Here is a 72089-nt window from a genome sequence, read left to right as displayed (position 1 = left end):
GGAAATATAAATACTGGTTGAATTCTTGATGATCTTTTATTTTGGTGTAATTATAATACTATGCCTGTGTTTTAAGATTTGAAAAATTTGTAAGATGAAGAAGGACACAATGACTTATATTGACTTCAAAATAATTGGGGGCATGGGGGTCACTTGTGGTGGGAATTGTGTGGAGCCAGGCTGCAAAGAGTGGCTATGAGCTGATGATTATGGTAGCTGGATATGGATATACAGAGATCAAGTTTATCCACACTCTAATTTTGAGAGAGGATTTTATTATTTTTCATAATAAAATATTAACAAATCAAAAGTTTTTTCTATAATGAGTAACATTTGATGGCAAGAGGTGTTTAGTTAAACATGGTGAAATGCACACAAACTTTTATCTCTACTCTTTCCAAAATCTCATTTAAATGATAGTAATGAATTAAAAAATATATATTATCTGAAAGTGACAGAAGAACAAGATGGGATATAAGGTGTATCAACAATAATATAGTTAATAGATAACCATAGGAAGAGTGGAAAGAAACTGGCAGAAATAGAAGATTAAGTTCGTAGAGAGGAGGTTATGCCACACATGCACTTCAAAAGGACTAAGGTAAGAGTGAGGAATGGAATTGAAAACAGGATGATTTTATTTTTTATTTAAAAAAAAATTTTTTTTAACGTTTATTTATTTTTGAGACAGAGAGAGACAGAGCATGAACGGGGGAGGGTCAGAGAGAGGGAGACACAGAATCTGAAGCAGGCTCCAGGCTCTGAGCTGTCAGCACAGAGCCTGACGCGGGGCTCGAACTCACAGACCACGAGATCATGACCCAAGCTGAAGTCAGCCGCTTAACCGACTGAGCCACCCAGGCGCCCCAAAACAGGATGATTTTATAGGGAACAGCTATATGATTCCTTCTCCTATCCTTTCCTTTCCTCCTATTCCTTCTCCTATTCTTGCAGAAGATAGCTTCCTTTCTAGAAAAATTCTCCCAGCAAGATTCTGGACTCAGAGATATCAGACAGAAATGAAAGATGGACAGTGTTGAAAACAAAGGAATTGAGGGAAGATGAGGCTCCCCAGCTCTCTTTCCCCACTTGGTTCATAGAATCCTAGTAAGTAGGTTTACTCTGTACCACCAGATGGCCACCATGGACCTCTCCCAACCAGACCAGTGTGACAAGGAATGCCTGTGGAGAAATGCTGGTCCCCACAAGGACAAGGATAGCTGAGATGCTGAACCAGAGCTCAGATGACCTCAGAATGCCAGATGGGAAGACAACTTGGCACATTTTATCATCCACTCCCTCTCTGGAGAGACTATTGAGGGAAATCTCTCCCTGGAATGTGATCTGGGATTGGAATTTATCTCTGAGCTATAAACTCCCGGAATCTCAGGCAGGCAGCCTCCTTCAGGCCTTCTTCTCCAAGCAAGAGATGGGGCTAATATCTCTCCTGGTTCAAGACCGATTACTTCTTTTTCTTCTGTGTTATTTGCAGGCCCTCCACACTGATATATGCATCTGAGGCTGAGGTACTGGTAGTCATCCATCTGGGAAGTAGGGAAAGGGATGTGTTGGGGCCCAGGTTACTCACCCTGGTGGTTTTCTGGGCTGCTCCACTGGTCCACATCCCACAAGAGCCCAGGATGTCTTTGTGGCAGAGGGATTGGGTTTTATCCCACTGCACAGGGATACCTTGGCAGCAGTACCTATCTCCAGGGAAGGCTAGGCTGGGGCCACAGAGGAGTCAGTCTATTCAGGTCTCTGTGGAATGGAAAAGTTGGAGCTAGCTTCAGGATCAGGGGAAACTTTTGGAGGAACAAAACAATAATGGGGCAAGGGAGACAGAATCATGGATTCTACAATATCTCACCAAATTTAAATGGTCCTATTCAGAGACTATCAGCTTCAATAGCCCATCTGTATTTGAGATCCTTCCAAGACAATATTCCTAAAGACTCCTCTTGGCCAAGCCCCAGGATTAGTTCTGCAGAAGCTCTTAGTCTTTGCAGAGGGTAGAGATATGGAGCCTAAAGGTGGTGGCCTAACCCAGCCTGAGGGAGTCAGAAGAGGCTTCCTAGAGGAGATTGAGAGGGAGTGAACTTCTGGGAGGCCCACAGACTCTGCTCCAAACTCTCGGCACTCATCCTGGGACAGACACCAGTACTCTGGGCTTGCATCTCCAGCCTGTAGCTGGCACAGATTCCCACACTCAGCCTGGGTCTGACCTGCTGAATCAAACATTTCAAAAAGGAGGAAACTTGGACAGTGGAAAGAACATGAACTATGGAGCCAGGCAGACCTGAGTGCAAATTCTTGCTCTATTTTCCTCACCACATACAAGCTCCATCTCCATTCTTTCTTACTTCCTGGAGAGTTCCTCCACCAGATTGCCTTCTTTCCTTCCTAAATCAGTTTGCCCTGAGGTCATTCACCTGGAGCTTCTTTCTAGCGACACACTGACTTTTCTTCTCTTCGATTTTGGCTGCACTCTCCCAGCTGAACTGGGCCCAGCCTGTATACCTTTCTCCCCCCTGAGGTGATATATAAACTTTGGGAAAAATCACACACCTTTGAAATCTTATGTCAAAACAAATTGGTGCCCTTTAACCTGAGCTGAGACTTCTACATCACTCCATAATTCCTTTCAGTTTTTAAATTGTCACCATTCCAGTTTTTTTTTTGCTCAGTTTTTTTTTTAAATATGAAATTTATTGTCAAATTGGATTCCATACAACACCCAGTGCTCATCCCAACAGGTACCCTCAATACCCATCTCCCATCCCCCACCAAACCTCAGTTTGTTCTCAGTTTTTAAGAGTCTTTTATGTTTTGGCTTCCTCCCTCTATAACCTTTTTTTTTTCTTCCCCTCCCCCATGGTCTTCTGTGAAGTTTCTCAGGATCCACATAAGAGTGAAACCATATGGTATCTGTCTTTCTCTGTATGGCTTATTTCACTTAGCATAACACTCTCCAGTTCCACCCACATTGCTACCAAAAGCCATATTTCATTCTTTCTCATTGCCAAGTAGTATTCCATTGTGTATATAAACCACAATTTCTTTATTCATTCATCAGTTGATGGACAGTTAGGTTCTTTCCATAATTTGACTATTGTTGAAAGTGCTGCTATAAGCATTGGGGTACAAGTGCCCCTATGCATCAGCACTCCTGTATCCGTTGGGTAAATTCCTAGCAGTGCTACTGCTGGGTCATAGGGTAGATCTATTTTTAATTTTTTGAGGAACCTCCACACTGTTTTCCAGAGCAGCTGCACCAGTTTGCATTCCCACCAACAGTGCAAGAGGGTTCCCGTTTCTCCACATCCTCGCCAACATCTATAGTCTCCTGATTTGTTCATTTTAGCCACTCTGACCGGTGTGAGGTGGTATCTGAGTGTGGTTTTGATTTTATTTCCCTGATGAGGAGCAACATTGAGTGTCTTTTCATGTGCCTGTTGGCCATCCAGATGTCTTCTTCAGAGAAGTGTCTATTCATGTTTTCAGCCCATTTCTTCACTGGATTATTTGTTTTTCGGGTGTGGAGATTGGTGAGCTCTTTATAGATTTTGGACACTACGCCTTTGTCCAATATGTCATTTGCAAATATCTTTTCCCATTCCGTTGGTTGCCTTTTAGTTTTGTTGATTGTTTCCTTTGCAGTGCATAAGCTTTTTATCTTGATGAGGTCCCAGTAGTTCATTTTTGCTTTTAATTCCCTTGCCTTTGGGGATGTGTCAAGTAAGAAATTGCTACAGCTGAGGTCAGAGAGGTTTTTCCTGCTTTCTCCTTTAGGGTTTTGATGGTTTCCTGTCTCACATTCAAGTACTTTATCCATTTTGAATTTGTTTTTGTGAATGGTGTGAGAAAGTGGTCTAGTTTTATTCTTCTGCATGTTGCTGTCCAGTTCTCCCAGCACCATTTGTGAGAGAGACTGTCTTTTTTCCATTGGATATTCTTTCCTGCTTTGTCAAAGATTAGTTGGCCATACTTTTGTGTGTCTAATTCTGGGGTTTCTATTCTATTCCATTGGTCTATGTGTCTGTTTTTGTGCCAATACCATGCTGTCTTGATGATGACAGCTTTGTAGTAGAGGCTAAAGTCTGGGATTGTGATGCCTCCTGCTTTGGTCTTCTTCTTCAAAATTACTTTGGCTATTTGGGGTCTTTTGTGGTTCCATACAAATTTTAGGATTATTTGTTCTAGCTTCGAGAAGAATGCTGATGCAATTTTGATTGGGATTGTATTGAATGCATAGATAGCTTTGGGTAGTATTGACATTTTGACAATATTCATTCTTCCAGCCCATGAGCACGGAATGTTTTTCCATTTCTTTATATCTTCTTCAGTTTCCTTCATAAGCTTTCTATAGTTTTCAGCATACAGATCTTTTACATCTTTGGTTAGATTTATTCCTAGGTATTTTATGCTTCTTGGTGCAGTTGTGAATGGGATCAGTTTCTTTATTTGTCTTTCTGTTGCTTCATTATTAGTGTATAAGAATGCAACTGGTTTCTGTACATTGATTTTGTCTCCTGCAACTTTGCTGAATTCATGTATCAGTTCTAGCAGACTTTTGGTGGAGTCTATCGGATTTTCCATGTATAATATCATTTCATCTGCAAAAAGTGAAAGCTTGACTTCATCTTTGCCAATTTTAATGCCTTTGATTTCCTTTTGTTGTCTGATTGCTGATGCTAGCACTTCCAACACTGTGTTAAACAACAGTGGTGAGAGTGGATATCTCTGTAGTGTTCCTCATCTTAGGGGGAAAGCTCTCAGTTTTTCCCCATTGAGGATGATATTAGCTCTGGGCTTTTCATAAGTGGCTTTTATGGTGTTTAAGTATATTCCTTCTATCCCGACTTTCTTGAGGGTTTTTATTAAGAAGGAATGCTGAATTTTGTCAAATGCTTTTTCTACATTGATTGACAGGATCATATGTTATTTTCTTTTCTTTTATTAATGTGATGTATCACATTGATTGATTTGCAAATGTTGAACCACCCCTGCATCCCAGGAATGAATCCCACTTGATCATGGTGAATAATTCTTTTTATATGCTGTTGAATTCGATTTGCTAGTATCTTATTGAGAATTTTTGCATCCATATTCATCAGGGATATTGGCCTGTAGTTCTCTTTTTTTACTGGGTCTCTGTCTGGTTTAGGAACCAAAGTCATGCTGGCTTCATAGAATGATTCTGGAAGTTTTCCTTCCCTTTCTATTTTTTGGAACAGTTTGATAAGGATAGGTATCATCTCTGCTTTAAATGTCTGGTAGAATTCCCCAGGGAAGCCATCTGGTCCTGGACTCTTATTTGTTGGGAGATTTTTGATAACCGATTCAATTTCTTTGCTGGTTATGGGTCTGTTCAAGTTTTCTATATCTTCCTGTTTGCGTTTTGGAGGTGTGTGGGTGCTTAGGAATTTGTCCATTTCTTCCAGGTTGTCCAATTTGTTGGCATATACTTTTCATAGTATTCCCTAATAATTGCTTGTATTTCTGAGGGATTGGTTGTAATCATTCCATTTTCATTCATGATTTTCTCTATTTGGGTCATCTACCTTTTATTTTTGAGGAGCTTGGCTAGAAGTTTATCAATTTTGTTTATTTTTTCAAAAAACCAAGTCTTGGTTTCGTTGATCTGCTCTACAGTTTTTTTTAAGATTCTCTATTATTTATTTATGCTCTGATCTTTATTATTTCTCTTCTTCTGCTGGGTTTGGGGTGTCTTTGCTATTCTGCTTCTATTCCCTTTAGGTGTGCTGTTAGATTTTGTATTTGGGATTTTTCTTGTTTCTTGAGATAGGCCTGGATTGCAATGTGTTTTCCTCTCAGGACTGCCTTCACTGCATCCCAAAGCGTTTGGATTGTTGTATTTTCATTTTCATTTGCTTCCATATATTTTTTAACTTCTTCTCTAATTGCCTGGTTGACCCATTCATTCTTTAGTAGGGTGTCCTTTACCTCCATGCTTTTGGAGGTTTTCCAGACTTTTTCCTCTGGTTCATTTCAATTTTCATAGCATTGTGGTCTGAAAATGTGCATGGTATGATCTCAATTCTTCTATACTTATGAAAGGCTGTTTTGTGACCCAGTATGTGATCTATCTTGGAGAATGTTCTGTGTGTACTGGAGAAGAAAGTATATTCTGTTGCTTTGGGATGCAGAGTTCTAAATATATGTGTCAATTCCATCTGATCCAATGTATCATTCAGGGCCCTTGTTTCTTTATTGATCCTGTGTCTAGATGATCTATCCATTGTTGTAAGGGTGGTATTAAAGTCCCCTGCAATTACCACATTCTTATCAATAAGATTGCTTATGTTTGTGATTAATTGTTTTATATATTTGGGGGCTTCCATATTCGGTGCATAGACATTTATAATTGTTAGCTCTTCCTGATGGATAGACCCTGTAATTATTATATAATTCCCTTCTTCATCTCTTGTTACAGCCTTTAATTTAAAGTGTAGTTTGTCTGATATAAGTATGGCTACTCCAGCTTTCTTTGGACTTCCAGTAGCATAATAGGTAGTTCTCCATCCCCTCACTTTCAATCTGAAGGTGTCCTCGGGTCTAAAATGAGTCTCCTGTAGATAACAAATAGATGGGTCTTGTTTTTTTTATCCATTCTGATACCCTATGTCTTTTGGTTGGAGCATTTAGTCCATTTACATTCAGTGTTATTATAGAAAGATATGGGTTTAGAGTCATTGTGATGTCTGTAGGTTTCATGCTTGTAGTGATGTCTCTGGTACTTTGTGGTCCTTCAACATTTCATTCACAGAATTGCCCTTAGGATCTCTTTTAGGGCTGGTTTAGTGGTGATGAATTCCTTCAGTTTTTGTTTGTCTGGGAACACCTTTATCTCTCCTTCTATTCTGAATGACAGACTTGCTGGATAACGGATTCTCGACTGTGTATTTTTTCTGTTTATCACATTGAAGATTTCATGCCATTCCTTTCTTGCCTGCCAAGTTTCAGTAGAGAGATCTGTCTCTAGTCTTATCAGTCTCCCTTTATATGTTAGAGTGTGTTTATCCCTAGCTGCTTTCAGAATTTTCTCTTTATCCTTGTATTTTGCCAGTTTCACTATGATATGTCATGCAGGAGATCGATTCAAGTTACATCTAAAGGGAGTTCTCTCTGCCTCTTGGATTTCAATGTCTTTTTCCTTCCCCAGATCAGGGAAGTTCTCAGCTATGATTTGTTGAAGTACACCTTCAGCCCCTTTCTCTCTCTCTTTCTCCTCTGGAATCCCTATTATACGGATATTGTTGTGTGTCATTGCGTCACTTAGTTCTCTAATTTTCCTCTCATACTCCTGGATTTTTTAATTTCTCCTTTTGTCAGCTTCATCTTTTTCCATAATTTTATCTTCTAATTCACCTATTCTCTCCTCTGCCTCTTCAATCCAAGCTGTGGTTGCCTCTATTTTATTTTGCACCTCATTTATAGCATTTTTTAGCTCCTCCTGTTTCTTAGTCCCTTGATCTCTGTAGCAATAGATACTCTGCTGTCCTCTATACTTTTTTCAAGCCCAGCGATTAATTTCATGACTATTACTTTAAATTCATGTTCTGTTATATTGCTTAAATCGTTTTTGATCAATTCGTTAGCTGTTGCTACTTCCTGGAGTTTCTTTTGAGGAGAATTCTTCCGTTTCGTCATTTTGGATAGTCCCTGGAGTTGCGCGGAACTGCAGGGCTCTTCCTCTGTGCTGTCTGGAGTAACTTGTGTTGGTGGGCGGGTCCACAGTCAGACCTGATGTCTGCTCCCAGCCCACTGCTGGGGCCACAGTCAGACTGGTATGTACCTTATCTTCCCCTCTCCCAGGGGCAGGACTCACTGTGGAATGGTGTGGCCCCTGTCTGGGCTACTTGCACACTGCCAGGCTTGTGGTGCTGCTTTGATGGGATCTGGTGTATAAGCTGGGGTGGATCTACAAGGTGCACAGGGGCGGGAGGGGTAGGCTTAGCTCGCTTTGCTGTGAGTAGTCCCCCGCGGGAGGGGCCCTGCAGCACCAGGAGGGAGAGGCAGACCTGTCAGAGGAATGGATCCACAGAAGCACAGCGTTGGGTGTTTGTGCGGTGTAAGCAAGTTCGGTGACGAGAGTTGATTCCCTTTGGGATTTCAGCTGGGGAATGGGAGAGGGAGATGGTTCTGGCCAGCACCTTTTGTCCCCCTTTTGTGCTGAGCTCTGTCTTCCGGGGCTCAACACCTCTCTCTCTCGGTGTCCTCTTGCTTTCCTGCTCTCTGAGCAGAGGTGTTGACTCTTAACACTCCAGATGTTAAGTCCTGCCGGGTGTCAGAACTCACGGAGTCCAGCCCCTCTGCTTTTGGAAGCCAGACTCGGGGGTTCTGCCTTGCTGGGCAGGCCGCCCCTCCACTGCCCCGGCTCCCTCCCACTAGTTTGTGTAGCGTGCACCGCCTCTCCGCCCTTCCTACCCTCTTCTGTGGGCCTCTTGTCTACGCTTGGCCGGAGAGCCTGTTCCGCTAGTCTTCTGGCGGTTTTCTGGGTTATTTAGGCGGATGTGGGTGGAATCTAAGTGATCAGCAGGACGAGGTGAGCCCAGTGTCCTCCTACCCATCATCTTCCTCCCATCCCCATCACCATTCCAGTTTTATTGCTAAGCAAAATAAGTTGAAGAAAGACAAACATATATATGATTTCACTCATATGTGGAATTTAAGAAACAAAACAGACGGACATGGGGAAGGGAAGGCAAAATCAAGTAAAAACAGAGAGGAAAGCACACCATAAGAGACTCTTTTAAAAATTTTTTAAAAATGTTTTTAATTTATTTTTGAAGGAGAGAGAGAGACAGAGAATGAGTTGGGGAGGAACAGAGAGAGAGGGAGACACAGAATTTGAAGCAGGCTCCAGGCTTTGTTCTGTCAGCCCAGAGCCTTATGTGGGACTCAAACTCACGAACTGTGAGATCATGACCTGAGCCGAAGTCAGATGCTCAACTGAGTGAGCCACCCAGGCACCCCTTTTTAAAAAAAAATTTTTTTAATGTTTTTAAATTTATTTTTGAAGGAGAGAGAGCACACCATAAGAGACTCTTAAATACAGAGGAGAAACTGAGGATTGCTGGAGGGAAGTGGGGTGGGGGGATGGACTAAATGGGTGATGGGTATTAAGGAGGGTTCTTGTTGGGCTGAGCACTGGGTGTTATATGTAAGTGACAAATCACTGGGTTCTACTCCTGAAGTCAATATGTCACTTTTGTTAAGTAACTTGAATCTAATTTAATAAATATTAAAAAATTATATGGGGGAAGAAATGAAAAAAAAAATAGTCACCATTCTTCTCAAGCTCTTCACCCAGACTGCCATCTCTGCTGCTGGCAGCTAATTTGACATTGCTCCTTTCACACAGGAAATGGAGACTCTCAGGTGTGCCTTCTCTAAGGTTCTTGCCCAACCCATCTGCTCTCTTACCCACTTCCACTCCAACATCCACATCATGCCAGGGAGACCATTAATGGCACTTAGTGCTTCATGTCAGCCCCCTCTCCACCCTCTAACCACTTCCTTGTTGGCTGCCCATCACTTATGGAAAAAAAGTCTCAATGGCATAGCATGGAACCCAAGATTCTTTAAGATGTTTTTCATTATTTATTTAGTTTTTTTTTAAAGTTTTTATTTGAATTCCAGTTAACATAGTGTCGTATTAGTTTCAGGTGTACAATATAGTGATTCAACTATTCATACATTACCCTGTGCTCATCATGACAAGTGCTCTCTTTAATCCCCATCACTTATTTAACCCATTCCCTCACCCACTGTTGCCTCTGGTAACCATCAGTTTGTTCTCTATAGCTAAGAGTCTGTTTCTTGATTTGTCCCTCCCTCCCTCTCTCTCTTTTTGTGCCTTGCTTGTATGTTTTACTTATAAAAAGCAAATATAAAATTCCACACATGAGTGAAATTGTATGGTATTTATCTTTCTCTGACTTACTTTTCTTAGCATTATACTCTCTAGTTCCTTCTTTGTTGTTGCAAACAGCAAGATTTCATTCTTTTTATAGCTGAGTAATATTCCAATATGTATATATATATATATATACACACACACACACACACACACACATACACACACACACACACACACACACATATATATATACATACATATATATATATATATATATACATACATATATATATATATATATGTATGTATGTATCTCACATCTTTATCCCCTCATCAATCAGTGAACAGTTGGCCTGCTTCCATATCTTGGCTATTGTAAATAATGCTGCTATAAATAAGGGTGCATGTATCCCTTTGAATTAGTGTTTTATATTCTTTGGGTAAATACCCAGTAATATGACTTCTGGATCATAGGGTAGTTCTATTTTTAACTTTTTGAAGAATCTCCATACTGTTTTCCATACTGGCTGCACCAGTTTGCATTCCCACCAACAGTGCAAGAGGGTTCTTTCTCTACACATCCTTGCCAAAACTTGTTGTTTCTTGTGTTGTTGATTTTAGCCATTATGACAGGTGTGAGGTAATATCTCATTATAGTTTTGATTTGTATTTCCCTGATGATAAGTGATGATAAACATTTTTTCATGTGTCTGTTGGAGAAATGTCTTCTTTGTAGAAATGTCTATTTATATTTTCTGTCCATTTTTTTAATTGTTTTTTTTTTCGAGTATTGAGATTTATAAATTCTTTATATATTTTGGATACTAGCCCTTTATCTGATATGTCATTTGCAAATATCTTCTCCCATTCCGTAGGCTGCCTTTTAGTTTTGTTGATTGTTTCCTTTGCTGTGCAGAAGTTTTTATTTTGATGAAGTCCCAAGAGTTTATTTTTGCTTTGTTTCCCTTGCCTCAGGAGACATATCTGGATAAAATTACTATGGCGGATGTCAGAGAAATTACTGCCTATGCTCTCGTCTAAGATTTTTATGGCTTCAGGTCTCACATTTAGGTCTTTAATCCATTTTTAACTTATTTTTGTGTATAGTATAAGAAAGTGGTCCAGTTTCATTCTCTTGCATGTAGCTTACCAGTTTTCCCAACACTATTTGTTGAAGACTGTCTATTCCCATTGGATACCCTTTCCTGCTTTCTCAAAGATTAATTGGCTAGGGGCGCCTGGGTGGCTCAGTCTGTTGAGCGGCCGACTTCGGTTCAGGTCATGATCTCACGGTCCGTGAGTTCGAGCCCCGCGTCGGGCTCTGGGCTGATGGCTCAGAGCCTGGAGCCTGCTTCCGATTCTGTGTCTCCCTCTCTCTCTGACCCTCCCCCTTTCATGCTCTGTCTCTCTCTGTCTCAAAAATAAATAAATGTTTTAAAAAAAATTAAAAAAAAAAGATTAATTGGCTATATAGTTGTGGGTTCTGGGTTTCTATTCTATTCCATTGATCTGTGTGTCTATTTTTGTGCCAGTACCATACTGCTTTGATTACTAGAGCTTTGTAATATAACTTGAAGCCTGGAATTGTGATGCCTCTAGCTTTTCTTTTCTTTTTTAAGATTACCTTGGCTATTCAGGGTCTTCTGTGGTTGCATACAAATTTCAGAATTGTCCTATATCTGTGAAAAATGCTATTGGTATTTTGATAGGGATTTCATTAAGTGTGTAGATTGCTTTGGGCAGTATAGACATTAAAAAAAATTTTTAATGTTTATTTTTGAGAGAGAGAGAGAGAGAGTATGTGTGAGCAGGGGAGGGGTAGAGAGAGAGGGAGACAGAATCCAAAGCAGGCTCCAGGCTCCAAGCTGTCAGCATGATGTAGGACTCAAATCCATGCATGGTGAGATCATGACCTGAGCTGAAGTTTGATGCTTAACTGACTGAGCCATCCAGGTGCCCTGGGAAATATAGACATTTTAACAATATTTGTTCTTCTAATCCATGAGCATGGGATGTCTTTCCATTTCTTTGTGTCATCTTCAGTTTCTTTGGTGAATGTTTTATAGTTTTCAGAGTGTAGATCTTTCACCCTTTAGTTAGGTTTATTCCTAGGTATCTCATTATTTTGGGTATAATTATAAATGGGATTCTTTTTTTAAAATATCTCTTTCTGCCACTTCATTATTGGTGTATAGAAATGCAACATATTTCTGTGATTGATTTTGTATTTTGCAACCTTACCCAATTCGTTTTTCAGTTCTTGCAGTTTTCTTTTTGGTGGACTCTTTCAGGTGTTCTGTATAGAGTATCATCTCTTGTAGAACTACTTGTAGTGTCATCTACAAGTAGTGAACATTTTACTTCTTTATTGATTTGTATGCCTTTTATTTCTTTTTGCTTTCTGATTGCTGTGGCTAGGACTTCTAGTACTATGTTTAATAGATTGGACATTCTTGCCTTGTTCCCAACAGGGGAAAAGTTCTCAGTTTTTCCCTATTGAGGATGATGTTAGCTGTGGGATTTTCATGTATGACCTTTATTATGTGGGCTCATGTCCTCTCTAAGCCTACTTTGTTGAGGATTTTTATCATGAATGGATATTGCACTTTGTCAGGTGCTTCCTCCGTATCTGTTGAAATGATCGTATGGTTCTTATCCTTTCTCTTATTGATATGGTGTATCACATTGATTTGTGAATATTGAACCACTCTTGCAACACAGGAATAAATACCACTTGATCATGGTGAATGATGTTTTAAATGTATTGTTGAACTAGGTTTGCCCAGTATTTAAATTTTTTTTTAATGTTTATTTATTTTTGAGAGAAAGAGAGAGCACGAGTTGGGGAGAAACAGAGAGGGAGAGGGAGACAGAATCTGAAGCAGGCTTCAGGCTCTGAACTGTCAGCACAGAGCCCAACGTGGGGGTCGAACGCATTCACTGCGAGATCATGACCTGAACCAAAGTCAGACGCTTAACCGACTGAGCCATGTAAGCGCCTCAGTTTGCCAGTATTTTGTTGAAGATTTTTGCATCTATGTTCATCAGAGATGTTGGCCTGTCGTTCTCTTTTTCAGTGGAGTCTTTGGTATCAGAGTAATGCTGGCCTCATAGATTAAATTTGGAAGTGTTCCTTCTTCTATTTTTTGGAAAATTTTGAGAAGAATAAGCATTAACTCTTTACGTGTTTGGTAGAATTCACCTGTGAAGTCATCTGGTCCTGGACTTTTGTTTGTTGGGAGGTTTTTGATTACTGATTCAAGTTTTTTACTGGTTATTGGTCTGTTCTGATTTTCTGTTTCTTCCTGTTTCCATTTGTTCATTGTTTTTCTAGGTTGTGCAATTTGTTGACATACAGTTTTTCATAATATTCTCATAATTGTTTGTATTTCTGTGATGTTGGTTGTTATTTCTCCTCTCTCCCTTGTGATTTTATTTATTTTAGTCTTTTCTCTTTTTTTCTTGATAAATTTGGCCAGAGGTTTATCAAATCTATTGATTTTTTTTTTCAAAGAACCAGCTTCTGGTTTCATTGATCTGTTCTATTTTTTTTTTTTTTTAGTTTGTATATCATTTATTTTCGCTTTACCCTTATTATTTTCTTACTTCTGCTGGGTTTAGGTTTTGTTTTTATTTTTCTAGCTCCTTTAGGTGTAAGGTTAGGTTGTTTATTTGCAATTTTTTTGCTTCTTGAAGTAGACCTATATTGCTATAAACTTCTGTCTTAGAACCACTTTTGCTACATCCGAAAGGTTTTGGACCATCATGTTTTCATTTTCACTTCTTTCCATGTACTTTTGAACTTTTTTATTTCCTGGTTGACCCATTCATTGTTTAGTAGCATGTTATTTAACCTGTATATATTTGTGCTCTTTCCAGAATTTTTCTTGTGGTTGACTTCTAGTTTCATAGTACTGTGGTCAAAAAATATGCATGGTATGACTTTGATCTTAAATTTATTGAGGCTTGTTTTTTGGGCTAATATGTGATCTCTTCTTGGGAATGTTCTATGTTCACTTAAAAAAATGTGTACTCTTCTGTTTTAGGATGGAGTGTTCTGAATATATATGTTTCATCCATCTGTTCCTGTGTGTCACTTAAAGCCATTTTTTCCTTGTTGATGTTCTGTTTACATGATCTGTCCATTGATGTTTGGGGTATTAAAGTCCCCTACTATTACTGTAATATTATCAATTAGTTACTTTGTTTTTTGTTATTAACTGGTTTATGTATTTGAGTGTTCCCATTCTGGGTGCATAAATATTTATAATTGTTCTATCTTCTTGTAGGATTGTCCCTTTATTATCATATAGCATCATCCTTTGTCTCTTATAGTCTTTGTTTTAAAGTCCATTTTGTCCAATATAAGTATTGCTACTCTGTTTTTCTTTGTCATCCATTTGAATGAAAGATATTTCTTCATCCCCTCACTGTCAATCTGGACATGTCTTTAGGTCTAAAATGAGTCTCTTATAGGCAGCATATAGATGGGTCTTGTTTTTTTAATCCATTCTGTCACCCTATGTCTTTTTATTAGAGCATTTAGTCCATTTATATTCAAAGTAATTATTGATATATATGTATTTATTGTCATTTTATTAGTTGTTTTATGGTTGTTTCTGAAGATCTTCTCTGATCCTTGTCTTTCTCTCTTTCATGGTTTGCTGATTTTCTTTACTGATATATTCTTTCACTTTCTTTATTCTTTCTCTTTATTCTTTGCGTATTTATTAGTGGTTTTTGATTTGTGATTACCATTAGGTTTGTATATAATGTCTTCTGCATATAGAGTTTATGTTAAGTTAATGGTCATTTAAGTTTGAACTCACTCTTTTTTTTCTGGAAAAGGATATTTTTAAATTCATATAACTGCAGATAGGGAAATCAGATTAGAGAGGAGGGTCCAGACTGGGACAAATAATGACTACTCTCCCCCGCCGCCCCAGCAGAACAGGGGAGGAGGTGTCCCCTATACCTCAACAGTCAATACAGGCCCCCTATCACTCTTCTGCAGCATCCTAGGGGCAGGGTGCCACCCTCCCTGGGCCTGGAGTGGTTGGTGACACAGTCTGCTTTGCCCCAGGCCCCTTCTCTTAAGAGCATCTTGGAGAAGAGGAATGTGGGCAGAATGGGAGAAGGCAATGACGAGGAACATTTGATGCTGGTCATAGCAACAATGACTGACATCCAAAAATGGAAACATTGAACAAAAACAGTGCAACATTCCAAAGGTAGTTTGTGAACAGAGGAAAAATGGAAGCAAAACCATCAGGGGTAGGGAGGAGAAGAAGGTGGGGTGGGCAAGGCTAGTTCTTTGTTTTTAGTGTTCCATGTGAGGAAATAGGAAACTGAGGCCTGGGGTGGAAACAGATGGGTTTGAACAGTGGCTTAACCCCACTGTAGGTGGCTGCCACAAGGAACATGGGTCTCCTGGACTTCACCTGGAGAAAGGATGACTGCATTTCATCACTGCAGTAGATTTCAGGGTGGGAGTGAGGTGCACTGGATCCCATTTAGAGAGGGTAAAGGGCTCAATCCCTTCCTGCCTTTTCTTCCTGTGCCCCAAAGGGGGCTGTCCAACCTAGAGGAAGGACTAGGGAAGGTGGGGAGAAAAGTGGATGTGAGCTGCACCTCATGAAGTAAAGGCTGGTTGGGGACATCTTGGCACTGAGCACCCCTCTACATTGTCCATACCAGCTTCTGCCAGTGCTATGGAGTGGCGCATATTACAATGAGATGGGGCTGGGCCCCTTTTAAGGCCAGGGGAGCTGTCCCAGGCTCCTTAGTGGGAAGCTAGAGGGAAGAATGGGGAAGCAGAAGGGACCCCCCCCAGCCAAGAGCCCAGTCAGCAATGTCTGCATCACTGAGCATGGGGACACAGCAGAGGCAGGGTGAGGCAAGGTGCAAGGTCAGCTTCGTCTGGCAGGGCAAATGTGTGCATGGGTGAGAGGGGTTGCTAGAAACCGAGACCAAAAGAAACGGCTCCTCACTCAGCTCTGGGGCTCTGCAGCAGCTAATGTGCTGTGTAGTATGGTGGTGAGAACACAGGTGGATGGCAGTGATGGGTAGGTTTGGGAGAGGGGTGGGGGCAATGGAAGTGGAGTGGAGCTGTCCAGTCCCAGAAGGAAACTGCTTCTTGGTGATGGAGCAGGTGGTATGGTGTAGTTACTGCTTTTTCTATGAGGACTCCCAGGAAATGCCCTCTTCTGCCACCTTCTCCAGTTTCTTTGGCTCTGCCCCTTGATTTCCTCCTGGGAGTTGTAGTTTTCTGCATCTTGACAGCACCCTTGTTGTTTTTCCCCTTTGGTTGGCCCTGAGGTTGCTTAGGTGCTGACACCTCACTGGGTTCCTTCTGACTAGCTACCAGCACCGACCCAGGACTCATTGGAGGCTACTTGCCCAGTCTGCCCCACCCCTGCTTCTCAGTACCATTCTTATCCTGCTTGAAGGCCAAGGGCTGGCTGGACTTTGAGTTCAACTCCTTCATCTTCCCTTCTCTCCAGAACAGGTAAGGGAGCAGTGGCTGGGATGCATGAGCTTCACTGCCAGCCTATGTACATTCTCCAGACTGCTAGGAGTGATGGTGCTGGGCACTGAGGAACTGGCCTGGCTCACTGCGGCTGCCACCAGTAGCAAATGCAGATGCCTTCTGGGGGCTGTGCCAGCACCAGATACAGCTCAGGCTTGGAGTCCCAATTGGAGGCAGTTAGAACCCATTCTTTACTCCTCTCCTCCCCATGTTTTAGGTATATGTTGTCATATTTTATATCCTTTTATTTTGTGAGTTCTTTGACTGATTTTTTTAATAGGTCTCTTCTTTCCTCCCCAAAAGTGGTCTTTTTAATGGTCTCTCCTTTCCACTCAAAGAGTCCCCTTTAATATTTCTTGCAGTGCTGGTTTAGTACTAGGTCACAAACTCCTTTAGTTTTTGTTCATCTGGGAAACTCTTTATCTCTCTATTATGAATGATAGCTTTGCTGGATAGAGTATTCTTGGCTGCAGATTTTTCCTATTCAGCACTTAGAATATATCATTCAACTCTATTCTGGTTTGCCAAATTTCTGCTGAAAAATCCCCTGCTAGCTTTATGGGTTTTCGCTTGTAAGCTACTGTTTTCTTTTGTCTTACTGCTTTTAAGATTTTTCTGTATCACTATATTTTGCCAGTTTAATTAAAATATGTCTTGGTGTGGATCTGCTTTTGTTGATTTTGATGGGAGCTCACTGGCCTCTGGGATCTGGGTATCTATTTCCTTCCCCAGGTTAGGGAAATTTTCAGCTAATAAATTTTCTCCCCCCCCCCCCACCCTTTCTCTCTCTTCTTCTAGGACTCCTATAATTCGAATGTTATTATATTTGATGGAGTAACTGAGTTCCCTAAGTCTGTTCTCATTTTGCATAATTATTTTTCCTCTATTTTGTTCATCTTGATTACTTTCCATTACTCTGTCTTCTTGGTCACTAATTCATTCCTATGCTTCTTCCATCTTGCTGTTCATTCCATCAAGCATGTTTCTGATCTGGTTTATTGCGTCCTTTATCTCTGCTATTTCTTATCTCTGTGTTAATGGTCTCACTCATGTCTTCTACTCTTTTCTCAAGTCCAGTGAGTATTCTTAAGATCAGCACTTTAAATTCTCTGTGAGGCATGTTATCTATTCCACTTAGAACTCTGGCTGAGGACTTATCCTGTTCTTTCATCTGGGATAAAATTTAAAATTTTCTGTCTTCTCATTTTGTGTAAGTCTCTGTACCTGTTTCTCTGTGTTAGGAAAGTCAGCTATGTACTTTTTTCTTGAGTGTAATGGTCTTATGAAGAAGAGGTCCTGTAGTGCCTTACAGTATAGTGTCCCTGATTCCCTAGAGTCTGGCACTTCTGGAGTGTGCTCTCTTGTCTGGCTGCTTTATCCTTTAGGCCAGTCATCTGCAGAGGCTCTCTTTGCCTATTGTGGGCAGTATTTGGGCCCTGGCCTAAATGTGGTGCATTAACTAGGTGTGTTCTTATCTGTTTCTGAAATGAGGCCTGTTGCCACTGCCACAGGAACCAAGGCTCTGCAAAACTCCCTTGTTGGGAGACATGGTGTGAGCAGAGGCTTGTGCAGGACTTCTGGGGGAGGTAGTCCACCATGCTGAGACTGAGGCTAGTGTAATTGGGAGGGGTGTTTCTGCTGGAGTGGTGGGGCTGGGTGTAAGAAAGTTAGGTAGCAAGTGGCCCTGTGCTTATGCTGAAGGGAGGGGAGGGAAATGGCACTGGCTAGTTCCTTTGTTCTTGGAGGAGTCTACCTGGGATTGCTGTCTCTCTGGGAAGTGCTCCAAGATGAGCAAATAACCTCCCCACTGTGTGCCCCAGGTACTCTTCATATCTCTGTTTCCATGCTGTATGTCTGCAAGATGTTTGCCTGCCTCCTCTCCAAGAGCAGCCCCAATGCCCTCCAAGCTCTCCCCGAGCCAAACATAGTGACCTTTAAAACTCCAGGCTTTAAGCCCCACTGGTTGCAGGAATTCATAAAATTTGTTGCCTCTTGCTTTCCAAGCCAATTGCTATGGGGATTTATTTTCCCTGTGCATTCCCCTCAGTGCTAGTCTGTCTCTGTGACTGCAGCTCCATTCCTGCCGCAATGGCCACAATCTATTTCTCTCCCAAACCATGCTCTGTACTTCCTACCTTTCTTCAGTGTCGCCTCTTCTACACCTTTAGTTGTAGAGTTTGTTCTGCCAATCTTCAGGTTGATTTCTGTGGTATTTAGGATAATTTGTTAGTTATCTAGTTGTGTTCATGGGAAGAGGTATGTCTAGGGTCCTCCTACTCTGCCACCATATTCCAAACTTACTGACTCCTTAAGATTTTTTTTAAAGCTTTTTATTTTGAGATGTTTGTAGATGCACAAGCAGTATTAAGATTTAATATAGAGATTTCATGTACTCTTCAACCATTTCCTCAAATGGTAATATCTGGCAAAATAATAGTACAGTATCAAAATAAAAATATCAGCATTGCTACAGTGAAGATACAGAACACTTCCAGAGACACAAGGATCCCTCATGTTGTCCTTTTAGAGCCCCATCCACTTTTCTTCCTCCCATCTCCTTTTTAATCACTGGAAATTACTAATGTGTTCTTTATCTCCATAATTTTGTGAATTCAAGAATATTATATAATTGAAATCATACAGTATGTAATCTTTTGGGATTTTTTTTCCCCACTGCATCATTCTCTGGAGATTTATCCAGATAATTTAATGCATTAAGAGTTCATTCCTTTTAAATGCTGAATAGTATTACAGAGCAGGGCTGTACCACAGTTTGTTTAATCATTCTATTGAAGAACATCTGTGTTTCCAGTTTTTGGCCATTATGAATAAAGTTGCTATAAACATTTATATGCAAGCTTTTGGTGAACATAACTCTTCATTTCTCTGGGATAAATGCCCAGGAATACAAATGTTCAGGCATATGTTACTTGCATGTTTAGTATTTTTAGAGATTGCCCAATTGTTTTCCAGAGTGGCTGGCTATACCCTTTTACATTTCAACCAGCAATCCAGTTTTCCCACATCCTTGCCAGTATTTGATATTTTCACCTCTTTTTAAAGAAACTAGCCATTCTGCTAGATATATAGTGATATTCACTGGGTTTTAATATTTATTTTCTACTGGCAAATAACTGAGCTTTTCATGTGTTTTTTTTGCATCTGGTTCTTTTTCCATGAAATGTCTTTTCATGTCTTTTGCTTATTTCTACTTAGATTTTTTTTTCTAGTTAAATTTTCAGAGTTCTTTATATATTCTAGATTCTAGGGCTTTGTTAGATATATCACTTGCAAATATATTCTCTCACTCTGGAGGTTTTTTTTTTCATGCTCTTAACTGAGTCCTTGACACAGAAGCAGTTTTTAATTTTAATGAATCCTAATTTATCAATTTTTCCTTTAAGGACTCATGTTTTTGGTGACAAGACTAAGAACACTTTGCCCTAAATCCTGAAGATTTACTCCTAAGTTTTTCTAAAAGTTTTAGATTTATGCTTACATTATTATTATTATTATTATTATTATTATTATTATTTTACATTTAAGTCAGTGGTCATTTTTGAGTTAAAGTATGTATTGAGGTACAATTAACAAATAAAATTATAATATATTTAAATAAATTAAAATAAATAAATTTATAAATATATTTGTATTTATATGATGATTTGGTATCTGTATACACTGTGAAAGGATTCCCACCACTGAATTAATCAACACATCTGTTATCTTACATGTTTTCTTTTCTTTCTTTCTTTCTTTCTTTCTTTCTTACTTTTTTCTTTCTTTAGTTCTTTCTTCTTGCTGAGAACATTTAAGTTCTACTCTCTTGGCAAATTTTAATTATCCAATATAGTATTACCAACTTTAGTCACCATGTTATACTTAGATCCTCAAAATTTATTCTTGTAACTGAAAATTTATACTCTTTTACCAACTTTCTCTATTTCCCCATCCACAGCCTCTGGCAATAACCATTCTACTCTCTATGAGTTTGACTTTTTTTTCTTCATTACACATATAAGTGATATAAGTGGTACTATACAGTATTTGTCTTTGCCTGGCATGTTTTGTGTAGCATAATGCCTTTAATTTCCTCCATCTTGTTGCAAATGGCAAGATTTCCTTCTTTTTTAAGGCTGAATAATGTTCCATACCTTTTCTTGTTTCCATATCTTGGCTATAGTGAATAATACTGCAATGAATATGAGAGCTCACATATGTTCTTGAGATAATTATTTCATTTCCTTTGCATGTATATCCAGACAGACATGGGATTGCTGCATCACATATGGTAGTTCTATTTTTGTAATGCCCCAAATTTTGAATCCGAGAGACCACCAAGGAGCCAATACCGATGCAAACGCACGAGAGTTTATTTGCAAGCTCGAGCTTGGGCCCGAGTATACCTGACACAGCGGAGCAGGGACTTGGACCCCTAGGTTAAGAGGCGTAGCAGTTTCATGGGGGCCAGTGGCCAATGAGATTATAACACACACAGAAAGTTGCATAGTCACATCAGTCCACACGCAGGTGGCCAATCAAATTACAATTTACCCTATAGTAACTGTTTGAACTAGCCCATCACTCTGGTCAGAATTGGCGCGCAAGTTTGGCGGGCAGAAGGCGGGGTTTAAGTATTGGCGTGCAGGTTTGGTGGGCAAAAGCCAGGGTTTACATTCTTTGGCAGTTAGGGGTTCCGCATTCCTATATGAGCCGGTTTCCAGTAAGGGTGTGCTCAGCAGCTTGACTAGAGTGGGGGAGTGTCTTAAGCAATAAGTAGGTCATGTGGGGGTTATACATGAGATGGTGGGTGTAGCACAAAATGGAGTTAGTCTTGCTCTGCTTGTCCAGGGGTAGGGGATTTTTGTTAACTTCCTTGGGTCCCACATTTTTAATTTATTGAGTAACCTCCATGCTGTTTTTCATAGTGACTGTACCAATTTACATTCCCACCAAAAATGCACAAGTTTTACTTTTTCTCCACATTCTTGTCAACACTTGTTATCTCTTGTCTTTGGATAATATATGACAACCCCTATAATGTCCACTATTTTTTTTTGTTTTTGTTTTTGTTTTTGTATTCCTTTCATCTTTTATAGGTCCTGGAACATTGTAACTGATTCTTGAATGCTTAACATTGAATAATATTAAAAAATGGACTTTAGGCATGAATTTTGGCATGGCCTGGGAGAACTGGTGATGATAATCATTGGAAAGAATCTTAGATATGTGATGCTGCTAATCTCTGGTCATAAATATGGATTGAGAGTAAATCTTTTCTTCTAATAAAAGAAAAGTTTGGGGAAATCTCTGTCCCCAGAAACAAATTTATGTTCAATCATCATTTCTTGTCAATCTAGTTTGGAGCAAATGATTTGCTGCTCAGAGATGGGGACTAAATGAAATTACTGGGGGATGGAAACTATCCTACTTACCAGACAACCTCAGACTCTGACTCTCAAGGGCAATTGGCTACCTAAACAAGTGCCCTCCACTGACCAGGCCAACATAAACATGACTGGGAACAGGGCAGTGTTTTTTTGATCCTTGGTCCCTGGAGACCCCTTTTCACTGGGAAAGATACTCTCATTTCAGTGAGCACTTGCCTGAAACCCAGAGGCCTCTCACGGCAGGGGCTGCCTACGATCACCTCTCTAAGTTGACTCAGCTCTGCAAGCACCCAGAGGGCCTCCTCCTGGAAGCCCTTCCAGATCAATGGGAACCAGAAGTCAAACACTCTCCCAGGACTGTGGCCCATGTGAACAAGGAATAAGCAATGGCCATAACTATCCCTTTAGTTTGCCACATTCTAGAATGCAATCACATTTTCCTGGGACAGCTTTGAACAATATGACCTTCTGTTGGTTTTCTTCCTTTTGTACATAAAATTAGTCATATCAATCCTATTTGAATCCCAGTTGAATCTTACTTCTCCCTTCTACCACACTTAGTCCTGGTGAGAGAGAGAGAGAGAGAGAGAGAGAGAGAGAGAGAGAGAAGCACATTTCTTAAACTCCAAGCTTCCAGGCTAATGTAGCTAGATGACTGTTTACAAAAAATCTGTGGCTTGCTTGCCACAGACAGAAACCACATTTCTATCCCTTCAATATCCCTGTGAGTCAGGGATTATCACCCACTGCCCTCTCCATGGTAATGATAATAATGAGTATTTATTGAGTTCAAACTATGTACTAAATACTGTGCTAAGCATTATATGTGGATTATTGCACATAATTCTCACTAAAACCCTGAGGGGTAGATAGTGTTATTATCCCTAAGAACAGATGAGGCAAACAAGGCTCACAGAGGGTGAATTGACTTGATGAGCCACAAAACTGTTTGGTCTTTCTATTGGATTGAGCTTCCTTTTAGGGAACTTGTGAATATTTTCTAGGGTGGATCCCTGCCATTGAGATTTGAAACTGGGTTTCAAAACCCAGTTTTGAGTTTTGAAAGAGTCTTAATTGGTAGAGTTAGGGGTTGGTGATAGAATTGATAAATACTACCTTTGGGCAAATAGCAGGTGTGGCCTCAGGGAAGGGGCTTGGCTGTTTTATGTGAATCAGAAGGCAGTTTCCAGGAGTCCCTGCAGGGTTTTAGTTTTATAGGCCCTTTGGAATTGTTTAAGACTTCTCAATGTTCAGAGCACATTATGTTTAGAATGGGATGGGATTCAGAGATTATCTAATTTAATCACCTTGTTTTATAGAGTTAATTCAGAGAGATTATGTGAATTAGACAAGGTCACTCACCTAGAGGCAGAATAGGAACTATACCTCCGAGCTCATAAATCCCATCCTAGAGCTCTTTCCTTCCCTTAATACAAGAGATTAAATATCATCCTTATTGGTTACTTTTATAAAAGGGTATTTTCTTTAACCCCATATATCCAAAATACAATCATTTCAACATGTTCTTGATAAAAAATTGATAATGCTAATGAAAAATTTGCCTTTTTTCTTTGGTGACCATTTATTGTGGTGAAAGAAACATAACACAAAATGTACCACTTTAGCAGTTTTTTAAGTGTGCAATTTAGTGGCATTAAATTAGTTGCACATTGTTGTGCAACTATCACCACTATCTATTTCTAGAACTTTCTCATCAGTACAAACTGAAACTCTGTTCTCATTAAATAACACCTCATCATCCATTCCCCCAGCCCCTGGTAACCTCTATTCTACTTTCTGTGTCTATAAATTTGTCTATTCTACATATTCATGTAAGTGGAATCAAACAGTATTTGTCCTCTTGAGTGTAGCTTGTTTTACTTAGCATAATGCTCTCAGGGTTTATCTATATTGTCATATGTATCTAAATTTTATTCCTTTTTATGGCTGAATAATATTCTATTGTATGTATATACCACCTTTTGTTTATTCATCTGTTAATGAACACTTAGGTTGTTTCCACATTTTTGGCTACTGTGAATATAGTGTTGCTATGAATATAGGCAAACAAGTCTCTGGACTACTTTTGTTTATTTTTTATTTATTTAAACAATTCTTTTAACATTTATTTATTTTGAGAGAGAGAGAGCAAGCGTGAGTGGGGGAGGGGCAGAGAGAGAGAGAGAGAGACAGAGAGAGAGAGAGAGAGGGAGACAGAGACAGAGACAGAGAATATGAAGCAGGCTCTGCACTGTGAGCACTGAGCCTGATATGGGGCTCAAACTCACGATCTTGAGACCATGACCTGAGCCAAAATCAGGAGTTGGCTGCTTAACGGAATGAGCCACCCAGGTGCCCCAGTCTTTGGACTATTTTTAAAAAATGAAAATGTTATTTTACTTAGCATAAGTTAGTAAAAGAAAGACAAATACCATACGACTTCACTCATACATAGAATTTAAGAAAATAAATGAGCAAAGACAAAGAGAGAGAGAGTGAGAGAGGCAAACCAAGAAACAAACTCTTAACTATAGAGAACAAACTGATGGTTACCAGAATTGAGGTGGGTGGGGGGATGGGTGAAATAGGTGATGGGGATTAAGGAGTGTACTTGTTGTGATAAGCACTGGGTGTTGTATGAAAATGTTAAATCACTATATTGTACACCTGAAACCAATATTACACTGTATTTTAACTAAATGGAATTTAAATTAAAACTTACAAAAAATAAAAGCAGTGTTTAAAAGAAAAAAATGAAAATCTTAGGGCAAAGGGAAGGGTCAGGGAGATGGCAATAGAATATGAGTAAGTTGGGCTGCAGTGGAATACCATGAGAGATTTAAAAGCAAAAGATACATACTTTATTAAATTGTCAATATGGCCATGCTCTTAGGCATATGGAACTAGGTGGGAGGGTATGATTTGAGGTTGAGTAATACATAGGAAGATAGAAGAGGATGGAGGTTGTGGAGAGAGACATAATGAGGTTCAGTCTCATTAAATGAGTCTCCTGTCCTCATTATTTGGGGTGAGTCCCGATACCTGAATCTCTACTTTTACAGAGAATGGGCATCTCTTTGTTTCTTTAGGGAAGTCACTCATTTCTTCCATTCTAGTTCTTTCTCTCAGTCCTAGTCTATCTGTGTTGATTAGCTGTGTGACTTTGGAGGCCACTTGACTGCCTCTGAGCAGGGAATCACAATTGGATGATCACAGATACATATACTAGGAGGACCCTTTCTCCAGGGGAGAGGTTAAGTGTCTGATGTTTCCTTCTCCTAAGGAAGCTCTAAGGAGATTGGAGTCTCCCCCTTGGTTCATCCACTCAAATCTCCCACCAACATTTATTCAGTGAAGCTACTAAGAGACCCAATGATTGTAGTCACATTTCAGCTTCTCATCAGATCTGATTTCAACCATAAAATGGAAATATCCCACCTTGAGAAAAGATGCATTCAGCATCTTCACAGTTGTACAAACAATACCTGTGGTAGACTAGGAAAGTAGACTAGAGAATCTCCTGCATCTTCAAATCTGAGTTTATAGGATTCTATAAATATAAAAACAGTAGGCATAACACTTAGCAAAATTTAAAATAAAATTTTATTGTCTTATACTTAAGTTAAAACCCACACATATGAAATGTTTAAAAGATACAGGATATACTGACAAAAGGGAGATATGGGTGAGAAGATGTAATCTATAAGTAGACAAAAATACTCTCCCTTAATCTGGAAAGAAACAGGCTGTAGAACATGAAAGGTGACTATAAATCACGAAGAGCAATCTGGATTTGTTGCTCATGAGGGCAGGGTTATCTCTCAACACAAAGTCACTCATCTTAGAAGACACACAGCAGAGAGAAAACAGGATTTGCACAGGCTGAAGAAATAAATGGAATATATTAAACAGGAAGCAATATAATGTGGAAATTAAGTAACTATATTTGGTTATCAAACTCAATTTCAAATCTTGGCACAGCACCCACAAACTGTATGACTTAGTTATCTTGTTAATGAAAAGCTCATTTCTCTCACTTGTAATGGGACAAAAATGGTACCTAGCCCCCAAAATTGTTGTGAAGATCAGATAAAATCTCTAAAGCAGTTAGTATAGTGCCTAGAACATGGTAAGCACTTAAGACATGTTCATTGGCATTATTGTGTAGGGCTTAGATAAATTTTCAGATATTGCATAGTAAACCAACAATGAGGTCTTTGACAAGCTTAGGTTTGTGTAAATTATCAGTTTCATTTTCTTCATTTTGAAAGTTACACATGTCATTTAAACAAGACATCCATAATAAATAAATTTAGAAAGTCAAAACTAAAATGAGTCACTAATTTGAGCACATTTCCTTGAAGGCATAGATTGCTTTTCAAGTTAATTTCAATCATGTGTCCTTTTTATTTTATTTTTAACATTATATGCATGTTTCATTTTATAGCAGAGTCTTTAAAGGTCACATAATATTCTTTTAATATGGATTGTTCCACATATATTTCATTAAATAAATGGACCATACTCAAATTTACTATTCCTTACTTTTATATATTATATCCTGTGATCTTTAGTATATGATTAATAGTGGTGTAGCCAATGTATTTTATGAAAAACTGCTTTCAGCATTTAGGGATATTTTGTTAGGATAAATTTCCAAAAGTGAGAAAGCATTAAAGCATATAAGTTTTAAAAATTTCTTGCTACATATTGCCAATTATACCATCAGCTGTGATGCTCAAGAATTTATATTCCAAAATTGTGAATTTTCATTAATAAAAACTAATTTCCTATGAAAGGAAATCATGGTAGCCTCCAAACTTTCATCCCAAGCAGAGGTAGCATTTGGAGGCCACAGCAGGAAAAATCATTAAATAGGCAACTAGAAATAAGCTAGTATTATGAAATCATTATGTCAAGCCACTAAGGATAAGGGAAAGTGGTAAAGATCACCTGCTTCCCACAGCCTGAGGGTCCTTGTCACAGCTGATCTTGAACATAGCTAGCATCCGAGTTCTGATCTTTTTGGTCTTGGCACCATAGATGATGGGGTTGATCACAGGAGGCAGAAATAGATAGACATCACCCATAAGAACATGCACAATGGGGTCAAGGCTCTTTCCAAAACGGTGAACCACTGAGAGTCCAATGAGAGGAACATAGAAGGCTAAAACCACACCGATGTGTGACATACAGGTTCCAAAAGCCTTGGCCCGCTCTGACTTGGAAGGCAGTTGTAGAACTGTTCGTATAATCAGAAAATAGGACAAGGAGATGAAGAGGACATCCACGCCCATAACCAGCAGAATGGCAGTAAGACCATAGACCTCATTGGGCAATGTGTCTGCATAGGCCAACTTCATCATATCCTGGTGCACGCAATAGGAGTGTGAGAGCACATTGGAGTGGCAGAAGGCCAGCCGCTTGATGAGCAGAGGCAGTGGGATAAAGAAGAGGGATCCACGGACCACGGCCACCATGCCAATCTGGGCTGTTACTGTATTGTTGAGTACTGCTGCGTGGCGTAGTGGGTGACAGATGGCTATATAACGGTCAAAGGCCATGGCCAGCAGGATGGTGGACTCAATAGCTGAGAGGGCATGAATAAAAAACATCTGGGCAATGCAGGCATCATAGGTAATCTCCCGGGAATCAAACCAGAAGAGGGCAAGGATCTTGGGCATGGTGGATGTGGACAATGCCAGGTCAATGGCTGCCAACATGCAGAGAAAGAGGTACATGGGAGCATGCAGGCTGCGCTCCGTCCTTACGATGAACACCACGATGCAGTTTCCAAACACTGCTACGGCATACATTGAAAGCAGGGGGAAGCCGATCCAGAAATGGGCTTCTTCTAATCCGGGGATACCAATGAGTACAAAGGTGGCATGTGTGAAGTTGCAGGAACTCATAGCTGGCACCGAGTAGGGGGCACTGGAGAGGGTGAGGTCACACTGGCAGCCAGCTAGCCTGCAAGGACATGGAGCACAATCAGAGAGGCCAGCCCTGGAATCCTGGAAACTGAATGTTTCTCAGCTCTCCCTCTCCTACTGTCTCCTCCCACTCTTCCAAGCCATTTACACTCTTTCATAAGCTCTAAAGTCCTCTTCCAAAGGAAAAATGGTAGTTAAAATTCATTTATCAGGGAGCCTGAGGTGGCTCAGTTGGTTGAGCATTTGACTTTGGCTCAGGTCATGATCTCACAGTTGGCGATTTCGAATCCCACATCAGGCTCACTGTTGTCAGTGGAGGGTCCGCTTTTGATCCTCTGTTTCCCTTTCTCTCTGTCCCTGTCCTATTTGTGCTTTCTCTCTCAAAAATAAACATAAAGAAATTCATTTATCAGTTACTATTCCCAAGGTCCGTTTACATTTTTTAAAGGGAACCTGGGGAGAACAATGCTTATCCCAAAATGTATCCTTTCCAAATTCCTTCAGACTCCTGGCCCACACCTTCATTGTCTGGATACTGGGTGGTCCTTTTCTCAGATAAGTGTTAACAGATACCCTATTGGGAACCCCTTTACAGGTGTGTTCTCCTTCCCTTCCTTTCCTTCAATTGTTCATTCATTTTATAAGCATCTACTTATATGATCTACTATGTACAAGGCAATTTTCTAGATGCTCATGACACAGAGATAAAAGACACATCTTTTGCCCTTCAGATGCCTTGTCTATGGTGGAAGATAGACAAGTAACAAAATTATTAGAATTTTGGGATAAGTGTTAGCATAAAGTGTGCATTTAATGCATGGGAGGGGAAGAGAAATGATCCTTTTGTTTTTAAACATTAAGTAGGAATTAGAGAAGGGATTAATGGGTATACCAAGACAATGGGGATAGGTTTTGGGTTTTTTTTTTTTTTTTTTTTTTCCTTCAGACTTCCAGGATTTTAGGTCCCTAGGTCTAAGGCCAGCAAGGGAAGAAAGAAACACAAAAACAGGAATTTTCTAAAAATGAAAAAAAAACACAAAACACTAAGGAAAAGAGGCCCACAAGTCAATCTATTGAGGAAAATAAGGAAACTCCTTTGGGAGTAGTTCCCTCCACTGACTTATCTGGGGATGAAGGTCCTGGCTTCCAGCAGATCAGGGTATGTGGCCTCCAACAGATCCTAGCTGCCTGGCATTGTCCCTTGTGAAGGCTCTTCTCTCTATTCCTGGCTGATGTGTTTCTCCACATAAGACAGCTGCCTCCAAGGCCATATTCCTTACCCCAAGGAGATCTTAGGTTGAGTCCTAACACTCCTAGAGCTTTGTCTTTTTTGGAACCTCTGCCAACAAGTCATTCATATTAGGGGAAGCTTTTTGCTTTTGGAAGCCCTGTCCTGACTCCCACTGGCTCTGCCCCTGCCCTCCCACCCACACACCTGGGCTTTGACCTCATCAAACACTTTCCCCTGCTAGGCTCCCTAGGTGCCCTGGTTTTTAGAGCTAATTGTTTCTAAAAAGCCAAAGGCTTGGCTTCAAGAGGTAGGGCCTCTGAATCTTGGGAAACTCTGCAGGTGTCTTCATCAGTGATAGTTAGGTAAACCTGTTCATTTTCTCAGGCTTCTTCTTCACTCCTAATCTGAGTCCTTACTGCAACTGGGAGTCTCTCTTTTATTTGGCTTTAAGGGGGAGGGTTTGGAGACCAGCAGTCTTAAAATATCGTGCGATAAAATGGGAACTAAAAGATGTGACTTGGATTATCCTCATTGTGGATAAGCAAGGGAGAACAAATTCAAGTCAAAGGTCACAAAATTCTCAAGTCAAAGATCACAAATTCATACCTCTGACCACTATTTTCTCTTCTCCCTATCCTCAGATCTTATGCAAAGACATAATAGCTACTCTCCTTGGCAAATATGAAATCCTAAACTTAGCCCCAAGCTTCTGAATGAAAAGACCTTTTCATAGACAGATAATTGCATCCTTCAATGAGATGAAAGATAGCTTATGTCTTGTATCCATCCAGTCATCTATGTATCTATCATAGGTAGCTTGGGGTGGGAGATTCAGAAATCGAAACAAGTCAGGCTGAAAAGTATGGGTGATGCTAAGGAAACTTCCCTGGAGGGAGGCCAGCTCATTGGACCTTGGTTTCCAAGAGAAATGGGGCCCCAAATGAAGGAAAAGTCATGGAGGGGGAGTAGGAGGAACACAGTAATGTATTTCCCCTTTCCCAAAGCCTCTTGCACATGTTACTATGTGAGTACCCACAGATATAAGGGTCTCTGTTGGCCACAGAGTTGGATCGTTTCCTGACTCCTCTTTCCGCAGGGCATCTTTTCTGCTTTGCAGGTAACAGTCTAAGACTTTGAACCATTACCTTGTCTCCCCAGTTACCTATCCCAGAATACCTCATGTCTCTCTCCCATGTTGTCTGGCCTTCTGCCTAAAGTGACCTCTGTCTAGGACCAATTTCAGCTTCTCTTTGGGTCTGAATGTGGCTGTTGCATTCACTTTTACTTGCCTTTCTGGACTGTCAGCCAGTGCTCTGGGACATTTCTTCTCGGCCCATGAAGATGTGGGTTGGACAAAGGGGCTTTCCCCTCCTTCCATGAGACAGTTATGGTGTCCTCAAGGTCTCTTAGGATGGCAGGAATTTTGGCTTCCTGACCCCAGGCGAGAGTGCACTCACTTGAAAACCATGCAGTCCTACTGAGAGAGAGCACAGCTGGAGCTGGCTCTCCCTTTCACAGGCCTATTTATAGCACTGCCTAGGAGGCCCAAGGGGACAGACTGTGGGAGTATGAACTGAGGCCCCTGGGGCTTGGCAGGCAGGGGACAGTATCTCCATGTCCATGTGGGTGTCACAGGATCTCAGGATCTACATAAGAGTGAAAACATATGGTACCTGTCTTTCTCTGTATGACTTATTTCACTTAGCATAACACTCTCCAGTTCCATCCCACTGTTTTAGGTGTGTGTATGAGGGGAGGTGATCACAAGAGGGCACTGCCTCTTCCGTCACTCCCACACTTACACATATAGGACTTCAGACAATCTATCTGCACTCTTCCAAATAACTCAAATTTCCCCAGTTAACAACAGAGGTTAGAGCATTTCCTCATTAGCCACTTTGCTAGACATGATAGGCAATATGGATCTATAGTTATGTCCTTGGGCTCTAGGAGTTCACATCCTCTTTAAAAGCCAAGATGGGTACACAAAACCAGTAATTTCCATAAGTCAAAATAAGGGCGTGTACTTCTTCAGATTTTCATTCCCAGCTTTTCTTTCAGTTGATGAAATAGACCTTGAAGTAGGGAAGCCACTCTATTGCACCTGTGTTAGGTGCACACATAAGGCATGGATGAGATAAAGTCTCTTTGCCTTGGTTGCAGAGTTATTCGTGATAATACTGGTTGGAGAACTAGGTATGCTGATTCTTTATTCATTCACATTTAATGAATATTTATCAGGGGTCTACAATGTAATAAGATATACAAAATTCTTTTTTAAAAGTCCACCCTCATGAATTATACATCCTGGTAAGAGGGACACATGGTACATGGTTATTATGTGAAACTAAATAGTTTCTTCTTATGACTACCTAAAGAGAAAAAAAAAAAAAGTGAAGAAGAGAATAGGTAAATATTCTTCTGGAAATATTCTGGAAAGTTGAAATTTAAAAAAAATTTAACATTTATTTATTTTTGAGGGACAAAGAGAGACAGAGCATGAGCACGGGAGGGGCAGAGAGAGAGAGGGAGACACAGATCTGAAGCAGGCTTCAGTCTCTGAGCTGTCAGCCCAGAGCTCGATGTGGGGCTCGAACTCATGGACCACAAGATCATGACCTGAGCAGAAGTCCAATGCTTAACCGACTGAGCCACCCAGGTGCCCCTGAAAGTTGAAAAAACTGTTTGAGAACAGTTTCTTCAGAAAGAGGGTGAAGGGATGCATAAAAAGGCACTGAGCTCCTGGACCACTAGACCACCAGAAATGAAAGTTGAAATTTTAAATGAAGTTGTTGGGGGAATATCTCACAAAATGGAGACATTTGAGGAGAAGCCTGGAGAGAGTGAGAAATATATCCATGGAGATCTCTGAGGAAGGCTATCTGAGGAAGAAGAACAGAAGCTACAAAGCTGAGAGAGAAGTGTATCTGGGAGTTTAGAATAACAAGGAGGCCAGTGTGTCTGAGCAGAGAGAACAAAGAGGAGAGCAATAGGGAGATAGGATCAGATAATAGGGAATTGGATCATATAGGACTTTATAGGACTTTTTATAGGACAGTTAAGGATTTTTACTTATAGTATGAATTCAAGTAGCTACAATAGCAGCTATGTGTATACTACTCACCTCAGCTTTCAGGAATTTTTCTAATTCATTATGAGCTTGTCTACCTTGGTCAGAGGTGACATTTGCTCTTCAAACCACCTATTCCCAAATTGTCCAAATTACCCACTTCCTAGTGATAAAAGCTTCCAAGTTTCCAGGATTGTTGGATAGTGGGACTGTCCATAGGTTAGTGTGTATGTAGGGAGTGATGAGGTAGGGGAGAAATACTGTAGAAGTACTATGATCATCTTGGCTATCTGGTTTTTTAGACTGACGTTCCTTCTCATTCTGATTTTTAGGACTCTGTGTACCTCATCATTCTTCTCTACGTTGCCCTTCCTCTTCCCCCACAAACAAATAAATATCAAGTCTGTAAATGTACATCATCTGAACTTTTTTACTTCTTTCCAACAGTGAATGAATGAGTCATAGTCCCTGATCATAGGAAGTGGGCACAGAATCTATGGTGAGGAAGTAGTTACAGTAGGGTCTGAAAAGGGATGTCCTGAGAAAGAGGCACAAAGTTCTGCAGAAGCACCTGGAAAGGACACCAGATGGACTTGAGAAGTCAGGAAATGCCTTTGAGATTAAGTCACTTCTATTCTAAGTCAGGAGAAGGGAGATAGTGAGGGTGCTACAGAGGGAGGTAACAGCTTGTGCAAAGGGTTGTAAGTGACCCAGAGCAATTACAGCTAAGAAATGCAAGTGGTTTGTTGTGCCTGCAGCCCTGAACAGAGGGCAGGTGATGAGGCTTGAGACCTAAATAGAGCCAGGTCATCCAGGGTTGTTATTATTTTATTATGTGGCAGACCCTAGTTTGGAGTCTGGAAGACAGAATGAATGAAACAAAGTTCTTATTCTCAAAGACCTTACCTTGTAATAGGGAAACTAGAGAATAAATAACTATTTTGGTGGGGGAGAGGAATACCAGGGATTAAAAACAAAATAGGTAATGAAGAGAGTGAATGTAGACAGGAATTGCGTGAGTGTTGTTGTTGTTATTTTTAATGTCAAGGGCCCTGTAGTAAGGTAACTTAGGCAGAGACCTACATGAGTTGAGGCAGTAAGCCATGAGGGTGTTTGGGGAAGAACATTCCAAGTAGGGAGGACAGAAAGTGAGAAGTTCGATGTTGAAGTATGGTTGGTGGGTTTAAGGAAATATTTGGAGGCTAGTGCAGGTATAGTAGAATGAATAAAGGGGAGAGTAGTAGGAGATGAAATTGGGATGGTACAGGGGAGTTAAATCATATAGATCCTCATGAGATATTATAATGACTGTGAATTTTCCCTGGATAAGACACTGGGATATGTTGAACAGAGGAAGTGGTATGATCTTTTTTATGTATTAAAATAATCACTCTAGGGGTGCCTGGGTAGCTCAGTCAGTTGAGTGCCTGACTCTGGATTTTGGCTCAGGTCATGATCCCAGGGTGGTGAGATTGAGCCCTGTGCTGGGCCCCACACTGAGTGTGGAGCCTGCTTGGGGTTCTTTCTCTCTCTCTCTCTCTTTTTCTCTCTGTCCCCCTCCCCTGCTTATGCATTCTCTGTCTCTAAAATTAAAAAAAAAATCACTCTAGGGGCACCTGGGTGGCTCAATCAGTTGGGCGTCCGACTTCAGCTCAGGTCATGATCTCACAGTCTGTGAGTTCGAGCCCTGCGTTGGGCTCTGTGCTGATAGCTCAGAGCCTGGAACCTGCTTCAGATTCTGTGTCTCCTTCTCTCTGCTCCTCCCCTGCTCATGCTCTGTCTGTTTCTGTCTCAAAAATAAATAAAAACATTAAAAAAATGGAAAAAAATCACTCTAACTACCTTGGGGAAAATAGATAGTAAAGCAAAAGTGGTGGGGTGCCTGGTGGCACAGTTGGTTAGGCATCTGACTCTTGATTTTGGCTCAGGTCATGATCTCACTGTAAATTCAAACCCTAAGTCAGGCTCTGTGCTGACAGTGTGGAGCCTGCTTGGGATTCTTTGTCTCCCTCTCTCTCTGCCCCTCCTCTGCTGTCTCTCTCAAAAGTAAATAAATAAACATTTTTTCAAAAAATCAAAAGTGCTGAAGAAAGATCTACCAGGAGACTGTTATATTTCAGGTCCAGGATAATGTTGGCTTGGAACATGGTGGTAGCATCAGAGGTGGTTTAAAGAAGCTAGATTCCAGGTATCCATATGTGGAACATCTGAAAGAAAGAGTCATCAACATTTGCTGATAGTTTGGATATGGAGTGGGAAAGATAGACAGGTGTCAGAAATAGCTCCAAGAGTTCTATATCAGCAACATGAAAAATAGAATTTCTCAGGGAAGATGTGGTTATGTGAATATTAGGATATGGTTTTGGGCATGATAATCTGAGATGACTGTTAAACATTTTAGTAGGAATACTGATATATAGCATATGAGTCTGGACTATAAATATTATTTTGGGATTTGCCAGCATGTCGATGGTATTTAAAGCCATGATGCTAGATGAGATAACCAAAAATGGGAATATAACAGAGAAAATCAGGTCTGAGAACAAAATCCTGGAACTTTCCAGCATACAAAGATCAGGGAAGTGAAGACCAACAATAATTGAGACTGAAAATGTTATTGTCAAACATACTGAGAATTTTCACACCATCCTTTTTATTATAGTACTGTTGTCACCTAATAAACTTCCTGTAGATATGACGGACTACTCCTTCCTTGCTGGAACTGATACCACCTTAAGGGGCCAACTTTACTGAATGATATCAATGTGTCATTGAAACATGTGCTGTAAATATTTGAGAATTAATGGACATACCCAGGTTGGAAAAAATAATTAACTTGTTGGATTAAGCCTTTATATTAAGCATATGGCCACAAATTGAACATTTCCAAGTAAATGATACAAAGTGAAATTCATTTGCAGTTCTTAGTCATTTTTCAGTTTCTGCTGGGGCAGAAAGTTGGTGGAAAGCAAAGAGAAATTCTGGAATACGTTTAGTTGGGAAAGAACAATCGGGTAGAAATACATTTGTACTTTTCAGGTTTGAAAATTCTATTTTGGGGTTTTTCTCCATAATGTGGTTGAAAATTTCTAGAGGATAGAGTTGTGGGGTTTTTTGTTTGTTATTTGTCTGTTTATTTGTTTTGCTTCTTTATGTCACCCAAATACAAATTACATGGACTCGTATATATATATATAATATATATATATATATATATATATATATTATATATATATAATATATATAATATAATCATGTATGTGTATATATAATTATATATGTATTATATTATTATAGGTAAAAATATAGTTGAAGTTAGGAGTGTTGGGGACCCTGGAGTCAGTTTGCATGCATGTGAAGTATGCTTTGTTGTTTATGAGATGTTTAAGCAAGTAACTTAACATTTTTGTGCCTCAGTTTTTTCATTGATCAAAGAAATAACTACCTTATAATGTTGTTTTAGATGTGTTAATAAATGTAAAATAACACTAAGAACCATGACTAGTCAAAAGAAATAATGTTAGTAAAAATTATTTTTTTAAGTTTATTAGAGAGAGAGAGAGTGGGGGAGGGGCAGAGAGAGAGAGAGAGAGAGAGAGAGAGAGAGAGTCACAAGCAGGCTGTGCACTGTCAGTACAGAGCCTGATGTGGGGCTTGAACTCAGTAATTGCAAGATCATGACCTGAGCTGAAAGCAAGAGTCAATCGCTTAACTGACTGAGTCACCCAGGCGCCCCTGTTAGTAAAAATTATTATTACAGTTAAGAAAGTACTACCTATTTCTCATAAAGGAGTGGCTTTCTCATAATGTGTCATTCTAACTGCTATAAAGAGGACCAAGTAAGAAGATATAGTCTGTTGGCAGGATAAACAGTTTAGAACAAACAGTGGTGGGTAGGAGAAATTCTAGACTTAGGACTTTACACTATTCATCCTTTCTATCTTCAAGTCTCTGTCTCCTCATCTGTAAAATAAAGGGTCAAGGTAGCTGATGTTTTACATATATTCCAGATTTAATTTTAAATTTTTGTTTCATGATCACAAGTTTTGTTTTTAAATTCATAACGTAGACCACTAGAATTATATGATTCTATGTGTCTTTGGAATGGAGAATTTTTATCATAGCTCTGTGTATCTTCACACTATAGATGAAGGAGTTCATTACAGGAGGGATCAGGAGGTAGGTGTTAGCAATCATTGTATGAACATAGGCTGGGGCTCATGTCCCAAATCTGTGAACAAAGGACAGACTGATCAATGGAAAATAGAAAATAGCAGCAGTCCCAATATGGGAAATACATGTGCTGAAGGCTTTCTTCCTCTCTTCTGGGGATGCAATGCTGAGGACAGTCTTAATAATCAAAATGTAAGAAAGGAGGATGAGGATTGAGTCAACACCAACAGTAGAGATCATGGTAGTCAACCCAACTGCATTGTTGATCCTAGTGTCTGTGCACGAGAGCTTCATCACATCAGGGTGGAAGCAGTAGGAGTGGTGGAGCACATGGCTGTGGCAGAAGGACAGTCTTTTAAGAAGAGCTACCATTGGTGTTAGCATTAGTGTCCCCCTGATGACAGTTGCCACTCTACTTTGAGCTATTCTGGAATCAGTTAAAATGGTGGCATACCTGAGTGGATTAGAGATGGCCACAAAACGATCAAAGGTCATGGCCAACAACACTGAAGATTCCATGACAGTGAAGAGTTTAATAGAGAACATCTGTGACAAGAAGGCATTAAAGCTGATCTCCCTGGCATCAAACCAGAATATACCCAACATGGTGACCAGGGTAGATATGGACAGGCCGAGGTCAGTGGTGGACAGCATGGAGAGGAAATAATACATGGGTTCGTGGAGGCTGGGCTGAGTGACAATGGCAAAGAGAATCAGGCTATTTCCTGAGAGGGCGGTTATGTAGAGAAAGCAGAAAGGAATGGAGATCCAGGTGTGGAAGACTTCCAGCCCAGGAACACCAGTTAGCAGGAAAGTGATGGACGTAGATGTGATATTCTGGAAGTTTGACATGCTGGATTAAAAATACAGAGTTCCAAGATGAAACTCTGAAACAACAACAACTATATTTTTTGTATTAATCTAATTATAAATAATGTTATCAATCAAAAACAAACCAAAGATGAATATTTATATACTATGTAAAAGTGAATTACTCACTTAAATTAATAAAGGAATTGTAAGATTTCAACTTCTGTAGTAGGTATCATTCTTGTATGTGTCCCAGACCATCATTTTTATGTCCTAGAACCCTTTGTTGGTAGTTATGTTTATACTATGTGACCCTTTCCCTCACTTGTCTAGCCAGAGATAACTAGACTAAGTGAAGACACCCTACTAAACATAGGTCAATAATATTTCATCCTTTCTGGACTTCCAAATGTGATAAAGAGGTAGCAGTTTAGTTTTTCTGTGTAGTTGGCATCAGCGAAAAATAGACTGGGACTGTTAGAACAACGATAGTACATCAGCCTTAAGTATAGGAAACAGATAAGCTTACAATTTGGGAAGCCAGAAAATACTGAGAAAGAGATGGTTATGATACAAAGCAACACATATGAAATAATAATAAATGGCTTAGGTACTGGGTGCAGTCATGTGCAGATATCTATGGTATCTAATCTTTAAATTGACACTTGCAGTATAACATCTGGTGTTTCATTTGGGTAATGGAGTTAGAACACAGATCTACCACCATAGAGACAGAGGCCTCTGCTCCCCATATGGTATAGCATGCTGCCTTATTCAAATATATTTCTCTCTTCAATCTGCCTGAAGACTAGCTGTTTTACATTCTGTTAAGACATACTTCTCAGGAGATATTTAATAGAATTTTACTATTTTGCTTTGGAAGAAAAGATATAACTTTACTGTGAACATTGCATTTCTTTTTTCATTGAGTACAGAATTGCAGGCTAGTCAGATGGGCATGTATGTGTTGGAAGAGGGGGTCTTGGGAAAACAGACATTAGGGCTATGACTGGAGAGGGTTCGATCAGTAAGGTAACTCGTTGTCAGGGGAACCTAAGTGTTTCCCAACCACTCAAGTTCACCCAGATAAAGTGCCTCAAGGATTCCCTAAAGAAATCTTAGTTTTAAAAATTGGGAACTTTTTAAAATTGAGATCAATGAAAAATTAGAGGAAAAAGAAATGCTAAGTTACATGAATTGACTCAAAAAGTGAACTATAACTTTAGACTACAGTTTAGAGTCATGAGAATATCCTCAGGGAACCAATGAAATCACTGTCAGAAATGTATTATACAACCTCTTAATAGAAATAAAAGTTGACAGAAAGGGAATATTCATTAAGAAAGGGGACATTTTGGGGCACCTGGGTGGCTCAGTCGGTTGAGCGTCCGACTTCGGCTCAGGTCACGATCTCACGGTTCGGGAGTTCGAGCCCCGCGGTTGGGCTCTGGGCTGATGGCTCAGAGCCTGGAGCCTGCTTCCGATTCTGTGTCTCCCTCTCTCTGTCCCTCCCCCGTTCATGCTCTGTCTCTCTCTGTCCCAAAAATAAATAAACGTTAAAAAAAAAATTTAAAAAAAAATGATGAAAAAAAAAAAAGAAAGGGAACATTTTCTTTTTGACACTGCTTCCAATGACTGTTTATTGAGTGTCATGATACAACCAACATTACACAGAAGTGAAATGGATACAGATTTGTTTACCTGGCATGCATTTCAGTTAATTGTGAAATTTTGAAAGTTAACAAGTTTACCAAATTTGTGGTTTAACAAATTCTATTAGCACTTTTCGTAAATACATTGATTTCTGAAAAACATTCTTAGTAACTCTATTTAGCTTTTAAAAAGTATGTATTGATCAGAATGGCAATCTAAAAATCTACTTGTTAAATGAATAGTACTTGTGATCATTTTATTTTAAATTATTATTATTATTATTATTATTATTATCTCATTTTCCACAAGTCCTTGACCTGTGTATTTACTATTAATTTCCAGAACGCAGGTCTCAGTTTTTGACATTAGCAACTTCCTGGGGTCCATGGGAGCTAGGGTAATTATGAAAAAGGGAACAGTTCAATTGTGTATAAAAGGTTTGGGGTATCTGGAGAAGGCTTCTCAGGAAAATAAGTGATTGAAAGATTGCTATGCTTTCTGTAAGTAGAAAGGAAGTGTTCAATCAAAGCTTTTAGAATGGTATATGTGGAAGTGTTGAGCCAGAATGAATCTATAATATCTCTTCCTTTGCTCATGACTTACACTCTCAGGGACATTAACTGAGCACCTACTTTATGCATAGTGTGGTGTTAGAAACCAACAAAACCTCTCTTAAAGAATTTAAAATCAAGTGAGGGAGAAATAATAGCACTGTTGATAAATAACTTCACCATCTAGTGTATAGTGGTGAATAACAAAGAGGGTTATGGAGGTGCAGAACACCTCCATATGTGTCACTCAAGTCTGGCTATTATGAAGACTTTTACGAAGATTATTACTATGACATGCAATGTTTGAGTTGTAACTTTTGTTATTGAGTTCCAGGAAATTTTATAAGAGATCTTTTTTTTTTTAATTTTAAAATGTTTATTTATTTTTGAGAGAGGGAGAAAGACAGAGCATGAATGGGGGAGGGGCAGAGAAAGAGGGAGACACAGAATCCAAAGCAGGCTCCAGGCTCTGAGCTGTCAGCACAGAGCCCAGTGTGGGGCTCGAACTAACTGTGAGATCATGACCTGAGCTGAAGTCGGACACTCAACTGACTGAGCCACCCAGGCACTCCAAGAGTTCATTTTTAAAAATTGCTATCTGAATAATTTCTCTTTCTTCATTATTTCTCCATGGCTCACTTTACATTATTTTATTAATTCAAACAATTTATTCATTGAACATTTTTGTTCTTCTTGTCAGTTTTTCCCCTTCCCTTTCTTGTTGAGAGATCAGAATAAGAACATAAAGTATAGGCTGAACTAATCTGAGCTGAGTCTGGCAGAGGGAAGAGAACTCCCTCAAATCCCTTCCTTTCCATTGCTCTACAGCTGGTCTTCCTGTACCCTCTCCTCATCCATGCTGGGTGTAGACACAGAAGATTCCTTATTCCTTTTCATAGCCAACAACTCTATTTAAGCTCTTGATCAACCATCATCAACACTTAGTTCATTATAGTATCAAACTGGGAGCTCACTGGGTATTGTTTTAGCACTAAGGATATGAAGCAAGAAAAATAACAGTGGTTTAGTGCCTGAGAAAACCAGAGAGGTTGTCAACATCTCATCTTCTTAAGGCTGAAAACTTTATCTTTAATAAGAGCCCAGTGACTCCTGTGAAAATGAAAACTTACCAGTTTTGAACACGTACTACATGCCAGGCACTGTAGTAGGCACACTGCATAATAGGAGGAGTCAAAGAAATACCACTAGCTGTAGAGTAGACAGGATAAGGTATTTCTAAGTGATAAGACAGAATAGTGTGGAGTGACAGATTCTGAGTGTGCGTATACATGAATGTGTCTGTGTGTGTCAAGAGGAATTTATTCCAAGAACTCTTAACCAAGAAGATGAATTATAATTGTGTGAAGTTTTGATGGATGAATGTAAGTTTATAAGGATGAAAATGAGGAAAAGGGTGTTCTTGACATACATAACAACATGAACAGAAACTGAATGAAATAATAGCACAGAAAGTTTGTTGGACAACTACAAGAAAATTAAAATTCTGGAGACTTAAAAATGATCCAGGTGATATGGGAGACAAGCTAGAGAAATTCACAGGGCCAGGACATGAATATCTTGCATTCCACAGATAGGAGAAGGAACTTCGGTTTTAGTTGCAGAACATCAAGAGCTAGGCATTTCCAAATATTTTATGAATAAGTAAACAAATCATTCTTCATTTCTTCTCCCTTAACTCCGAGAAAATTCCTTTCCTTCTTTAGTATCTTCAATAGTACCAGTGGCTCCTTTTATGCAGCTTCACTTCAATACTCAACTTATACCCCAAACCATTAATGAAAACTTCCCACACGTTTATATAGATATTTTCAACACATTCAATTCAACTAAGATATATTGACCATCTTTCACAGTTGGCCACTGTGCTTTGCTAGTAAGTGAAATAAAACACAAACCTTGTTTCTCCCTCAAGTTACTGCCTTACCTTTTGCAATGACAAAAATGTTCTTTGAAGGACCATCTGCCTGGCTTTATTTTTCCTTCACCTTCAGTGACAATCTGGGTTCTTTCTCCAGTGACTCAGGAAATTCTCCAACTTATGTCACCAATGACTTTCTATTTTTTTTTTAATATATGAAATTTATTGTCAAATTGGTTTCCACCAATGACTTTCTAAATATCAGGTCCAAATGTTTATTTTCAGATTTGTTTTCCTCTCCCTCATCTCAAATTTTCACAGTTTTTGGCAACTTTTCTTTGAAATGCTCCTTCATTAGCTTCAATGATAGTAATTCTGTAGGTTTTTTAAAAATCTGTTTATCAAACAGTGGTTTTGTTCTTTGTCTTTTCAGTTGTTCTTTAGGAGTCTTTTTCTTTCAAGAAACCCCTGTTCTTTTCTTGCTGTCCAGTATTTTCTCTTTGGAATATCTTAGTTTTTCCCAAGGCTATAAATAGCACTTATATCCAGATGATGCGTAAATCTGAAATCTAATTATAGCTTTTCCTGAGTTCTATAGTTCAAAAGTTAACAGGATCTTTGAAGCCATGGTAAAATGTCTGGGCTGAAATTCGAAGGCAGTAATGAATCATGGAACTAGAGTGAGATGATCAAATAGGCGTTTTGGGAAAACTAACAGGCAGCAGTTTGGAGAACAAGTCAAAGCTCTCTGCTAAGTGCCAGTGAATAAAAGGTGAATAAACTACTTTATCTACCCTTGAGGCATACCCCACCCATTATCTCTCAGACACTTCCACCTCAATATGAGCCAAACAGAACTCATTCCTTTCCCCATTCCAAACATGGTGCTCTCTCTTCTGTCTCATTTATCAGTAAATGACATCAAACTCGAACAAATAATCTAATCAGAGTTACTGCCTTCATACACACACACACACACACAATCTTCTCCCTCTCATCCCCTATGTGCAAATGTTTTTAAAATATTTATTGATTTTACTTCTAAAATGTCAAAAACTGGAGAATGAGGAGGTTTATGTCTGAAGGCTAAGTAATAGCAATGTGGTTTGTAGTGGGTACTTGAAGTTGCATTTCATTGTGCTTTTCTTAACTGGAAAACTTATCTGTTCATATCAAAGAATAAAGGGGGACTAATAGATATTATTAGGAAGAGGTACCAAAATTCCCCCAAACAACTCTTCATGCTGCCATCACCCTGGAATCTGTTTAATCCATCCTCTCCAATCCATGTACAACCTTCCTTTTCACATGTGAGATATAAGCTATAGTCTCTTAATTTTCCTGCCCTCTCAGATCACAGTGATGCTCTTATTTCGTTGTACTGTTGTGAGCTATAGCTTGTGGCTATGTCTTTAGCTGCTGAAACAGACCATATAGCATTATCAATATTGTCCAAGCCATTGCTCATGGCATCACTGTAGCATGTGACTGATCTCGGTTCAGATCCTTGCTTAAACATAACTACTTTTAAGACTCTTTATAGCAATAATAATAAAAAAAATTACTCATAACAGCAGCTACCATTTCTTAGAACTTATTTTGTGAATGTTGCAGAGCTAAGCACTTGAGAAACATTCTTTCAATTCTTACTACAACATCATTTGGCAAGTATTATTAAATTCACTTTGATTCCCTTTTCCTGATAACTGAGTATCAGAGGGGTTATGAAACATATTCAGAATCACACACAGCTAATGAATGTCAGACTTGGGGTTTTAAACCCAATTAAAAAAAAACTTCAACACTCCTGCTCCCGAAAACTATTGTTTTGTGTACAAGTAGTATAAACTTTCTTTGATCCAGTTTCTCCATCTAGAAGGTAGACTGTATACAGTGCCTAATACTGTGCTTGGCATGCAGTAGGTGTTCAAAATTAGTACTTTTAAAAAAATTTTAGTAGGAATAATTGGGCTTAGAAATGACTTTCCAACTCCTGACAACCTCTTTGTTTTTCTCAAGCACCAAACCACTAACCATGATAAACATATAAGCACTCTAATAGAGCCATTTGCTTAACAAACCACAGGCTATCCAACGTACGCTGGGCAGAACAAAATGCCCCTTCTTTGCAGGTTTCCTGAGAGTAAATAATTCTATAAATTCTACTGTCCATATCAGCCCACCATCTCACTATCTAATCTAATTCTGCACATTGTGAGGAAATTCTTCCTGTGGATAAGAAAGTTCAGCTTGCCTACAGTCAAACGTTTTCATCGAACAAAATGGTTTTACTTACAGAGTTTCTATAGCAGTTTTGCTGGTCTCTTTTAGGCTCAGAAAGCTGAGGAGGCTTTAGATTCCGGGGGAGGACCAAGTTTATGAGAAGACTTGTTCCAGCCTGGATAGAGACAGGCCCAGAGCTGAGAGGTCTCTTCCTGGCAGTGGTGTCACTCACTGTGTCTCCAGGGTGTGGTGGTTCCCAGAAGACTTCTTTTGCCTTATACAGTCTTTGTCTGTTCCATTATGCAATTACTTATTGTGACTATGTGCTTTTTAGGCTGATGTAATTTTTTTCCTTGTGCCCTTTTATTGAAGTGTTTTTTGTAGAAACAATTTTGAGATATAATTCACAGATCATAAAATTCGCCCGTTTAAAACGTACGAATTCAATAGTTCATAGTAAATTCACAGAGTTGTACCATAAGCATCATCATGGTCTAATTTTAGAAAATTATCATCACTGTAAGAAGAAATCCATGCCGATGGGCAGTCACTCTGAAGAGGATTCTAAAAAGTATACTAACTCACTAAAAGTCATCTCCTCTGGTGAGTGTAAATCACACTCCTCTCCATAACTTCTTAGCATCTATTGCTATTCGTGGCAGTTCTGTTTCATAAGCCTACCTGTGCTTCTTAGCAGACTCTCTTACAAGTAGGAGAAAACATAATTTACTCATGTATACATACATGCCAGATAATATTGCATAAGAGTGTCCTATATTCCAAACATCATGCTAAGTGCCAGAGATTTATAAAAGGGGGGGGGGGGAATACAACATAGTTCTTAGTGTCCAGGGGCTCTTAGTTTAGTTTAGAAATACACAGTTAACTGATAATTACCAATACTGATAATCAATGATAATGTTATCGTAGAGGCATGAACCAAGTGCTTGGAGAATATCATAGGTAGAAATCTCAGTCTACAATTGTGTGTGCAGAAAATAAATAATTTTCTTTTTCATAATTCAATCTATTTTCCGTTTAGAGTCCCAGCCTACTAGCTGGAAGGAAACTAACAACAGTAATTTGGGTTTCTTCCCACTTGTGTTTAAATTTTGTGGATCTTAGATTGTACCAAGGAATTTGAGTATGTGGGTGATGGATCTGGCCAGTGATGCAACCTGATATGAGGTGACATTTGCCCTCTTTAGTCTTGAATAAATAGAGTACCTGCAGATTGCTATAGGCTGTCTGTCTTCTCTACTTATGGCCCCTTTAGATTCTCAGATGTTCCCACCATTTCTGGACCACTCTAGAGCATATGGGTCTTAGACTCCATCCTTGATTTCTGTCTCTTACACTCTGCATATAAACCTGCAAATCCTAATACTTTTGAAACTATAACTGGAATGTAATCACTCTTCATCACCTCCAAAATTTCCTCCCCCTTCTGAGGCACCAGATAATTGGATATCTCTCACTTGGATAATTTCAGTAGTTTCCTAACCATTCTCTCTGCTTCTATCCTTAACTTTCCCTGCTACCAAGTCTGTTTCACCACAGACAATATCTTGGCCTGAAATATTTCATTCTTTATAATATAACAACAACATTTTACTATGCATTCTCTGCCTGAGGTATTATGAAATGTTTGTGGTAGAAAAAATAATGGCCCCCAAAGATATCCATCGCCTAATGCCTGGAACCTGTGAATACATTACCTTTACATGGCAGAAGGGATTTTGCAGATGTGATTAAAGTTGAAGAGATGAGATGAGGACATTATCCTAGATTATCTTGGTGGGTTCATTCTAATCACAAGATTCCTTAAAAGTGGAGAACCAGAGAGGTGGCACCATTAAAAGGACTTGATCCACTATTGCTGGCGTTGAAGATGGCAGAGGGAGGGAGACCATGAGCCACGGAATGTGGGCAGTCTCTAGAAGGAGAAAAGGCAAGGGTATTGATTCTCCCATATGCACTCTAGAATTTAGTCCTGCTGATGCCTTGATTTTAGCTCCGTGAGACTCATGTCAGTCTTCCAGTCTGCACAACTGTAAGATAATAAATTTGATGGAAGAATCCATTATTACTTTGATTTATACAGTTACCAAAGATTAGAGAATTTAAGCAACTTACTTGGGTCTCTCAGTTAATAAGTGTCACAACCACTATTAAAAGCTTGGGCTACTGGAGACCCTTTCAGGTTTTAAAACTCATTCCCTAGAGAATCTTTACATGACCATTCATCGACTACTAATTCCAATTCAGATTGCTCTAAACCTAACAGCATGTGTGCATGTGTATGTGCCAGACTGGATTTTAACATGTTGTCACCTGTGTGTGCTTATATTTTGTGTATGAAGGTTAGTCTTTTATATCTCCTCACATTGAACTTCTTGAGATCATTGGAAACATTTTCTCCACCAGGCTGGGCAAATTCTAGGGCATTGACTGCTTTCCGATCAGTCTCAGAAACTACTTGGGAATGTTTATGTTTATGTATCCCCTGGCCAAAAGAATGTTATTTTTTCTTATAGCAATAGTGTTATAATAACATTATAGTATATTCTGAGCCAGAGCTTGGTGCATGCACATGGAACTGTTGTGCCTGCTGTTAGAGCACTGGCACACATTGTACACCTATTTTCAAAGTATGGTCCATCTCGCTGTCCTACACTTGCACCAGTCCAGCAGAACAGTAGCTGGTTATTCAGTTCAGTCTTCCAAAAGTCTGAGCAGAATGCCTCTCAATGAAGTCACATAGCCCCAGGAGTATGTAGTTATCAATATATCAATATCAATACCATTGAACCTGGGAAATACCACAGTCTGTGACATCATTACTGCATATAAATGTTTTCCCAACTTGTTAATCCAAATAGGAAGAGCAGAATTAGAAACAAAAAAAATTGCCATAAGGACTTGCAATAAATATTACATATTGAGTGCCAATGTATTTACTACAGTAAGTAGTAAAATATTCTTGCCTGTCAAATTAGCAAATTTTTATTTGCAAAGTTTTATAAAAAACTTATAATGCACAGTGTTATATTGTTGTGTTATCATGGACTAAATACTGTTTTACAGTAGAACTTTGTGAAAGTGTATTTTCCAGTATATTGTTGGCTTACAATGTCCATAAGATTCTCTTCCTAGAAATTTATCCAAAGAAAAAATAGAGATATGGACAATGCTTTATAGAGAGGAATATTTATTGTGATATTATTCATAGTAGTAAAAATGTAGGTAACAAAAATTCTCAATCACATAGAAATAAGTAAAGCATTTTCTCCAGTCATAGGATACAAGCTTTAAAATTCACACATGAAGTAGCTGATATGGATGGTCATCCTAAATCAGGAAATGGGAAAGCAGAATTCAGGGCTGGAAGTTTCCTGAAGCAGTAAGCAGTGTAGGTTCTGAAAGAAACAGTCTGAGACAGGAGCAAAAGGCCAGAGACAAATCAGGTAATCTAGGGTTAATGTATCCAAATTATAGAAACAAATTTAAAAAGCAAGGAAAGAATAACAATAATAACAAACACTGGTTGCTGCATCAGTATTTGTGTTTAGAAATGATCTGTTTGCTATTTACCAAAAATATGAAGCTCCTACAACTCCTACTGGCCCTCCATGGTCTGGTGAAAGTTTCATTCTCTTCTCCTGGATTCAGCCATGTTGAATTATTAGTAGTTCTACCCTGTGGATATGGCCAACATTAATGATTCAATTTTAGTCAATAAATAAATGTAGCTCTTTCTTTACTCTATCACCTTCTTCTGGCTATTTCTATTATTCCTATTTATCCCACTCTTCTCTGCTCCCACCATGTTTTATACACACTTCCATCAACATTCTTCATGCATTCATTTATCATTACGAAAATAGTGTATGCATACTATGTGTCTGTTATTGAGCAAGATTTGAGGTTATAATAGTGAACACAATGGATATTGCTCCAGATGTTAAAGAATTTAGTGGAGGATGAAATTAAGTATGTGGGGAGTTACAATACTGTGTTATAGTTACTCTAAAGAAGGAAGATTAATAGAGATTTCTGCTACTAAAGAACCAATAGCATCAGCATCACCTGAAAGCTTGTGAGAAATGCAGGATATCAGATGTACTGAATCATAATATGCATTTTTTTCAAGATACATAAGGGACTCATGTATCTCATTCAAGTTTGAGAAGCACTGATGTAGATCACATGGATATTGAGACCTAGCCCTATAGTCAAGGGAGGCTAATCAAATATAATAGCTAAAATGAGATCTGAGGAAATAAGGATTTCCTGAAAGAAGCTAGGGCTGAGGATAGTAGCATAGAGGGTAGGGAGAGGCAATAATAGCAAATTAGGGAAATGTTGCAGGAACGGTCAACAACATGGTCAATAAAACAGGTGTTTTATTCTAGAGGCAGACTGAACATAATATTGGAGAACTGTAATTCAGGGAAGTTAAAAAATAAACACAAATATAAAACAAAAACAAAGGAAAATAAAGCAGTCCACAATATTCGGCTTCCGTTAATTTATCTTAAAATTTTTTAAAATGTTTTATTTAGTTTTGAGAGACAGAGTACAAAGGGGGGAGGGGCAGAGAGAGAGGGAGACAAAATCTGAAGCAGGGTCCATGCTCTGAGCTGTCAGTACAGAGCCCAATGCAGGGATCGAACCCCAAAACTATGAAATCATGACCTGAGCTGAAGTCAGATGCTCAACCAACTGAGCCACCATTAATTTATCTTTAATTTTGAAATAATAAAATCTTAGAAATAGCTATTTTAAGTTTAATGTAAATGTAAATTTTATGTCAATAAAAAATAAAATCTTTTTTGAATTACATTTGAGGCAGAACTTAGGAATCAGTAAACAGCTTAGTACTGCCTTGGAGAACAAGGCTCAGAGGTGAGCAAAAGTGGCCCTTGGTTAGGGAGTTGGAGATGAATTCAGTAGGGTTGAAGCAGAGAGGGTGGAAAGACAGCGCTTTTAGGATAGAGCCAAAAGGCCTACAAAGCCAGATTCCTCAGAGATCTGTGAAGCCAGAGGATTGGAAGCAGGGTGATGTCCTTATCAGATTTCTTTTATTACAGTGACTGTCTTACCTGTCAGAAATGTGAACTTCTTGAGGGTAGAGACTACACCTTTTAATTCTTGATATCTGGAGCATAGTATCTGACACATACCAGTCACTAAATAATAATTTATTAAAATTTCTATATTAATGAAAAAAATAATTGTAATGACAATCAATAATCATAAATATTGACAATTGTTAATAACCTATTATGAGTGAGTACAAAGTGTTCTATGCTAACTTTTCTATAGATTAATATTGGGTCACTTTATTTATTACATGAACTAAATCTATGGAGCAGATACAATTATTATCCCCATGTAAAATTGAAGAAATTGAGTGGAGGTGGTTGCATAATTATCCCATGGTCACACTTTTGATGACAGAGCTAAGTTTTGGATCCTGGCTATCTGGTTCTAAATACTTTGATTTTAACCAGTGCTTGTCAACTCTAAAGGAATAGGTGAATGCAGAGAAGGTATTCAAAATATTCAAGCCTTGGGACACGCCAATTAGAAGAGACACTCTATCAACAGAATGAAGGAGGGTCATTATGCCCTCTGTTTGTGTATCCACTAACCATTAAACTTGGGCTGTTGAATGGTTTAAATCCCTCAGTTTGCACTAGAAAAGAACCTGAAGTTCTCCGAACAGAATACTAGCTCCAGCAGCCCTGTTCATGGACCAAGGCTCTTTAGATTGGAATCCTTAGCATGACCAGCAAGATTTTCACATATATGTCCCTGTAATAGCCTGGGTATCCCCCTTTTGCTTCTGTATCTTGGAAACAACTGTTTGAATTATGCATTTTTCCCATGGAGTCTCAGTCATTTCATGACAAATTTATTCAGGGCTGTGAGGATGTCTGCCCCATCTGTTAAAGTGCTTTCTGCAGGAAGACTAAGTTTCTATATTAGTCCTGAAGATACCTCAAATGGGTAGCTTATTTTCAGATTTTTGATGAACTCCTGGAAAAAACTATGTCTTTCCAGACTTTCCTAGGAATCTAGAATCTTGTGACAGAAGGAAAAAAAAAAACTACACAGAACAAGTAAGAAATGCTAATGATAGTGAATACCTCATTCGTTTTTTCCATATAGCAGAACTTTGCAAGGCAGTGCCCTCTTGGCATAGCTTTTTATGCCACGAAGTATGTTTAATTAGTTACTGTTCTTGAAACTACCAACCCTCTCAGTCCCCACAATTGTCAAAAGGCTGTATTAATGACCAAAGTCTGAGGGCCGTTAATGAGTATCCATATCCACAGTTTTAACAGAAGCTGTCTGTCAAACATAGTTAATGTCTCTACCACAGGGATAAATGTATTAGTGTCAGTTTTAGACCAGTTATCAGAGTAGTATAGTGCCTTTGTAAGCTTGCAAGCCACATCTTGATTGCTCCCAATTTCTGGCGATGATGAATAAAAAATAAACATTCATATGCAATTTTTGTGTAGATATAAGTTTTCAACTCCTTTGGGTATATAAGGAGTGAAATTGCTGGATTGTATAGTAAGAATATGTTCAGTTTTGTAAGAAACTGCCAAACTGTCTTCTAAAGTGGCTGGACCATTTTACATTTTTCTGGACCATTCCTTCAGCCATGAATGGGAGTTCTTGTTGCTCCACTTCCTTTCAGGATTTGGTGTTGTCAGTGTTCTGGATTTTGGCAATTCTAGAATCATTATTATTTTAGTTTGCATTACCCTGATGACATATGATATGGAGCATCTTTTCATATGCTTCTTTGCTGAATCACTTTCTTTTAAGTTATCATTTTATATGCCTGTGTACAAGTTAGGAACAACTCTCCAGATATTCAGAATGCTCAGGAACAGTCATGGGCTCTGAACCAGATAACACTGCAGTGGCCTCAGTGAATACAGTTATTCACCCCTCCTCTCCTACCTGTGTTATCTATGTGTTATGATTGCTGCACTACTGGCAAATGACTGGTAAGCAAATTCACGGGTGATCCATTAACACCCCTTTTCCCTTACTTTTACTCTATGAAAGGTTTTGACTTAACAGCTGTTTAGGGGTCAAAAAGCTCTTGAATGAACTGGAATCCTGGAATCTCCAAGATATTTCTTTGGTGAATTAAGAATGAAGCTGCATGCAAAGAAATTGCTCTTTGTGGTCTTTCAGGGCACAAAGGGTTAGCAGGACACAGGTGTATAGTTCTCTCCTAGGGATTTGATTTTCTGTTGGGAAAATAACTCTCACCAGGCAGCTTCTGAGCCCTTTGTAAAGCCTGCTTTTCTGAGGTCTGATACCTGAGTATTCTGTTTGAGTTCTCTTGGCAAAAGAGAACCTCTTTGGAGATGGCTTAATGGGGCAGGACTGGTCAGGAAGTGTTTTCCTAGCCTTGGGACAGAAGCATCTTTCTGCCCATAAGGTTTTGAGGTTGAGATAATCTCTCTCTCTCTCTCTCTCTCTCTCTCTGGCTTTAAAAGACTCTCTGCTGCTGTGTGGGATGACTCTTCAAAGAGCAGAGGGTAAGAGCAAATGACCTCCCTTTCCAGACTCAAGATTTCTCCTTTGCATAAGGTGTTTTAGTGCATTGAAATCTTTTCTGAATACATCAAGGACTCTACAATCTTAAGATAGTTTATAAAACCAACAGTTCAGAGAAAATTGGTGAACTTAGTAGTATATATTTGACAAATTCATATACTATATATATTCATATATCAATTTAAAAACAATTGATATAATAAAATATACATTAAAGTCATGAAACTATGAGCATGTGTTCATCATTGAACATATTTTAAAAATTAAATTCCTTTTAAATAAGTAATGGCAAAGCATGGCATTTGAAGTCAGAGAGAATAGAGTTTAATTTTTAGATCTGCCATTGTCATGTTGTATAAATGTGAGAAAGTAACATGATTCCTTTGAGCCTTGGTTTTCTAATTTTAGCTTCAGTTTTCTCATCTATAAAAGGAGCTCATAAGACCCAGGGCATGTTGTGATAGTGATGGATGCAAAGCTTTATAGTGGGGGCAGTCTATTTATATGTTCTTGGTAGTCTGGTTACAAGGATTTGTTAAGTCATGGCCCTTGTCTTGGAAGAATTCTCCACTGGGGAGAAAGAGACATTTAAGTATACCTTCCCACGAATAGTTATTTAATATTTGCTCATTAGTTTTAGTGCAAGAGGACCAAAGGAGGGTTAGGAATCATAGAATTAAAAGGAAAAAAAAGCTATTATTTTCCCACAAGCTTCACTAATGGAGTTCCCTGCATTGGAATAGTCCCACTCTGTTTTCCTTTGATTCAAAAAAGAGACCAGAGGAAGCATGCAAAGCAGTGGAAAGAGGATTCAGAGAAAGAGATATAATGAAGTAAATTGTTACATAGTAGGCATTTAATACATTATCAGTGTTGTTACTAAAGAGAAGGCTAGTTTGGATCCTTAGATAATCCTTTGGGGGTCTCTTAATTTATTTAACTCTAATACAAAGAACATTAACGCGAGAACCTGTTTCCTCATCTTTAAAATAAAGAGGTTATTATTTAAAGGTCCTTACAACTTCACACAGAAAAAATTATTTTTATCACCAGGTCTATCTTTGTATAGAAATATATCTGGTAGGATGAATACTAGATTAATCAGAAAAAGTGTTGATCTCCCATTTTAATATATGCCAATATGGTTACATGAACTTTATTACTAATTTGAAGGGGTATCTATCAGGAATCACAATATATGCCTGATATTAAGGGTCTAGGGTTTATTACTATTACCAGATATAATGAATTCATTCATTGAACAGATACTCTTAGAAACTGTTGTGCCAGGCATTTTTCCTGGCTCTGAGATCAGAGGTCTGAGAAAAACTGATGAGGGCCTTGTGTTTTCCTGGGGGTTTATTTTCAGCTTAGTGGCACGCCTCTCCAGTCTCATCAGTAGACTTCTTCTTTTTTGAAAATACTGCTATTCCCCAGGGCTCTTTCCTCTGACCTCCTTCACTGTTCCTATGACTTTAAACCAGCCATCAGTTAGACAATGCAGGAGTCATTTTTTTGGCAAAGCAAGTTAAGTACATATTCTAATTCTTGCATGTAAGTCACAGGTGAAAAAGTGAGATTTGTCTTCCAACTGATGTACAAGCATTGAAACCAACCAATGGATTTTATTTTGTTATACATTGCCCCTCAATTCAGATTTTCTAGACATTATTTTTTTGTGTGTGTTTGAGTTCTGAAGAGCCTTCCTATATTGAACATTTTTCTCTTTTCTTCTCTTCAAATGCCCTCTTCATCACACTTCATGTAATGAATTATCCCCACTCTAGTCAAAGCTACTGCCTGTTAATAGAGTTGGAATGAAACTCACCAAGTTGACTTATATACACTTCGATATTTTCTTTCCCAGAGTCTTGGACAGGCCTTCTTGTGGTACCAGATGTAATTCTAATTGCACACGCTGGAATTTTGTAGATATTTAAATATTTGTTGAGTCAATACACACGTGAATGAGTAAAAAAAGAGCACGTACCTTAAAAACCAAGTATTATTTCTGAAGATAAAATAGGGTGTAAGAACACTTAGGACAAGAATCACTATAGAGGAACTTCTTTAATCCTACAGATTTCTTGATGTGGGTGAACATGTCATCATCCTTCACCTGAATGGAGATTAACCCAGATTCATGACAGTTACTAAGGGACCACACCCACCAAAATCTCCATTCATTTTCTTATTCTTTCACAATAATGGAATATTAAGAATCATAATCAGGTAATTCCTCTCTAATTGTTATGTCTTAGCTTGAAATTAGTTCCTTTTTTCTTGTAAGGTTAACTTTGGGCCATATTTCTTCAGGGAGAATTTCCTTTAAACAATATCCGATTCAAGGCTACTACCTATACAATGAAACGCTTTATCAGTTATCACCCATTGCAGTCTATTTGCCAGATTGAATTTGCTCTTCAATAATATTTAGTTTTTATCAATAGCCATTGTGCTATTTAATCAGTGGTATTAGAAAATATTTAATATTGTCTTTATGATCCTCTTTTATTTGGATGCATAAGGACTTATCTTTTTTATTTAATGTTTATTTATTTTTGAGAGAGAGAGAGAGAGAGAGAGAGAGAGAGCGTGCGCAAGTGGGAGAGGGACATAGAGAGGTGGGCAGAGGATCCAAAGTGGGTTCTGTGCTGACAGCAGTGAGCTCAATGTGGGGCTCGAACCCATAAACTGCAAGACATGAGCTGAAGTCAGGAGCTCAACCAACTGAGCCAACCAGGTGCCATAGGACTTTTAAGCCTTAATGGACCTCTTAAGGGGAAAAGAGAAGTGAAGAAAAGCAGGATGAATTGGCTTTTGTATTGTCCCAGAGTTGCACAGAAATATCCTATCTGTCCATGTACACGGAATCATAAAACTGGAAAATATGTTACTGTTATCTACTCTAACCTCCTTTTTTACACATGTATGTGAAAATGTACTGAAGCCTAGATATAACATGTTACTCTTGCTAAAACCCAGGTGTCCTTGTATATGATTTAGTGTTCTGTCTCTTTCCTTAGTTCACCCAAGATGGACTCCAAATCTAAGAAAAGGATAATTGGGTTTGCACTTCCATTGAAGAACAAGACAAGGCTCACTAGTGATCCTGGATTGTATGATGTGTAGAAGAGAGTGAAAACATTTTCCTTGCCTACTTGTATGGTCCTTTCCTTCAGGGAAATCTGCTTCCTTCACTCATCATGTCATCCTTCAATCAGAGCATTTTCCACCCTGCAGTCTTCTTTCTTACTGGCATCCCTGGCTTTGAAACTTACCATGCCTGGCTCTCCATCCCTTTTTGTTGTCTCTATGCCATTGCCATCTCTGGGAATGGCATGATCCTGTTTGTGATCTTCACTGAGTCGAGCCTCCATGAACCCATGTACTATTTCCTCTCCATGCTATCTTTCACAGACCTAGGACTATGCCTTTCCACATTGGTCACCATGCTGGGTATTTTCTGGTTCAATGCTCGAGAAATTAGTTTTGATGCCTGCATTGGTCAAATGTTCTTTATCCATGGTTTCACATTCATGGAGTCCTCAGTACTCCTGGCAATGGCCTTTGATCGCTTCACTGCCATCTGTAACCCACTGAGATATGCCACAATCTTAACCAATTCAAGGATCATCAAAGTGGGCTTTGCCATTGTTATTAGGGGGACAACGGCTCTAGTGCCTTTACTCCTGCTCCTAAAGCGTCTGTCTTTCTGCCATGGCCATGTTCTGCACCATTCATATTGTTTCCACCCTGATGTGATGACGCTTTCATGCACAGATACCAAGATCAACAGTGCATTTGGTTTGGCCATTGTTATATCTACTGCTGGCCTAGACTCTGTGTTTATCCTCCTTTCCTATGTTCTGATCATCCACTCTGTGCTCAACATGGCCTCCCCAGAGGAGCGGAAAAAGGTCTTTGGTACCTGTGTCTCACACATAAGTGCTGTTGCCATCTTCTACATTCCCATGATCAGCTTGTCACTGGTGCATAGATTTGGGAAGCAAGCCCCTCCCCTTGTGCACACTCTCATTGCCAATGTTTATCTGCTCATCCCTCCTGTGATGAATCCCATAATCTACAGTGTGAAAACCAAGCAAATTCGTAAGGCAGTGCTCAAAATATTCCTTTCTAAGATGATTTAGGAATTTTTTATTTTATCTTTTCTTCCCATAGTCTCTCTAACTCATATTTGATTATTATATTATTTATTTATTTAAATTAGAGTTAGGTAACCTACAGTGTAGTATTAGTGTTAGGAGTAGAGCCCAGTGATTTATCACTTATATATAACAGCTAGTGCTCATACCAACAAGTGCCCTCCTAATACCCATCACCCATTTAGCTCATCTCCCACCCAACTCCCCTCTAGCAACTCTTGGTTTGTTCTCTGTATTTAAGACTCTCTTATGGTTTGCCTCCCTCTCTCTTTTTATCTTATTTCTCCTTCCCTTCCCCTATGTTTATCTATTTTGTTTCTTAAATTCCACATATGAGTGAAATCATATGATATTTGTCTTTCTCTGAATTATTTAGCTTAGCGTAATACACTCCAGTTCCATCCACGTTGTTGTAATGGCAAGATTTCACTCTTTTTGACTACTGAGTAATACTTCACTGTGTGTGTGTGTGTGTATATATATATATATATATATATATATATATATATATATATATAAAACACCTCTTCTTTATCCATTCATCAGTTGATGGACACTTGGGCTCTTTCCATACTTTGGTTATTATTGACAGTGCTGCTATAAACATGAGGGTGCATGTGTCCCTTCGAAACAGCACACCTGTATCCCTTGGATAAATACCTAGCAGTGCAATTGCTGGGTTGTAGGGTAGTTCAATTTTTAGTTTTTTGAGGAACCTCCATACTGTTTTCCAGAGTGGCTGCACCAGCTTGCATTCCCACCAACAATGCAAAAGAGATCCTTATTCTCTGCATCCTCACCAACATCTGTTGGTCTGAGTTGTTAATATTAGCCATTCTGACAGGTGTAAGGTGGCATCTCATTGTGGTCTTGATTTGTATTTCCCTGATGATGAGTGAGGTTGAGCATCTTTTCATGTGTCGGTTAGCCGTCCGGATGTCTTTTTTGGAGAAGTGTCTGTTCATGTCTTTTGCCCATTTCTTCACTGGATTATTTGTTTAAAAAAATTTTTTTTAACATTTATTCATTTTTGAGAGACAGAGTGTGAATGGGGGAGGGGCAGAGAGAGAGGGAGACACAGAATCTGAAGCAGCTCCAGGCTCTGAGCTGTCAGCACAGAGCCCGATGCGAGGCTTGAACTCATGGACCATGAGACCATGACCTGAGCTGAAGTCAGATGCTTAACTGACTGAACCACCCAGTCACCCTTGGATTATTTGTTTTAAAAGCTTGATATGTTTCTCGTACCAGAGAGTACTGCTGTATTAAAAAGGGGTCATACACTGTCCAGGGCTTGGCACTTCAGGAAGTGTTTCTGGTACATGCTGTGTGCACTCGCTGTTGTGTTGTGGCTGCTCTTTCCCCCCTGGTCAGGCCTCTGCAGAGCTCCTCCTTGCTTGCAGTGGTGGAGTGTTTGGACCTTTAACTAGGTGTGCTTTGATTTGCTTTCTAAAGTAACTCTGGAAAAAAGAGGAAGGAGTAAAGCCTGATCCCATAAAAAGAGAAAAGGAAAGAGAACGATACAACAAAAAACCAAACAGAGAATCAAAAAACTATTATAAGGCTGATTCCAAAGAAAATGAAAGGAAAAAACAGAAGAAAAGAAAAAAGAATAAAAAGAAAACAATAAAAATGACCGATTAAAAAAAAAAAAAGGAAATGAAGAAAACAAACAAGAAACTATGAGCCTGATTCCAAAAAAAAAAAAAAAAAAAAGAAGGAAGACAAAAGGAGAAAAGAACTCTCAGTGTAGTGTTGAGGCGTGATTTTCAGTGCACTTGGTGCATGAGGGGTGCTGGCTATGCTGGCTCTGGAGGAGAGGCCTACCCAGTTGGCTCAGAGTCAGGCTTGCCCCAGTAATTAAGTAGTTGCCAGGCAAGAGGGCAGGGTTTGGTGTAAGGCGGTCCACTTCACTGGGGGCTGCTGTGTTTCTTTCTGAAGTTGCACCTTGTTGATGTTGGGGATAAATGGCACCACCCCAGTCTCTCTTGCCCAGATCAGGGATCTTACAACCCCTGCTGTTCAGGCAGCCCTCACAGAATAGTGAGGGCAGTCAGCTGGCCCTGGGCCACAACTCCCCTGCATTTTTTCTTTGGCACATGGCCGGGATTCAAAACCTAGAGTCTTAAAGGACTGGCACTGTGCAGAATTGAAAAAGCCTATTTAGAAACTGGCCGCCGGAAGATGGCGGCGTAGGAGGACGCGGGGCTCACAACGCGTCCTGCCTATCACTTAGATTCCACCTACACCTGCCTAAAGAACCCAGAAAACCGCCAGAGGATTAGCAGAAGGGAGTCTCCGGATTCAAGCGCAGACTAGAGGCCCACGGAAGAGGGTAGGAAGGGCGGCGAGGCGGTGCGCGCTCCACGGACTGGCGGGAGGGAGCCGGGGCGGAGGGGCGGCTCGCCGGCCAAGCAGAGCCCCCGAGTCTGGCTGGCAAAAGCGGAGGGGCCGGACAGACTGTGTTCCGACAGCAAGCGCGACTTAGCGTCTGGGAGGTCATAAGTTAACAGCTCTGCTCGGAAAGCGGGAAGGCTGGAGGACAAAGGGAGGGAGAGCTGCTGAGCCCCTGGACGGCAGAGCTCAGCTTGGCGGGGAACAAAGGCGCCAGCGCCATCTCCCCCGCCCATCCCCCAGCCAAAATCCCAAAGGGAACCAGTTCCTGCCAGGGAACTTGCTCGCTCCGCGCAAATGCCCAACTCTGTGCTTCTGCGGATCCAAACCTCCGGCAGCGGATCTGACTCCCTCCCGCTGCCACAGGGCTCCTCCTGAAGTGGATCACCTAAGGAGAAGCGAGCTAAGCCTGCCCCTCCACCCCCCGTGCACCTTGCCTACCCACCCCAGCTAATACGCCAGATCCCCAGCAACACAAGCCTGGCAGTGTGCAAGTAGCCCAGACGGGACACGCCACCCCACAGTGAATCCCGCCCCTAGGAGAGGGGAAGAGAAGGCACACACCAGTCTGACTGTGGCCCCAGCGGTGGGCTGGGGGCAGACATCAGGTCCCACTGCGGCCCCGCCCACCAACTCCAGTTATACACCACAGCACGGGGGAAGTGCCCTGCAGGTCCTCACCACTCCAGTGACTATCCAAAATGACCAAACGCAAGAATTCCCCTCAGAAGAACCTCCAGGAAATAACAACAGCTAATGAACTGATCAAAAAGGATTTAAATAATATAACAGAAAGTGAATTTAGAATAATAGTCATAAAATTAATCGCTGGGCTTGAAAACAGTATACAGGACAGCAGAGAATCTCTTGCCACAAAGATCGAGGGACTAAGGAACAGTCACGAGGAGTTGAAAAACGCTTTAAACGAAATGCAAAACAAAATGGAATCCACGATGGCTCGGCTTGAAGAGGCAGAGGAGAGAATAGGTGAACTAGAAGATAAAGTTATGGAGAAAGAGGAAGCTGAAAGAAAGAGAGATAAAAAAATCCAGGAGTATGAGGGGAAAATTAGAGAACTAAGTGATACACTAAAAAAAAATAATATACGCATAATTGGTATCCCAGAGGAGGAAGAGAGAGGGAGAGGTGCTGAAGGGGTACTTGAACAAATTATAGCTGAGAACTTCCCTGAACTGGGGAAGGAAAAAGGCATTGAAATCCAAGAGGCACAGAGAACTCCCTTCAGATGTAACTTGAATCGATCTTCTGCACGACATATCATAGTGAAACTGGCAAAATACAAGATTAAAGAGAAAATTCTGAAAGCAGCAAGGGATAAATGTGCCCTCACATATAAAGGGAGACCTATAAGACTCATGACTGATCTCTCCTTTGAAACTTGGCAGGCCAGAAAGGCTTGGCACGATATCTACAGTGTGCTAAACAGAAAAAATATGCAGCCGAGAATCCTTTATCCAGCAAGTCTGTCATTTAGAATAGAAGGAGAGATAAAGGTCTTCCCAAACAAACAAAAACTGAAGGAATTTGTCACCACGAAACCAGCCCTACAAGAGATCCTAAGGGGGATCCTGTGAGACAAAGTACCAGAGACATCACTACAAGCATAAAACATACAGACATCACAATGACTCTAAACCCATATCTTTCTATAATAACACTGAATGTAAATGGATTAAATGCGCCAACTAAAAGACATAGGGTATCAGAATGGATAAAAAAACAAGACCCATCTATTTGTTGTCTACAAGAGACTCATTTTAGATCTGAGGACACCTTTAGATTGAGAGTGAGGGGATGGAGAACTATTTATCATGCTCCTGGAAGCCAAAAGAAAGCTGGAGTAGCCATACTTATATCAGACAAACTAGACTTTAAATTAAAGGCTGTAACAAGAGATGAAGAAGGGCATTATATAATAATCACAGGGTCTATCCACCAGGAAGAGCTAACTATTATAAATGTCTATGCGCCAAATACCGGAGCCCCCAGATATATAAAACAATTACTCATAAACATAAGCAACCTTATTGATAAGAATGTGGTCATTGCAGGGGACTTTAACACCCCACTTACAGAAATGGATAGATCATCTAGACACACAGTCAATAAAGAAACAAGGGCCCTGAATGATACATTGGATCAGATGGACTTGACAGATATATTTAGAACTCTGCATCCCAAAGCAACAGAATATACTTTCTTCTCGAGTGCACATGGAACATTCTCCAAGATAGATCATATACTGGGTCACAAAACAGCCCTTCATAAGTTTACAAGAATTGAAATTATACCATGCATACTTTCAGACCACAATGCTATGAAACTTGAAATCAACCACAGGAAAAAGTCTGGAAAACCTCCAAAAGCATGGAGGTTAAAGAACACCCTACTAACGAATGAGTGGGTCAACCAGGCAATTAGAGAAGAAATTAAAATATACATGGAAACAAACGAAAATGAAAATACAACAATCCAAACGCTTTGGGATGCAGCGAAGGCAGTCCTGAGAGGAAAATACATTGCAATCCAGGCCTATCTCAAGAAACAAGAAAAATCCCAAATACAAAATCTAACAGCACACCTAAAGGAAATAGAAGCAGAACAGCAAAGGCAGCCTAAACCCAGCAGAAGAAGAGAAATAATAAAGATCAGAGCAGAAATAAACAATATAGAATCTAAAAAAACTGTAGAGCAGATCAACGAAACCAAGAGTTGGTTTTTTGAAAAAATAAACAAAATTGACAAACCTCTAGCCAGGCTTCTCAAAAAGAAAAGGGAGATGACCCAAATAGATAAAATCATGAATGAAAATGGAATGATTACAACCAATCCCTCAGAGATACAAACAATTATCAGGGAATACTATGAAAAATTATATGCCAACAAATTGGACAACCTGGAAGAAATGGACAAATTTCTAAACACCCACACTCTTCCAAAACTCAATCAGGAGGAAATAGAAAGCTTGAACAGACCCATAACCAGCGAAGAAATTGAATCGGTTATCAAAAATCTCCCAACAAATAAGAGTCCAGGACCAGATGGCTTCCCAGGGGAGTTCTACCAGACATTTAAAGCAGAGATAATACCTATCCTTCTCAAGCTATTCCAAGAAATAGAAAGGGAAGGAAAACTTCCAGACTCATTCTATGAAGCCAGTATTACTTTGATTCCTAAACCAGACAGAGACCCAGTAAAAAAAGAGAACTACAGACCAATATCCCTGATGAATATGGATGCAAAAATTCTTAATAAGATACTAGCAAATCGAATTCAACAGCATATAAAAAGAATTATTCACCATGATCAAGTGGGATTCATTCCTGGGATGCAGGGCTGGTTCAACATTCGCAAATCGATCAACGTGATACATCACATTAACAAAAAAAAAGAGAAGAACCATATGATCCTGTCAATCGATGCAGAAAAGGCCTTTGACAAAATCCAGCACCCTTTCTTAATAAAAACCCTTGAGAAAGTCGGGATAGAAGGAACATACTTAAACATCATAAAGGCCATTTATGAAAAGCCCACAGCTAACATCATCCTCAACGGGGAAAAACTGAGAGCTTTTTCCCTGAGATCAGGAACACGACAGGGATGCCCACTGTCACCGCTGTTGTTTAATATAGTGCTGGAAGTTCTAGCATCAGCAATCAGACAACAAAAGGAAATCAAAGGCATCAAAATTGGCAAAGATGAAGTCAAGCTTTCGCTTTTTGCAGATGACATGATATTATACATGGAAAATCCGATAGACTCCACCAAAAGTCTGCTAGAACTGATACATGAATTCAGCAAAGTTGCAGGATACAAAATCAATGTGCAGAAATCAGTTGCATTCTTATACACTAACAATGAAGCAACAGAAAGACAAATGAAGAAACTGATCCCATTCACAATTGCACCAAGAAGCATAAAATATCTAGGAATAAATCTAACCAAAGATGTAAAAGATCTGTATGCTGAAAACTATAGAAAGCTTATGCAGGTAATTGAAGAAGATATAAAGAAATGGAAAGACATTCCCTGCTCATGGATTGGAAGAATAAATATTGTCAAAATGTCAATACTACCCAAAGCTATCTACACATTCAATGCAATCCCAATCAAAATTGTACCAGCATTCTTCTCGAAACTAGAACAAGCAATCCTAAAATTCATATGGAACCACAAAAGGCCCCGAATAGCCAAAGTAATTTTGAAGAAGAAGACCAAAGCAGGAGGCATCACAATCCCAGACTTTAGCCTCTACTACAAAGCTGTCATCATCAAGACAGCATGGTATTGGCATAAAAACAGACACATAGACCAATGGAATAGAATAGAAACCCCAGAACTAGACCCACAAACGTATGGCCAACTCATCTTTGACAAAGCAGGAAACAACATCCAATGGAAAAAACACAGTCTCTTTAACAAATGGTGCTGGGAGAACTGGACAGCAACATGCAGAAGGTTGAAACTAGACCACTTTCTCACACCATTCACAAAAATAAACTCAAAATGGATAAAGGACCTGAATGTGAGACAGGAAACCATCAAAACCTTAGAGGAGAAAGCAGGAAAAGACCTCTCTGACCTCAGCCGTAGCAATCTCTTACTCGGCACATCCTCAAAGGCAAGGGAATTAAAAGCAAAAGTGAATTACTGGGACCTTATGAAGATAAAAAGCTTCTGCACAGCAAAGGAAACAACCAACAAAACTAAAAGGCAACCAACGGAATGGGAAAAGATATTTGCAAATGACACATCGGACAAAGGGCTAGTATCCAAAATCTATAAAGAGCTCATCAAACTCCACACCCGAAAAACAAATAACCCAGTGAAGAAATGGGCAGAAAACATGAATAGACACTTCTCTAAAGAAGACATCCGGATGGCCAACAGGCACATGAAAAGATGTTCAACGTCGCTCCTTATCAGGGAAATACAAATCAAAACCACACTCAGATATCACCTCACGCCAGTCAGAGTGGCCAAAATGAACAAATCAGGAGACTATAGATGCTGGAGAGGATGTGGAGAAACAGGAACCCTCTTGCACTGTTGGTGGGAATGCAAATTGGTGCAGCCGCTCTGGAAAGCAGTGTGGAGGTTCCTCAGAAAATTAAAAATAGACCTACCCTATGACCCAGCAATAGCACTGCTAGGAATTTATCCAAGGGATACAGGAGTACTGATGCATAGGGGCACCTGTACCCCAATGTTTATAGCGGCACTCTCAACAATAGCCAAATTATGGAAAGAGCCTAAATGTCCATCAACTGATGAATGGATAAAGAAATTGTGGTTTATATACACAATGGAATACTACGTGGCAATGAGAAAAAATGAAATATGGCCTTTTGTAGCAACATGGATGGAACTGGAGAGTGTGATGCTAAGTGAAATAAGCCATACAGAGAAAGACAGATACCATATGGTTTCACTCTTATGTGGATCCTGAGAAACATAACAGAAACCCATGGGGGAGGGGAAGGAAAAAAAAAAAAAAAAAAAGAGGTTAGAGTGGGAGAGAGCCAAAGCATAAGAGACTGTTAAAAACTGAGAACAAATTGAGGGTTGATGGGGGGGTGGGAGGGAGGGCAGGGTGGGAGGGAGGGCAGGGTGGGTGATGGGTATTGAGGAGGGCACCTTTTGGGATGAGCACTGGGTGTTGTATGGAAACCAATTTGACAGTAAATTTCATATATTAAAAAATAAAAAAAAATAAAAAAAAAAAAAGAAAAAGCCTATTTATAAATGCTTTCATTCTGTTCTGATGATGCAATAGCTTCGTATTTAGTGAGTTCAAGAATGTAGATTCTTGGGGATAGGGACTGTGTCTCGTGTACCTTTGGCCTTGTCACAAATGCTTCCATTGGCACAGAATAGGACCACAGGTAAAATATTTCTACAAAGTGGACAAATGAAGTCATGAATTGGGGTTTAAACAGCCTTATAACCTCTGAGGTACAGCATGATTCAAGGGATATTTGATATAATTTCCCTCAGTAGGAAAGTCTAAGTTACAGTAATTCTAACCATTTATTGGTAATGCTTATTATTTCCCCAGATAGACTACTCATGGCCACAGAACATGAATAAGCCTAGAAAACATGAAGTCAAATAAAAATCAAACTTACTTAATTCTTAAAAGGGTTATTCAGGTCCCTTTGGTAAATGTATTAAAATTTTAACTATGTAATATCCAGTGATTTATTCTTCAAAATACGTGTCTAATGGGGGAAAGTGGGCCAAGATGTGTTGTGATGTTCAACATATCATTATTCGTTGCAATGCAAATCTGGAAACTGCTTAAACAATTATTTTAGGGTATTGGTTAAATAAAATATAAACTCTCATGCAACCAGCTAAATACTGACATAGGTATAAATTTATATATTATTAAGGGAAAAGATAGATTAGTTTACAGGGTATGTATCACTGTTTGTGTATATATTTCATGGGAACACACACACATACACTTGCATATCCACTCACACATATACATTGTAAAAGTGTGGATAGATATGTTCCAAAAGTCAAAGTACTTGTCTTCCGATAATTAGAGATTGGCTTGTTTATATTTTCTGTGTACTTTCCTGCAGTTTAAAAATGCTCAATAATGAGTGTTTAAAATTTTGCAGGTAGTGAAATAATTGATTTCCATTTAACACCCACTTGAAAACACAGTAACTTTTTTGTTCTTCATCTTCCCTTGTAACTGCTTCCCCATGGGTCTTCACAATCTGTCTTCATACCACCAATTTATAATATGACATCCACTTCCTGCTTTTGTCCATTGCTGTACTAACTGTGGTTCAAAACCAGGGCATCAGAACAACTTAATATCTTCAACCCCAACCTGGAACTACTTAATCAGAAATTCTTTAGATGGAGCCTGGGGATTTATATTTTAACAAGCTACCTCCAGGTTAGCAGGCATGTTAGATAACACTCTTCTGGGATGTTTTCACTTCTGAAAAAAATACCATAAATATCTTGCTGTTTGTCTTTGATTGTTTTGTGCTCTATAACTGAAATATTCACCTGCTCTCCACCCGCCCCTAGTAGTTGCCTTTTCCTTCTTCTAGGTGCCATTAATAAATCTTTGTCTTATAGGCAATTAGGGCCATCTTCCCTGACTGACTTAAAAATTTTTGAAAACAGCCATTGAACTTTCAAATTAATCTATCATGCACAGATATAAGCATAGTACTTTATTAATAATAGCTAATTTAATACATGCTTACTGAATTAACAACTTTTACATAACTTTGCAAATATTTTTCTTACATATTTTGGCCATTTTCATTTTGGCAAGTGCTGTGGAATGTACTGGTGTTGAAACAGTGAAAAATGAAGACATAATTTCTATTTTTAAGGAGTAATAATCTGACTAAACATATATAAATTCAAGTAATGTTTAAAACAGTTGTTTCTTTTGAATGAGACTGGATAAAACATTGAAGCAGATACTAAGAGGAATCATTGATGGTGATCTCTCTGTTTGCCAGGAAGAACCTGAACTAAAGGGGATATCAACAACTCAGGAAACTCTTAGTCTGAAGAGGAAAATATACCTCCTAGAAATTTACTGTTTAACAGAGGAGATATAATACACATTCAATTACTTCTAAGGAGTATACTTAAGGAGTATACTTCTAAGTATAAACATAACAGATTCAAATTGCATGGATTCTCAGGAAAAGTTTTAAAAATGGAGAACTTTGAAGGTAGAGAACCATATATATTTTTTCTTTGAGTATAGTTGACACACAATGTTACATTAGTTTCAGATGTACAATTTAGTGATTTCACAAGTTTATATACACTGTGCTATGTTCACCATAAGTATAGCTATTTGTCCCCTTACATTGCTATTACAATATCGCTGACTGTATTCTGTATGCTGTGCCTTTTATTCCCGTGACTTACTCATTCAACAACTGGAGTCCTGTGTCTCCCACTCCCCTTCACCCATCTTAAAAGTGTACCAAATTTACCCAATTTATGTTGTAGGAAGATACATTTATCTGCTGTGTGTGGGGGTAGAGGTAGAGACAGGAGTGAGCTGGTGCATATATGGCAGGTGTTTTGTTTGGGAATTTTTACTCGCAGACTCACATTTAGCAAGGTCAAGGCACTATAATACCAGCCCATGGATGGAAATGACAAAACTAAATGTAGTGAGATAGAAAGGGAAGAGAGTCATGAGGTGGAATGAACCCTTGGGAAACTTGGTACTCGGGGGCCGCAGAAAAGTCCACCAGGGTTTTCTGATTAGGAGATTTCATGAAGCCTGAGTCATGGCTCCTTATATGTGCTACCTGTACCTGAGGAGAAAACCTCCACTGCTCCTCAAATCCCTTTCTGGCAAAGAGGACAGGAAAGAAGACAGCTCCATACTTTGTAAGTAACACTGTGCGCTTAGGGAAAACATCAAGCTTCACACCCACCGGTTTCCTTTAGAATGAGGAAGAGTTAATTAACTGCAAAAAGCCCTCATGAATGTCTCAGGAAAACTGTGGAAGGGTTTTTCCTGAAATCAGTATTTGGGTACATCATGTTCTGGCCAATGGGGTTCAGTTGATCTGTGGCCCATATGTCTTGACTCTTGGAGCAAGTTGTTAGCAGGTCCTTGAATTGTGAGTTTTTTGGTTAGTTGAGTACGTTTCAAAATCATTGCCTAAGGGCAATGCTGCAACCACCTACCACCAGCATCAACCTCATCCTCATTTACCATTGTTAAGTGCTTCCCCAGTACTCGTTAGCAGATTAAATGCTTCACAAATGCTATCTCAGTGATCCTTACAATGAATGCTATTGGTAAACTTAATTTTATGGAAGTAAAACCTAATATAAAGTGCTTATTTGGAGAACCTCAGCTAGTTGGTGGCAGAGCCAACACTTGAAACTAGGTTTGCCTGACCGTACAACCATGTTAGTGACTCTCTGGCATCAGAGGAGAGAGCTAACTCAAGGTAGTCCTGCATGGGAGCTGTTGCATGTTCTTACTATGGGCCTGGAATATTGTTTTCACAGAAGAGAGAATCACTATTGAGAAGTGGAGGGGGGCACATAAAAGTTTACCTTAAAATGCCAGCACAAACCTTTCATTAAAAAAAGCCTCAACACGTGCGCACACACACACACACACACACACACACACACACGCTTCCTTTTGTGGGAATGAAAGAGTTCACAGAGATGCTTTACAGTCACATCTGTAATTTGAAGCCAAATAGCATAAATTAAATACCACAAGGCTGTAATGTGTTAAGATCCTGATATATTTCCAGAATTCCTTGTCAGTATACAACCCTTGGATTTAATTTTTATCAAAAAATATCTATTGACTTCCCACACTGCACAGTACAGTTCATGGTACAGGGAATATAATGGTCTACCTGCCCATAGCTGATTTCAGTTAGAGAGGCATATTTTCAAGTAATTTATGATCATGCAATGGAATTAACACTATTCTAGATGAATAAATAAATAAAAATATGACTCCAGAGGAAGAAGTAATTCCTTGTGACTTGACATGGAGAAGGTGATTCCATAAAATGCTTCCTAAAGAAAATAATGAATCTAAGAATGAATCTAATGAATCAAAGAATTTAGGCTTATTCAAAGAAGAATGGGAAGTACATGACTTAAGCAAAGCACAGCACTGTGAGAGAACTTACTATATTTGGTAATTTGGTGAGGTAGGAAAGGCCCAGGTTGATCATATCAAAAGGTTCCTGGGGGGAGGGAAGAGGTTGAGTATCAGGAAAAGTAGATTTTTGTTAGATTGGGAAGATCCTTGACGGCTATAATAAGATAGGAAAGAGTTTCAACCTCGTGCTGAAGACAAGGAAGAGTTCTGTATGAGGAGTGACAAGAAGCTGTATTTTTGAGAGATCATGCTGGCATCAATATGGAAAAAGTTTGTAAACACTTGAAACTCAAGGCAGGGAAATTACTTATGAGAATATAGCTGTAGTTCCTGCAAAAACTAATGAGACTGCTATGTAAAATAGAGATGATAGAAGTGGAGGATAAGGATGGTCAATCAAAGGACATTTTAGAAGCCAAACCTATAAAAGTTTATAGATTGGTTGGCCTGGACAGTTTTGGCAGGCAGCATTCTAAAAAGGTGCTCACGATTCCTGTCCCCTATGAGTATAGTCCAGTATGAAACCCACCCCCTGAGTGTGCGCGGTTCTATGGATGTGATGGAATATGTGATGTTGTACGTATGGCAAAGAGAGTTTGCAGATGTCAGCGAGGTTGGTGATGGCTTGACTTTGAGTTTTTCAAAAGGGAGATTATGCTGGGTGGGCCTGCCCTAATCATGTGAGCCTTTAAAAGAGACAGGAGCCAGCAGAGAGACTCCTCTACTGGGTTGGAAGATGCAGCCTGTTGGGAGAGGTCCAGATGACTGGGCAGAGGGTAGAGGGTAGTCTCTAGGAGCTGGGAGCAACCTCCAGTCAATGGCCAGTCAGAAAGCGGAGACATCAATTCCATACCACAAAGAACGCCAACAACCTGGATCTGTCTGGAAGGGACCCTGACCTCAAGATGAGGACACAGTCCTGGCTGAAACCCTGATTTTAGCCTTGTAAGACCCTGAGCAGAGATCCTGATACTTCTGCTTCTGCTTAGGACTTGCTGAAATGTGAGTCAATGAATTTCTTGTTTTGAACCTTGAATTTGTGCTAGTTTTTCATGCAGCAATAGACAACTAATCCAACAGGGTATGCTTCAGTACAAAAAGAAGCAAATTTCAAGAATAGGTGTGAACTATTTAAGAGGGAGATGAGGAAAGACAAATATTCAATAAGTTGTTGGTGAAGGGAAGGAGATACATGCGACAGGAAGGAGGCAGAGTTATGTTTAGGTTGGGAAAGAAATTGAAATATTTATAGACGGTGCTAATGGTACAAATGAAAGTGTCCAAATTTTAATAAAAATAAAGAAGGAAATTTGGTGGGGCTATTTCACAGTGCAGAAAGACATCTACGTATTCTTTATGTTTTCAGTGTTTAGAAAACGTCCAAATTCCTTACCCTTTGATGGTGATAAAATAATTCCGTACTGGACTCCTGCTACCTTTAAACACTTTTAGCACCTTATATCTCATGTCTTAGTGACATTTGTAAATTATCTAATACAACATACCTTGGACATGCTTAGAGTATCTTCATGGTGATTTTTACCTAGCATCCCCTGCACAAGTGTTCTTTATATTCTCAAAGTAGCCTCTCTTGATCCTTCCCCCACAAGACTTTCTAATACATTCAACCAGTGTGTTTTAAACACAAACCCATTATTTTATATATCACACTGCATTTTATTTGTCCGTTTACATGTTTGTTTTCATAAGTATCTTATCCTTTCCTAAATATCCTTGAGGGCTGGTACCATGTTTAATTTGGTTCTGTATCCATCTAGTGGATTACAGCCTGCACTTACTTTCTTTCTTTCTTTCTTTCTTTCTTTCTTTCTTTCTTTCTTTCTTTCTTTCTTTCTTTCTTTCAAGGGAGCGAGCACAGGAGCAATAGAGGGAGAGAGAGAAAATCTTACGCAGGCTCCATGCTGGGCTCATGACCCTGAGATCATGACCTGAACCAAAATCAAGAGTCAGTCACTTAACACACTGAGCCACCCAGGGACCCCACATGCACTCAGTAATTTAATGTTAAACTATACTAATATCCAGAATTCATTTAGGGGCTTACGTGGTAGGGTTGTCTTTGGAAGTGAGCAATAGTTTTTCTTCTGAATCAGGAAAGAATGTAGAAGAAAAATCATAGCTGTGGAGGAAGAAGGGACCACATAAAGAAGATATTAAGCAGTAGGCATTGCCCAAGTCAGACTTAGATAATATTTTCACCTTTTGTCTCAGCTCAGAAGACAAGACCTGTGAATAAGTGGGAGGGGTATGCAAATAGATGTGGGAAAGGAAGGAAAAGAAATGATTATATAATATTTTAAATTTAATTAAAAAAATATAACAGCTAATATTTGTTGAACTTTTACATCACAGTGAACTACCCTCCTTAGTTTTTCATATATATTAACTAATTTAATCCTGGTAATAATTCTATGGAGTATGCATATCATTATTACTTTAGGGATGGAAAGTTCAGGCACAAATATTTAATATCTTATCGTGTGGGTATCTTAGCCAATAAATATATCAGTCAGTGCTTGAATGCATCAAAAAATAGAATATGCAGCCCCCAAAATTGATTTGGGATACCAAATAAAAATTTGTAACATCAAAATGTCCACAGTACTTACTTTGAGACCCTCTATATTCAAACAGTTCTGTTTGTAATTGTCTTGATGGCTTACACTAGGTATGTAGTACAAAAGTTAATTAGGTACAGTTCAAGTTATGGTATTGCAAAGAAACTGTAGGTTCATACAGAATATTTTCACAACTACTAACAGATAGTAGGGGCTCAAAAAATGTAGGCTATTTTTTTTAAGTTTTTTTTAGGGTTTATTTATTTTTGAGACAAAGACAGAACATGAATGGGGGCGGGTCAGAGAGAGGGAGACACAGAATCCGAAGCAGGCTCCAGGCTCTGAGCTGTCAGCACAGAGCCCGACACAGGGCTTGAACTCATGGACCGTGAGATCATGACCTGAGCCGAAGTCAGCCGCTTAACCGACAGAGCCACCCAGGCACCCCCAAAAAATGTTGGCTATTTTTATGTTTGGAGATATTCAACTTGATTGAAAGAAAGTATCCAGGAGATGAGAGCATTCCTTTTTTTTGCCCGCAGAAGCCAACTTACTTTATTTATTATATCAGAATCCCTGTATATACTGTTTGTTGTTTATCTAAGATTTCATACAACACAACATATACATTTCAAAAAATATTTCTTTTTTTAAAAACTTTTTTTAATGTTTATTTTTGAGAGAGATTGAGTGTGAGTGGGGGAGGGGCAGAGAGAGGGAGACACAATCTGAAGCAGGCTCCAGGCTCTGAGCTGTCAGCACACAGCCTGACATGTGATTGAACTCACGCACCATGAGATCATGACCTGAGCTGAAGTCGGCCACTTAACCAAATGAACCACCCAGGCGCCTCTCAAAAAATGTTTCTTGACTGCTTACCACATAAAGTAAGTGATGGGTGCAATCCACTTAAAAGGCAATGAATTTAAATAAGATGGATCATTGCTAGATTTGTTTATATACAAATTCTATATCCTCACATAATTGTTCATTTCCTGTTTTCTGCTTCTCTATTAGATGTGGCCTTAGTTTTCTTTATTTTTTAACCAATCTTCATAAGCTCCTTCTATAATATAGATACTATCTCTTATAAATGTTTACCTGGTGAAATAATTAATTTCAGGTTGAATTCATTATAAAGAAATGCAATTGATCATTGCAGGCTATTCATGATAAGATTCTGCAGTTTGAGTTCAACATGTCAACTTTCCAGAATACCACAGCTATGTCCATCATTTTCCTACTAACTGATGTTTCTGGGTTGGAAGTCTTCCACACCTGGATCTCCATTCCTTTCTGCTTTCTCTACATAACCACCCTCTCGGGAAACAGCCTGATTCTCTTTGCCATTGTCACTCAGCCCAGCCTCCACGAACCCATGTATTATTTCCTCTCCATGCTGCCCACCACTGACCTCGGCCTGTCCATATCTACCCTGGTCACCATGTTGGGTATATTCTGGTTTGATGCCAGGGAGATCAGCTTTAATGCCTGCCTGTCACAGATGTTTTTCATTCAACTTTACATTGTCATTGGAGTCCTCAGTGCTGTTGGCCATGGCCTTTGATCGTTTTGTGGCCATCTCTAATCCTCTTAGATATGCTTCTATCTTAACTGAGCTTAAAATAGCACAGATTGGAATAGCAATCATCACCAGGGGGCACTAATCCAGACTCCTATGGTGTTGCTTCTTAAACGATTGCCCTTTTGCCACAGCCATGTGCTCCACCACTCCTACTGCTTCTACCCTGACATGATGAAGCTCTCGTGCACAGACACCAGGATCAATAGCGCAGTGGGGTTCACAGCCCTGATCACCACTGCTGGGGTAGACTCCGTCTTCATTATTTTTTCTAACTTGTTAATCGTTAAGACTGTCCTCAGCATTGCATCTTTGAAAGAGAGGAAGAAAGCCTTCAGCACATGTATCTCCCATATTGGGGCTGTTGCTGTATTCTATATTCCATTGATTAGTCTGTCCTTTGTTCACAGATTTGGGAAATGGGCCCCACCTTATGTACATATCCTGGTTGCCAATACCTACCTGTTAATCCCCCTGTGCTGAACCCCATCATCTACAGTGTGAAGACCAAACAGATACGCAGAGCTGTGCTGAAAGTTCTCCATCCCAGTGCAACAAAAGAATAGATGGGTTTTTCAATGTTTTCTATTCTTTGTTATTGTATAGATGAGTAAAATGCCACTGATAGAAGTTAAAATGCTGAGACTCGTGCTTGGGATAACAACATCCCAAAAGATCACTTTAGTTTTAAATAAGAAGACCATGGGCTAAGAGAGAAATTTAGGCTAAAATTATCTACCTATTATTTCCTCAGCCACAATGATATTAAAATTTGTTCAT

General features: G+C 39.4%; 3 protein-coding genes and 2 pseudogenes across 3 annotated transcripts; 2 read left to right on the top strand and 3 right to left on the bottom strand.

The window, feature by feature from the left end:
- Positions 1–16048: 16048 nt before the first annotated feature.
- On the bottom strand, positions 16049–16370 carry LOC132662353 (high mobility group protein HMG-I/HMG-Y-like; annotated as a pseudogene).
- A 9023-nt stretch (positions 16371–25393) lies between these two features.
- LOC132661348 (olfactory receptor 51E2) lies at positions 25394–28084 on the bottom strand. The gene has a single exon (XM_060605801.3). The coding sequence runs from the start codon at positions 27712–27714 to the stop codon at positions 26752–26754; it is 963 nt and encodes a 320-aa protein (XP_060461784.1). The 5' UTR covers positions 27715–28084; the 3' UTR covers positions 25394–26751.
- Positions 28085–36125: 8041 nt separating this feature from the next.
- Positions 36126–37061, bottom strand: LOC132661349 (olfactory receptor OR51C1). Its single transcript, XM_060605802.3, is given in 1 exon segment — positions 36126–37061. A coding segment is annotated over 1 exon segment (936 nt).
- A 17063-nt stretch (positions 37062–54124) lies between these two features.
- Positions 54125–55069, top strand: LOC132676765 (olfactory receptor OR51C1-like). The gene has a single exon (XM_060628772.2). It carries the CDS (start codon positions 54125–54127, stop codon positions 55067–55069), a length of 945 nt encoding a protein of 314 aa, XP_060484755.1.
- A 15856-nt stretch (positions 55070–70925) lies between these two features.
- On the top strand, positions 70926–71875 carry LOC132676216 (olfactory receptor OR51C1-like; annotated as a pseudogene).
- Positions 71876–72089: the final 214 nt, after the last annotated feature.

Source organism: Panthera onca, chromosome D1, assembly GCF_046562875.1.
Source record: "Panthera onca isolate mPanOnc1 chromosome D1, mPanOnc1 haplotype 2, whole genome shotgun sequence".
NCBI lineage: Eukaryota > Metazoa > Chordata > Mammalia > Carnivora > Felidae > Panthera > Panthera onca.
Note: the sequence above shows the minus strand (reverse complement) of the source record. Positions and strands in the feature narration are given on the sequence as shown.

Bases quoted from the DNA above. Each gene is read 5' to 3' on its own strand.
- LOC132676765 (XM_060628772.2), top strand. From the start codon at position 54,125: ATGTCATCCTTCAATCAGAGCATTTTCCACCCTGCAGTCTTCTTTCTT.
- LOC132661348 (XM_060605801.3), bottom strand. From the start codon at position 27,714: ATGAGTTCCTGCAACTTCACACATGCCACCTTTGTACTCATTGGTATC.